This window comes from Miniopterus natalensis, chromosome 15, assembly GCF_054644295.1.
Source record: "Miniopterus natalensis isolate mMinNat1 chromosome 15, mMinNat1.hap1, whole genome shotgun sequence".
In the NCBI taxonomy this organism is placed as follows: Eukaryota; Metazoa; Chordata; class Mammalia; order Chiroptera; family Miniopteridae; genus Miniopterus; species Miniopterus natalensis.
In genome coordinates this window covers 24,285,014-24,356,027 of record NC_142095.1, presented here as the reverse complement: position 1 = coordinate 24,356,027, position 71,014 = coordinate 24,285,014, and the positions used below count along the sequence as shown (strand labels likewise).

General features: G+C 49.6%; 1 protein-coding gene across 4 annotated transcripts; it reads left to right on the top strand.

The window, feature by feature from the left end:
* The first annotated feature begins 23,117 nt into the window (after positions 1-23,117).
* Positions 23,118-64,140, top strand: KY (kyphoscoliosis peptidase). 4 transcript variants are annotated; one of them, XM_087824620.1, is made up of 11 exons: positions 23,118-23,253; positions 26,390-26,452; positions 30,492-30,554; positions 41,916-41,990; positions 43,717-43,770; positions 46,434-46,516; positions 49,550-49,658; positions 51,036-51,153; positions 57,878-58,066; positions 59,348-59,538; positions 63,152-64,140. In XM_087824620.1, the coding sequence occupies exons 1-11, from the start codon at positions 23,118-23,120 to the stop codon at positions 64,045-64,047; spliced, it is 1,977 nt and encodes a 658-aa protein (XP_087680746.1). In that variant the 3' UTR covers positions 64,048-64,140. The 4 variants fall into 4 exon arrangements, with proteins under 4 accessions (XP_087680746.1, XP_087680745.1, XP_087680748.1 ...); XM_087824619.1 differs by having other exon boundaries at positions 43,708-43,770; XM_087824622.1 differs by lacking the exon at positions 30,492-30,554 and having other exon boundaries at positions 43,708-43,770.
* Positions 64,141-71,014: the final 6,874 nt, after the last annotated feature.

The window sequence follows — 71,014 nt, the reverse complement described above, 5'->3', positions numbered from 1 at the left end:
AGGGAAAAATTGAGATACCAGAGTTGAAAGATATCAGACTTCAGAAGCAAGCTCTAAACAGGCTTGAATAGCAGAAAGTTTCAAAGGTGCTCGCAGAAGTCCTTGTAAAACTCCTGCCACCTCTTCTGTAAGCTGGCAGCTTCAGTTCTTTGAGATCGCTTTGAGCAAGCTCCTCGTTGAGCCACCAGCTCCAGTCCTGCAAAGGAACCAAAGGGCCTTTTGTATTTAATCCTTTCAATAGAAAGAGACTGGTGGGGCCCTGGCCAGTGTTGCTAAGTGGTTAGAGCATTGGCCCGCGCATGGAAAGGTCTCCGGTTTGATTCCTGGTCAAGGGCACCTACCTGGGTTGCAGGTTCAATCCCCAGCCCCGGGTGGGGCACGTGCAGGAGGCAACTAATCGATACGTCTCTCTCACATCGATGTCTCTCTCTCTCTCACTTCTTCCCTACCTCCCTTCCACTCTGTCTAAAAATCAATGGAAAAAATACCCTCAAATGAGGATTAACAGAAAAGGAAAAAGAAAAAAAGAGACGGGTGGGGCTTTGGACCCGCCCCACCTGAAACATGAATATCTCATGGCATCACTAAGCTGGAAATTTCCCACCCTCTCCCATCAGGAAGTGATGGCATTTTGAGTTGGAAGGAAACTTGAGTCATATGTCTCAACATGCTCACCTTGCAGATGAGGAAACTGAGACAGTCAAGTCTGCTTGTTCTCAGTGTTCTCAGGGAGCAAGTCGTCAAGCTGGACATGCTCACGGTTGTCTGGAATCCTGGCCTCAGTAATATGCTGTTGGGTGCACAGCTTCCTCAAAGGGTGACTTCAACAAGAGTTATGAAGCCCGTTCCTCACCAGCCAGTGTTTTGGGACACTTAACATTGTTAAGACTATGACTCTTGAAAAACTGAACGTAAACAAATAGTCACGAAGTTAAACAGAGTCTTAAAATGTCTGTGTGTATTAGTGTGCTAGGGCTGCCATCACAAAATACCACAGACTGGGTAGCTTAAACAACAGAAATTTATTTTCTCACCCTTCTGGAAACTGGAAGTCTGAGATCAAGGTGTCGGCAGGGTTGGTTTCTTCTGAGGCCTCTCTCCTTGGCTTGCAGATGGCCACCTTCTTGCTGTGTCCTTACATGGCCTTTCCTCTGCACATGTGCACCCTGGTGTCTCTTCCTCATCTTATAAGGACACAAGTCCTACTGGATTAGGGCCCCACCGTATGCCCCATTTACATTAGCTACCCCTTTAAAGACCCTATCCCCAGATCCAGTCACATTCTGAGCTATTAGGGGTTAGGACTTCAGTATATGAATGGGGAGGACATAGCTCCCATAACCCATATGCACGTTTTTAAAAGAGAAACTGTAACTACCTTGGCGATAGAGGAGCACAGTGGGAAACCCTCACGGGAGGTCAGTGCTGTTCAGCAGCACGGTGTGGGAACAGAACCCTGGATGCTGCTGAGACATAATCACAGGGCTCCTTCTGCCACCCACCAGCTGAAAGGCATTGTCCTCTGGGCCAGCTAGTTGGCCAGATAGCGTTTGAATGCTCACATCAAGAGAGGGACGAGTGCAAGTGCAGAACAAGCAAGCCTGGTCCTAACGAGCTGCGGGGCCACGGCAAGGTTCCTTTTGTTGCTGGCATTCAGCTGTCTCCAGTAGAATGAGGCTAACCTGTCCTGAACACTTCATAGGAAGGTAGGGAGGACCCAATGAGATAAAGCAGGTAAGCAGCAGCAGTATGTGAACTGTGATTACACCAAGTAAGTGAAAATTAAAACATTTCTTTTTCCTTTTGAGTCAAATATCATGTCCCCCACAAAAAGATGGCATTTCCAAAGGCATGGCTATCAATGGTGGTATTTTTTAATGGCCCGCAGGCCACCAGCTCTCTTCGTGAAGCTATAAGACAACTTGTGCTGAGACCTCTGAAAGAGAAAGGGGCGAGAGGAAAACAAGTAGGAAGCACAAGCAGGAGTCCAGTTGTGGGGACTCGAGCATGGAGGCAGCAGCCCAGGGAGAGGGAGCAGAATCGGAGCAAAGGCCCAGCCCAGGTTCAGGGGAGGCACAAACGTCCAGGGATGAGTAGCCCTCCAGGTGGAGGACCCAGACCTTCAGGGCAGGACGTGTGGGGACTGGCCACAGGAGGGCAGTAGAGCGCCCGTGGAGTATGGGGCAGGAACCCAGAAGCAGAGGGTTAAGAGGGAAAGGGATGGCCAGGAAGCAGAGTAGCAGGTGTGGACCACTCTTGGGAAGATTTGAGTGAAATGAGAACAAGAAACAGGTGTGGAGTGAAGTCAGGGGACAATTATTTCTTAAAAGAAAGAAGCGTGAACCAGGAGCCAATTGAGGCAGAGGTGGAGAAGCTGGAGGAAAAAGTGCAGCCCCTGGAAGGTCAGAGGGCATCCATGCCAGCCTGGGCTCCTTTGGGGGTAAGTGTCAGAAAACCTGATCTACCCTGACCTAAGAAGCAGAGAATCTGTTGGCTCAAGGAACTGAAACATTCCAAGGCAGTCTCACTTCCGGCACAACCGGATATAGGGCTCAAGCCCTAATCACAGGATCTGGTTTCTCTCTGCGCCTCTCCCGTCCCTGATTCCTCTCCATCGACCCCATTCTCAAACAGATTCACCTTTCCTAGTCTTCTCTTAAAACTTGAGATGTAATTCACTTATCATAAAATGTTCCCTTTGAAAGTGTGCAATTACACTTCATAATTATTTTAATTATATTTACAAGGTTGTGCAACTACCACCAATTCCAGAATATTTCCATCACACCGCACCAAAAACCTGTACCCATTAAGCAGTCACTCCCCCTTACCCCCTAAAGCCTCCAGCAACCACTAATGTATTCTCTTTCCCTATGTGTTTGCTCATTCTGGTCATTGCATATAAAGGAAATCATAAAATGTGTGACCTTTTGTATCTGGCTTCTTTCACTCACCATAACTTTTTTACCCATGTTGGAGTATGTGCCTGTACTCCATTTCTTTTTATGCCTAAAATAATATTCCACAATGTGGCTATGTTTAGCCACTTATGTTTAGCCAGCTTGTTTAGCCACTTATCGGTTAATGGATATTTGGCATGTTCCCACTTTTCGACTATTATGAATAGTGCTACTGTGAACATCCACGTATGTTATTGTGTGAGCATGTTTTTAATTCTCTTAGGTATATACCAGGAATGGAATTGCTTGGTCAGATGGTAATCCAATGTTTAACTTTTTGAGGAACTGCCAAACTGTTTTCCAAAATGACAGCATCCTTTTAAATTCCCACCAGCAAAGTATGAGCTTCTGATTTCTCCACATCCTCACCAGCACTTATTATCTCCCTTTTTTATTACAGCCATCTAGTGGGTGTGAAGTGATATGTCATTGTAATTTTGCTTTACATTTCCCTAATGACTAATGATGCTGATCACCTTTTTATGTGTTTATTGATCATTGTGCATCTTCTTTGGAAAAATGTATGTTCAAATCCTTTGCCCATTATTTGAGTTATCTTTTTATTACAGAATTATAAGAATTCTTTATATATTCTAGATATAGTCCCTTATGAGATATATTATCTGAAAATACCTTCTCCTATTCTGTGAACTGTCTTTTCACTTTCTTGATAGTGTCATTTGCAGCCCAAACATTTTTTTAATTTTAAGGAAGTCTGATTTATCTATTTTTTTTCTCTGATTGCTCATGATTTCTGTGTCCTATCTAAAAAACTAAACCCAAAGTTATAAATATGTACACCTACATTTTCTTCTAAGAGTTTTATAGTTTAGCTCTTACATTTAAGTCCATGAAGCATTTTTAGTTAATTTTCATTTATGGTGTGAGGCAGGGATCCAATTTCATCCTTTTGCATATAGATATCAGGTTTCCCCAGCATCATCTGTTGAAAAGACGATTCTTTCCCCCATGTAATTGTCTTGACACCCTTGTCAAAATTAATTGACCATAGATGTATGGATTTATTTCTAGACCTTTAGTGATGTAATTAGTGCACCCTTTTTATACAGAGGGGTGTTTGTGGTCCTTGAAGAGACAGGGACATCATTTTCAAAGGTTGTTTAAATACTGAGCCCTACACACTTGTTTAAGTATTACTCAATTGGACAACCTGTCACTGGAGGTTCCAGTAGACTCCTCCTACCAGCCCAGGTCACACTCACTATGCATAGCTCCACACTCCCCATCAGCATCCAGGCACCCAGCCTCCCTCAGTTCACAGCACCCCATTTCATAGATCAGGAAACTGGCTCAGAGAGTGAGGGATGACCCCACCACTTGTGATGTTCCATAAGGGCTGAGAGTCAGGGCAAAGTTTTCACACCCTTTTAAGTGATTTCTAAGGCTTTGGTGCAACCTCCGGGCACCACCACTGCACCCAGAAGACACTTGTACAGACTCTGTTTAAACACTTCCACAAATGCAGGACTCTATGTTTTCCCTTTCCTTTTCAGATGCATTATCTCCAGGATGAAATATTTCAAACACACAGAAAAATACAGTTGATAATATAACAAATACCCATGTGCCCACCACTGGGAGTGAACAAAGGTTAACATTTTTCTATGTTTGCTTCAGATCATTTTTTTAAAGAAAGTAAACTATTACAGATGAATCCCTCTCCAGCTCTCTGTCTCCACAGAGGAATAACTATCCTCACATAGTGGCACATTCTATTCATTTTTAAAATTTTTGCCACACACATATATGTCTATACACAACGCATCACATTGTTTTGGATGTTTTAAACGTGTATCTAAGTGATATCATACTATAATATCCTTCCAACCCTAGCTTATTCATTTAGTTTTGTGTTGCAAATGTTTACCCGTATGTCCATATGATTCTATGAAGATCTAGTTCATCCGTGGCAACTGCCGTATGGAATTCCAGTGTGGGAGGACACCACAATTTGTACAACCATCTCGACCATGGACACTTTCCAGCTTGTAAGTTTTACAAACTCTGCTGTAATAACAACCTTGAAATCCTCTAAACTGGAAAATGGGGCACACACATTTCAACTTTGTTAGATGTCACCCAATTGTGTGTGGCTGAGGAGTGTGTTCATACTAGAGGCAAACAACTTACAAAATTGTCTGTGAAAATAGCTGAGAGCCTCAAAAATCATATATATATATACGCACACACACCATATCCTTATCTGAAGATATGTTTTTATTGATTTGAGAGAGAGAGGAAGGGGGGGAGATTGAGAGAAACATCGAGGTGAGAGAAACATCATCAGTTGCCTCCTGTGCATGCCCCCTACCTGGGATCAAATCCACAACCTGGGTATGTACCCTGAGCAGAAATTGAACCCACGACATTTTGGTGCACAGAATGATGCTCCAACCAACTGAGCTATCCAGCCAGGCTTCCTCAAAAATCATGTTTGATTTCGATTATCTATTTGGTAATAGTTAAAAACCTTTCTTGTACGCAGAAATGATTTGCCAGTCCCCAAATTCTGTCTTTTTAACATGCACTGGTTCTATTTTTACTTAAGACCTTTGATCCAATTACCCAGTTATTTTAGTCCTCCAGGAACCATGGAACAATAACTAAAGGGCTTGGTCATGACTGAGATCACCATCAGCCCCATTAGTAAATAAACTGTACTGAGTCCCCGTTAGCCTGGGTCAGAATTGGTGTTGTGCAAAATGCTTAACACCAATGCACACCACACAGGGGCTGATCAATCAGATCAGATGGCAGTTATCAACAGCCTGGTGCAGCCATACCATGCAAACCAGCTGACGAGCAAGCTGGGCCCAGAGCCCCCAGGCATTACTGCACTGCCATACCCTTGCATTATGTGGGCCACAAGCATCAGGGCCAGAGTAGTAGGTAGAGGGGAAGCCAAGACATCTTTCCAACACCGTATCTAACCAGAACCCCAAGAACAGGCTCACAAAGAGGAGGGAAAGGACTGCTGCTCTGAATGCGTGGTGTATTCTCCTCTGACTGCACAGCCTGACTCCTTTCATTACCAGTTACTTTGAAGACTGAGTGTCTCTGAGACATAGAACACATTTCTTTGGTGGTGAGGGTGAAAGTGAAGGTAGTAGAAGTGGAAATAGTGATGGGCAGGTGGTAGTAGAGGTGGAGGTGAGATGGTAACAGTGGTGGAGGTAGAAGTGAGATGGAGATGGTGGTGGAGGTGGTGGAGGTGGTGAAGGTGGCGGTGAAAATGGAAGTGGAAATGATGGTCTCTTGATAGAAATGTGGCAATAAGATGTACTTTATTACTTATTGTGGGGGTCACGTCGTAAGGTATATAAACGTGGAATTGCTATGTTGTACACCTGAAACTAATATAATTTTGTATGTCAACTATACCTTAATAAAAAATAAATCAAAATTTAAAAAATAAAGATGGGCTTAATGACAAAGGTACCTGTCCACAGAAAGAGTAGAGAGTAGTGGAAAATCTACAAGCTGTGATTGACAGTCTACCTAAAGAGCCGTTGAGTTCAGTTAAAAAAAGAAACAGAAATGATTTTATCAGGAGAGTTAACTGGACACCACTCAGGCAGAAAGCCATTCAGAAGGTGTGGAAAGCCCTCTTTGCTAAAAGCAGCTCTGGGATGTGTTCTTGGCTTGTCTTGAAGGTCAAGGAGGCAGTGAACTCATAATGCCACCTCTTAGTTCTGCTTCCTGCTCTGGGCGGGCCCAACCCCTGGAGACCAAGGGCCACCTGGCAGCTCCCCTCCTGGTTGGCTCACACCTGGACAGCCTTTCTCAATCCTCAACTTCCTCCTCTTGCTGAGCTGGACAGCTGGGCAGAGAGGGATGCCCATGGTCATGGGCTTCATGGCTTCCTCCCTTCCATATTCTGGCCAGAGTCACATGAGAAGCAGCAGATCAGAGCACCTCAAGAGTCTGCAAAGTGCACGTTTTTACAGGCCCCAATCTCCTCCTTCCAAGGCAGCCTTGCAGTGCAGTCCCCGGTCCCACACACACTTCCAGTCCCTGGTGCTTCCATCAGGAGGGTCTAGTTAGAGGCTTGTGCTCTGATACTGGGAAGCTCCCTGTAAGTCCTTCCTCGGTGGCTGGAGCATGAAGTTTGCTGGCCACCACATTTGGAGCCAGGGAATCCCCTTCCAGGATGTGTTGCTAGACAGACACATGTGTGAAGCAGACTCATGGGTGTTGCACTGGGTTTTTCATATTGTAAAGTTGTGAAGTAATCATCTCTACCTGATAATATTTGGCCTTTGAGCCCAGTTGCTGACACAGAGCTCCTAAAACCCTTGTAATTTCCTGAGTGATAGAAAGACAGGTGTTCTAATGAGCTGACCCTTGGTGGGCTCCTGGATGGGGGCTGGTCACCAGAGAGCCCAAGCATGACAGGAAGCTTAGAACCTTCAGAGAGGGAAGAAGAGCTGAAAACTGAGTTAATAATCAATCATGGCTGTGTGATGAAGCCTCCACAAAAATCCCAAAACATGGGGTTTGGAGAGAGTCCAGGTTGGTGAGTACATCTATGTGCAGGAGGGTGGTGCCCCCCAGCTCCACAGAGACAGAAGCTCCCAAGCTTGGGACCCTTCCAGACCTTGCCCTGTGTATCTCTTCACCTGACTGTTCATCTGGACTCTTTAAAATGTTCTTTGTAATAAATCAGCAGTAGTAAGTAAACTCTTTTCCTGGGTTCTGTGAGCCACTCTAGCAAATTATTAAACCCGAGGAAGGGGTAGTGGAAACCTTTTTGTAACCAAGTCAGATGGAAAGTGTGGGCAACCTGGAGACCTAGTGCTTTTGATTGGTACCTGAAGTGGGGGGTGGGGGGGCAGTCTTGTGGGACTGAGCCTTTAAATTGTGGGATCTCCACTAGCTCCAGGTGGTTAGTGTCAGAATTGCTTGGTGCAGAAACCCTACACATCTTGTGTCAGCAGTGTGCTGGTGTGGTAAGAAAACACAGTGAGTGTTCCCAGACCCACGTCTGCCTATTTCTAAGTCCAATGTGAACTTAACCACAGGCCAATGTATATTTTGTTGTCTAATGTATATTTTTTTGTGTAATGTATATTTTTGTTGTCTACTCCACATCTGATCAGAGGAGAGCCTGTGGTGCCTTCACTTTGTCTCCTAATACTACCCACCCTTTCTGCCTTCCCAGGGGGTGAGGGCTGGGCTTGGCACCGCCTCTCTCACGCCCACCACAGTGGGAGTTGCAACAGCTCCAATAGGAGGAGCCAGTAACAACCTGGAAGGGCAGGGAAGTGGATGCCTTTTGGGGTGAACTTTCACCAGCAGGGAGTAAGAGACCAGAAGGAGCAGATAGGTGAACTGTGACCTTGAGCGTGCTGTTCGTCATCTCTGGGCCCCACGCCTTCACCCTGAGGTAGTCAGTGATGACCCTAGTTAAGAGAAGGAAGTGAAATAATGTTCAGCGCAGAGCCTGGGCCCTAGCGGGAGCTTGATAAATTAACACACCATGTTCCCTTTACTGCCTGGGCCCAGCCACTGAGCTTTCTCACCTGCACAGGGTGGCCAAGGCTGAATCATGACCCATAAGTGCCTCCCAGTCTGCCCATCTGGGGGTCGGCAAAGGGCCCCCAACTCTTCCTGGAGGTCACTGGCTGATGAAACAAAAGATGCAGGAAACTTCCAGGTCTGTGGAGAAAATTTCCTCAGAGCCCTCCCAGCCCTGTCCCCTGCCTGCCCAGGGGCCCACAGTGTGGGGACAACAGGGATGAGGAAAGAGGGACCCTGGCTTCTCCTGCACAGCATCTCTGACTGTGATTGGTGCTACCCCACAAAAGAATCTCCTGGGGAGCCTGCTGGAGATGCAGATTCCTAGCCTCCCTTGACCAGTATATCTAACTCTGGGAATGGTACTGGCACATGAACTTGACTACGTCCCCCAGTGATTCTGCTGCCTACTAACATCTGAAAACAAATGTCAGGACCCTGGGCCAAGGGGCCCAGGACCAAGTGTGATGACGTCCCCCGAATGCGCTAAGGCTGAAAGGACCTTGATTCATGAGGGTTCTCCTTCCACCAGGAGCCTGACCAGAGCATCTTTATCTATCTTCCCCACAGACCCAGCTTCCCCAGCTCATATCCCCTCTCCTTACTCTCTTTATCTCTCTCCAGGAATATCTTTGCCTATCTCTCTCTCTCTCTCCCTGATTCTTGCTATCTCTCCCCATGAGCATCTCCTCCTGTCTCTCTGATTCTCTGTTTCTCTCTAGTGTCTCCCTGTCTCTGTCTCTGTCCCCTACCTCTCCCTCTCTCTCATCTCTGTCTGTTAATTGCTCTCTTTGCATCTCTGTTCAATTGTTTTCTTTCTGTCTCTCTGTCTGTGTGGCGCCTGCCTTCTACTTTTCTCCCTATGTCTCTGTCTCTTCTGGTTCCCCTATTTCTCTCTTTCTCTGTCTGCTCTTTTCTCTCTTTCCTTGTATACAGGGTGGGGCAAAAGTAGGCTTACATTTGTGAGAAACACAAGTTTATCCTTACATTATTCTTTATTAATTATTGTATTATTTTCCATACCAACAACTGTAGGCCTACTTTTGCTCCACCCTGTATATCTCTTTCTGTGCCTTTTCCTCCTTTCTCTCCCCTCTGCCTCTGTATCTCTCTCTGTCTGAGTGTCTCTTTGTCTCTCTTTGTTTCTCTGTCTCTCAGTGTCTTTCTCTCCCTGGCTCTGTCTCTGTCTCTCTGTCCCGTTTCTCTCTGTTTCTTTCCCTTATTCTCCCTCCCTGGAGGCCTCCAGGCTGGAGGCCAGGAACAGATGGCTGTCAGACCTTGGCCAGAGGCCCATGTCATCACAGAGGCTCTTCCCTCAGTGGTGGCTTTTCAGCGACCACCTGGGAAGTGCAAACTGTCCTGCCACAAACAGGCTGCTGTCACCACTTCGATCCGGGGCCCAACCCTGGGCCCAGCCTGCCTCAGGTAACCCTGAGAGAGGCCAAGCTCTCTGCTTTACTTGCCCAATACCCACTGCAGGGGCCAGAGGCCTGGCCTCAAGGGAGCAGTGCAGGGAGCCCTGTACCCAGTAAGTTATTCCTCGGCTTTTCCTGAGGCAGCACTGGGAGGTCGAGGTCCTCCATGGGCACAGGCCAGCTTTGACTTCTTTCATTGAGAAGCATGGTCAAGGCCTGTAACCCAGCCACCTCCCATGCCAGGACATGGTGGAGGGCAAAGGGGGAGGAGAGAGGAAGCCAGGATGGTTGGGGTACCCTAAAGCCCTCTGCCTGATTTCTTGCAGACCTGCAGGGGGGCCAGAAGTCACCTTGTGCTGGTGTCCTGTGACCAGCCCTGCCTTGCCTCCATCTGCAGAGAGCATCAGTGTTGCTCATCCTGTGTCCCACCATTCCCCTCCCTTCTTCCCTGGAGCAGACCCCAAGCCAACTTGAGGAAAACCTCTGCACTGGGTGGAGGAAAGGAAGCAGATGTCACGAGACCCCTGACTTCCTGTGTGCTGTCCAGGGGGCCAGCTGCTGTATCCAGAACAGCTGCACCAGGCAGGAATCAGCATACCCATTGTTCAGATGAGAAAAGCAAGGCCCAGAGAAGTGACATGCCTCCCCCAAGTTCCCACAGCACCTTTGGGGACCCACAGTGGCCTTGTTACATATGTGCTCACACATGGAATTGCCTTAAAGGAGCACCTGTAGTGTGCAGGAAGCCGGTTGCTCTAGGAAACACAAATGAATGGCAGGTCCAGGCAGCAGAGCTCCCACAGGCAAACACAGGCACATGGGCCACCACCCCATGCTTCTGAATCCACAGTGACCAGGTGCCCGTCTAGGACTGCTTCTGTCCTTACTCCTCCCACGCAGTGTACCGGAGACACTCCTGACAGTGAGCTCTGTGGCTGTGTACCAGGTTCAGAGACTGCCCTGGCACAGCCTGTGAATAGTCTCTACCACGTGCTGGCCTGTGCTGGGCCACACTCCGCACCACCCCATTCTGTCTTCCACCCGGGCAGTGGGCATGGCTGCCACTGGGATACACATGAGAAGACTGAGGCTCCTACATGCCTGGCTGTGCTGGGATTAAGCTCACTATTTACTAGGTGGCCTTTTAAGATGAAAATAAAAACACTTCATCACAGAGCCAGGGACACAAAGGGAAAGGCATAGCCCAGGGGAGGCAGGAGAAGTTCTACTGGTCTAAAGGGGCCTAGCAAGTGCCCTGTGGCCCGAGGAGATCAGAGCAGTCCTTGCATGCGTGTGTGTGTGTGCAGGCTCCAAAGAGAACACCTTGTTTTGTGGTTTTCATGCCCAGGCCCAGGAGGTCCCCTGAGCCTGGGCCCTGCCCTTCCCTGTCCCCAGCCCCCTCCCTGTGTCCCTCCTGGTGGGAGGGAGGACAGGATGGCAGGATGCAGTGGGAGAGGCCCGGCTCATGTTTCCCCCCTCTTTTCCTGGCAGGGATTACATGGTGAGCAAGGAGACAGCTGAGCTGGCAGGTGGGTGGCCTGGCCATGCCGAGGGGAAAGCTGGGGAGGAAGGACGGCTGAGGTAACTCAGGCCCAGAGTGGCCACTCTCCTCACACATCCCCCCTTCACAGCCACTCTGGGCCTTGGTTGCCCAGGGCTGATCCACTGGGCCCACACCAATATCTGGGCGCCTGAATTCCGATTCCCCCAAACTCTGCTCTTCAGAGTAGGCAAATGCAGAGCCAAATAGCTTCTCAGCAAAGGTAGACTGACTTCAGAGAACAGAAGACCCACAAGCTTGTAGGAGGCGGCAGGACTCAAGTGAATGAAACCTATGCAATTCTAGAATCTCTAATTAGTGCAGCCGCCCTCACCCAGCCTCCATCATGCCCCTCACCCCACACTCTCTGCAGCTGCTAGGAGGCATCTGCTGGGTAAACTGCAGGGCCACTTCACCGCAACCAAGTCCCTCACCCTTAGTAGTCATCAAAGCTCTTGGTGGCTTGGGCCACCTCGCTAACCATTTGGGAATACTGTATCTTGAAACAGAGGTTGTCAATCAGTGGTCCTTAGAGATTCACCAGAACAGTCAGGGGACAATTTGATGGCATCAAACAGTGAGAACTGGGATGAGTCCAAAAAGTGCCAAGAATGGTAAGTCAGCAAGAAGCTGCACATCCTGGGTGCCAGAGGGTCCCAGGGCTGGGGCTCATGGAAACACTGCTGAAGCCCTAACAGACGGGAGGTGACGCTGAGCTCCTTCTTGGTGCTCCACTGGGTCTTTCCCAGCTCTCCACACTCAGGGGGAAATCTTGGACCAGAAGAGTAAAACAAATCTAGACATTGAACTGGCTGTGCGAATGGCCTGAAGGTACTTGGTGCATCTGGGCAGAGAGAGTCCAGGACCAGGAATCTCTCAGGAGGACCCTGGATCTGGTGCAGCCACCAAGGGATGCTCCAGTTCTGTGTCAAACAGATTCGACTTGGCATCAAACTTCAACCCTAGCCGGTTTTGCTCAGTGGTTAGAAAACCAGCCCGCAGACTGACAGGTCTCAGGTTCGATTCAAGTCAAGGGCATGTACCTCAGTTTCAGGCTCAATCGCTGGTGACCCTCCAGTCAGGAGGGTGTGTCTCTCTCACATTGATGCTTCTCTCTCTTTCTCTCTTTCTCCCTCTTCCACTCTCTCTGAAAGCAATGGAAAAAATATCCTTGGTGAGTATTAAATATATGTATATTTTGAGTACATATATAATATATACTCCAGTAGTTTTGCATACACCCACAATCTCCTCCACACTGGGCACCCTAGGAGCCAATCGACTGCGGTTCCTATCCACACACGCCTTCAGACAGCACAGTCCAGAAGTTAATAGTCAATAGCATACTTTCCCATTGTCCGGACCTGTTAGCTTCAAGCTCTCATTCTGATGCTGTGTAGTAGCCATCATGTTCCACCTCGCCCTGCTCCTCATGTTTACTCATGTTAAGTAGGTGCCTTATCTGAGCCCCATCATCTCTACAATGCAAATAACTGCCTCAAAAGATGTTGGAATCATTAAGACTAGTAAAAGCACCTAACTCAGAGTCCAGCATAGAGTGGGTACCCAACACATATTCCTTCCTCCCTCCCTCCCTCCCTCCCTCCCTCCCTCCCTCCCTCCCTCCCTCCCTCCCTCCCTCCCTCCCTCTCTCCCTCTCTCCCTCCCTCCCTCCTTCCCTCCCTCCCTTGTTTCCTTCCTCCCTCCCTCCCTCCCTCCCTTCCTTCCTTCCTTCCTTCCTTCCTTCCTTCCTTCCTTCCTTCCTTCCTTCTTTCCTTCCTTCCTTCTTCTCTCTATTTTATCTTTCCTAAAAGCAGAGTTTTAGTATCTGGTCCTCCTTCACCCTTCTCTCCTCCTTCAGCTGTATTACTTCTGTCTCTCTGCTCAGGACCTTCTTGGAGTCTACTGTTTCCTTCATAAGTGGATCTGTGTATTTTTCTAGGTTGACTTCAAGAGAGAGGCTCATTCATCTCCACAACACCAGACATAAGGCCTGGAACACAGGGTCTTGTTCCAGATGGGATGAAAGAATTGGTAACTGCTGGGGATGGGAGATGAATGGATGAATAGATGAATGAGTGGGTAGGTGGATGGGACATGTTTAGACGGAAGAGGTAGATGAGTGGGGGTGGTAGATGGATTGAGGAGTGATGTCAGGTAGAGGAGGGATGAGTGAACAAATGGCTAAGTGAGGTGAATGGATGAGAGTGTGGAGAGGTGGGGTGGATGGGTAGATAGAAAGAGTAAGTGAGGGGTGGATTAGTGGATGGATGAACAGGTGGACAGAGGCACATGCCATGTGGCTTTGGGTTGAGGCAGGGAGGTGCAAGGAACTCACTTCAATGCTTTCATCTCAAATTGATATTTTCATCCTGTCTTCTTCTGCTCTCGAACCATAAAGATGTGGCAGGGGAGGAAGAGAGTGGCTGACAGCAGCAGGAGTTGGGTGCTATCTTCATTCCAGCTTTGCCAAGCCCTCACTTAGTGAGCCCTGCCCCAGGCTCCAAGCATCACAATGCTCAGAGCTATAGGACCGGAGAAAGTGCTGAGGGCACACAGGCCCCTCCCTGGCCATATCCCCGTCTCACCCCGGAAGATACTATCCAGAAGGGGAATGACCTGCCTTTAACAGTTCTGACTGTCCTTATGTTCAACATCAAAGTCTGGAAACCTGCTCATCTCACTTCCCAGTCTGCCATTCCCACAGGACAAGCTTGCACAGTGACCACGCCAAGGTTCATCTGGGAGTCTCTTCTGTGTGGCCCTCATTAAGTCCAAAGCTCTTGAGATGAGCAACTGTATCATCCTCACTGCCTTGTTCCAATGACAGAGACCTAACACTGAATTGTCATAGAAAAAAAAATGTTTGTGGTTAAATAAAATGGATAATGGGTCTTGGGCACGACTGACCATCATTTGGGAGAAAGTGAAAAGTCTTGGGAAACAATGGTCAACCTTGATCTGGGACACTAAGTTTGAATCCAGCTTTGCCACTACCTGTGTGACTTGGCACAAGTGCCTGCACCTCTCTGAACCTCCATTGCCTCACCTGTGAAATCAGGATAAACGTTCATACCTCTCCACTACCTCCCAAGGCTGTGAGGATCACATCGCTCTTTGGCTTTGAATCTGGTCCTTTTGAAAACCCCCCCACCCCAGAAGCCTTGGTATCCAAACCCCTAAGTTAAAATCTCCCCTGCTCTACCTCCTCTCCCGGAGGGCAGAGCGGGCTGTGAGCAGGGACTGGCAGGCCACAAGAGGTGAACACGCCCCACTTTCAGGCTTCTCTAACTGGGGCTGTGCTCATCACCCTGACCTCAATCTTTCTCTGTGAATTATGGAAAGAGAGTTCTCTGCGAACGAGGCATGTACAAAAGTTTCCACCAGGCTCCCTGCCCTCCCCCTCATCTCATACTCCCCAACTTTGTACGGACCGTGGCTTATTAGCTGTTCCCGTTGGGCTCGCCGAGTCCTGTGCCTGCACACGTGAGACTAAAAATACCCGAGGCTCCTATTAGAGGCTCTGCCCCAGGAACAGGCAGGGCTGGAGTCTGCACGGACACGAAAAACTGGCTCCCTGTGCCCCCAGGGATCCGGGCCACTGGGCCTGTCCTGCTTAGGGCAGATGGGCCCCAGTCCCCTCCGGACATTCCCCAGGGGTCAATGGCAATTATCCAAAAGGCTGATCTTGACTTCATCTGTGTTTTGGTTCAGACATTCCAAAGCCATTTTCTGTGGCCCTCTTCACCACTTCAGTAAACAACCTCCCACCACCCAGGTGTGAGGGCTCTCCCCCACGGGACATGTGTCACTGAGAAAGACACATGTGGCCCACCTCGACCCCAGCCTGCTCCTGAAAAAGACATCTGTGCTCCTTTTCACTAGAGCACGCAAAATAGCAAGTGCGTTAGGCTTGGTGCCAGGACTGGGCCCATCTAGGAGCCAGCGTTGGCTCACTGGGCAAACTGTGTGAATCGATTTCTTGACCCTCTGTTTCTTCGTCAGGGAAACGGGCATAAAGGCACCAGCCAAGCCTCGGGCTACGGCGAGGACGACGTGAGTTGGTGGACGTAAAAATGCAGGATCCTGTACAGAAGCAAGCGACTGCCAGGGAACAAACTCTGGAGCATGCCTTAGGTGTGAGGACTCCTTGTTTGCATCGGAGAGAGAGCTGCGGATCGAGAGATATGCAAGGGGCACTTCAATAGCTGCAATAAACACTTGGCGAAGCTAAAGAGGTAATCTCTCCATGGGCTTTCATGTGCCACTGGATACCTCTCTTGGCATGGCCAGAGATATTTTGGAAGTAGTGGTGAGAGACAAATTGATTTTCATCATCTCCATCCACAGGAAAAGGCCAAGAATGCCATAGACGATAAAGACTCCGAAATGCAAACTACCTGGAATTTGGAACATAATGCTGCCCGCACGTGCACATGGCTCCACGCAGGAAGAGGGGCCGGAGTGACCTCGGGACGGAAAAACAGAGACCGTCGAAGAAGGCGTCATGGACAGAAATGCGGAGGCAGGGGATGGCTGGCGGGCCAGCCGGGGAGAGACATATGGAAAGGTTGAGAAGGGAAACGGTGTTTAACAGAAAAGTCACGGCTTATGGCTCCTGATTGGGGTGGGGTGAGGGGCGGCTTCATGGGACTGATCAGCGCTGTCAGATCCAAGCTCTCCCCAAATTCGTGCTCCAGATGGTTCTGTCAGCCACGGGGGAAGGTGCCTTTTAGAGCCGCTTGTCCTCATTTAACCTCCGACTCCTCCACTCCCTGAAGGCCTGAGAGAAAGACGCAGAAGAGCAAACGCTCCAAATCTGCGGAAGGCTGTTATACCTCCAGGCTAAAGGGAGAAGTCTTGGCTGGCTGGGAGCATTCATTCTGTCCAATTTGATTCAAACATTAATTAAGCCCCTCCTGTGTGCAGCACTCATAGAAGGCACCATGTGTGGGGCGGAGGGGGGGGCTCAGGAATGAGGGAGACCGTGACCTGGCCCTCCAAGAGCTTAACGTGGTCCGAAGTAATTTGGAAGAGTAATCTTTTTTCAAGTTAATATTTAAGGGTTTGTGACATTCTGGTAGGACATAGGAACTAAGAATACAAATGCAAAAAAATCACCCCACGTGCGCACGTGTGCACACACACAGAAGTTTAGGTTAAAAAAATATTGTTCCATTTCAGTAAAAATAAAAATAAAAATTTGAAAGAGCTACCATGTAACAGTTATATTTTGGCAAAGGTTTATGTAACAATAGTATTCAATGCTTGCAACGGTATATGGGGATGCTGGCATATACAGCTAGTGAGACGGTAAATAGGCACAGTCATTCAGACAGTAACTTGCCATTTATACATATCAAGCCGTAAAATAGTCACAACCTTGAGCCAGTAAGTCCACTTCCCAGGATCTACTCTAAAGAAATAATCAGATGTGTGGTCAAAGGTATAAACACACAAATGTTTATCATCACATTATTTATAAAAGTGGAAAATGCAAAACAAAAGTCCAAAAACAAAGAAATAGAAAAAACTAATAACAGCGTGTTGATATAATGGATGTTGAGGCAGCCTTTTAAATTGGGTTTGAAGAGTTTTTTGTAAACTATTTATTACATGTGTTGGGTGGGAAAAAATCATGATACCAAACTGTATATAGTGTGATCGCAACTTCATTTTTTAATAAATATACACACATATGTATATATACACATATATGTACACATTTACAAACATACACACATTTATTTTATATGTTGTAGTAATTATGTATGTTGTATTAGAAGAAAATGTTAAATAAAATGATTATCTCTAGATGGTGGGATTTGTGTAGTTTCATTTTCTTCTTTGCATAGCTTTTGCATTTCTAAATTTCCAGTAATGAGCATGAGTGTGACAGAGTGCCTTGTGTCACTGGCCCCTGTGGAGCTCCATGGCCCCACTCACCCAGAATGGTGACCTGTGCCTGAGGACTGAGCTGGGTCTCCCTCCATCTCGCCAGCCTGCTCTACCCAGCACCTGGCACTTGCCTGGGCTCTCACTCTGAGCCCAGTTCCCCCATGTGATCTAGGCACGAGGTGCCACACTCCCAGATGCCCTTTTTCTCACACGACACATGTGTGGTGTTTGACCACCTCTTCATCCCATCATGCCCTTTGCCCAGCACCTTCTCCAGAAGGCCAGTCTCTGGTGGCATGGTTCCTTTCAGACCTGCCCCTCCCCCTCGTGAACTCTCTGCTCTCCTGTCCCTGCTGACAAAGGTCCTCATCACTGCTCAGGTTGGCAGCAGAAGCCCGACCCACAGCAGTTCTCACCTCAGACTGGCCCTGACAGCTCTCTGGCTCCCCTCTGACCCCTTCTCCTTGTGTTGCAGCATCAACCAGACTGCCCTGCTTTTATGAAACCTGTTTCATGAAACCTGTCACCTTCTCTCTCATCTCCAGCACTCCCCAGCACTCCCCCCACCCCCAGGCCTCTCCTCTGCCTGGAAAGCCCTCACCCTTCTTCTGTGGCTCTCTCCTACCCACTCATCCCAAGTCCACTGTCTAGATGTCACCTCCACCTAATAAGTAGCCTTCTGGACCTTCCTGTGTAGGAGGACAGGTGCCCCTCCCCTGTGCTTACTCTGCCATTCATCATAATGTCATTGCACATAGTAGGGGCTCAAGAACAAACTGCTGCCTGGACTGGGCAGCATCTTGGCAGCAAACAGAGCAGAATTGGAGAGCCCTCTTTATAGTTTATTCTCACTGCAAAATGCTATGGAGTTTATTGCAGCACAAAATCCCTTGTCATGGCTTTGAAAATGGTAGACCTCTGTCTCCCTCTGCACCCCTGGCAGGGCTACCTCACTGCTCCTGAAGGCTGCCTGATGCTCCTGACCACCAGCTGTGACCACTGCCAGTGCCATGCGTTCTCCACTTCTCAGTCCACAGAGCCTGAGAAACCTGTCCCCAAAGACTCGGCTCAGGGCTTGAGCTCAAAGAATTTTTCCAAGAGTATCAGCAGAGATCTTAGGCCCCTGGCTCAAGCTGTGTTCATCAGGACTGTTGAGACCATCTTCCCCGCAAGCTGGAGGCTGCTCTACCCTGGACCAGGGCACTAAGCAGCCTCAGCTCACTAACATATGATGGTAATGGAATCATACGAGGTAGGGTGTCAAGAGTTAGAGTGTCACCATCTACCTATGGGACACCTGTGGGCCTTGGATAGGTGACCATAGGCCTCTAAGCCTCAGTTTTCTCGTGTATAAAGTGGAGACAGTACAGAGGCACATCCCACTGAAGGCACACACTGTCACAGTGTAGTGCAAGTGGGAAGGAAGGAGGGCTGTGCCAAGCCTTAACTCCTGCTGCAGAGGGCGCTGCTGCACACATCCAATGTCAGTCCTGCCAGGAATGGAATCTTGGCTCACTGAGTATCTCTGTGATGGCAGAAAGTGACATAACAGTGACACAAAAAGGAAAGCAACTTCCTGCTCCACAAGAAGGTCAGGGATGCCTCCAGTTTTATCTGTCTTCCCTTCCCAACTATAGAACCACATCCACAAGACCATCCTCAGAGCAGGACCCAATAGGGGCCTGACCAGAATATAGCAGGCTGCTATATCTTTAACTAACTCATAGCTAAGTACTTTATTTCATTTAATCCCAGCAATGCCCTCACCCATTTGACAGATGAGGAAAACTGAAGTTCAGAGAGATTAAGTACATTGCCAAGGTCACCCTGATGGGAGGTGGAGTCTGGAAACATACGTCTGCTTAATATAACTGCTCCAGTGGGAATTTACAGGTTTTCTAAATTTGATGAGCATGGGGCCAGAGCTGGAATAATTTTCCAAGTCTTATTAATTACTGGGATGATCAAAAAGAGAGGCACCACAGAGAGCTGGAATTCTCCAGAAGCTCCAAGAACTTGGTAACCAGGAAGGCTTCAGGGTGGAGGTGAGGGCCGTGTCAGGCCTTGAAGGATGGCTAGACTGTATTTGTCAGGGAGGTCCAACAAGGTCTTCCAAGAATTGGTGACAGCAATAATGAAGGCTCAAAAGAGGAAATGAGCCAAGCCAGGCTGCTCAAGACACCACAAGAAGTCTATACAAGCTGTCAAAAAGGTTTCTGGGAAAGGTTTCTGGTCCCTCATGTAATGGTTTGCCCATCTCAGGGGATGTGAGGGCACTGAGAGGCTGAAACTGGGCCCCACTCTCTGTGCGCCCCTTCCCCATGGCACCAATGGAAAAAGCATGTCACGTCTACAGATTGTCTGTGGGAAGTCTTCCATGTATTGGCTTGCCTAATATGTCTCGGTGGAACAGAGAGAAACTTGTCACTTGGGATCTCTGGAGAGGTAAAGAGTATGGCTGGTGGTCCCTGAGGAACTCCTATGTCTGAGGAAAGACACTAATGTGAGTCAGAACACACCTCTCTGGTGAGACCCTCATCCGCTAGGAGCAAGCCCTGTCGCCTCCTGCCCATCTCCAAGATGCAAAGTCAGCTCGGGGCTCAGAGCCAGCCAGACAGCTGACGAATCCCACCTTTAAGCAAAGCAATGGCGCCGGTGTGACAGCTGGACATGCCTGATCGTCACCTGTGATGGAGAATAAAGGCAACAGCACAGCCATTTTGACCACTCAGTCTTTTGGTGTCCTAAAATTTCCAACTCACTGTGATTAAAATAATTAAGGCTCTCCCAAGAATGAAGATACCCCCTAATTTTTTAGATCCTAAGACAAAGATGTAGATTTTATAGGTCAAAATACGGAGGTTCTTGAAGCCCATGCTGTCCGAGACGGTGGCCAGATGGAGGGGCCGGTATGTTGAGCAAAGCCTAGAAGCGGAAAGGCCAGTGGTAGGGAAGTTGTGGACATGAGTGTGTCCACGGCATGTATGGGTTGCCAGGGAAAGAAGAAGACATCCGTCTGTAGGAGCTCAAGATGTGAATCAGAGGCTGAGGGTCTGTTCCTTGTCCCACTGGTTATGGGAACAATTGGAGGGGGGTTTGAGCAGAAGGGATAGGCCCTCTGAATTATATCTCAGAGCCTCAGTCTTCTCTCCTGCTTCCCCTCCCTTTCTGGATACATCAAGTGCCCTCAGCCACATCACCTTCCCCTGGTGTCTCCTTCTCAGTTGGTATGGATGAAAGGGTGTGTCAGCAAAGGCGAGGGATAGGAGGAGGTGGGAAGTGAGGGGAGCATCTCATCTTTCTTCCCATGCTCCTGGCAGGGAGCAGCTCTGCAGACCCAAGAAGCCGACTGCTGGACTGAGGGCCATGGGTGGGAGCCTTGGGGAGTGGCTCCAGTTTCCAGGCAGCTTCTGGATCCAGGAGCAGCAGTATCTCCCAGAGAAGTTAAGGCAACACTACCCCTGTTTCATGGCTTTGCTCCAAAGCAATGTTCTCACTGCATTTCTGTCCCCCAGAAACAGATGTCAAAATCTGGAGACATTCTAGGTTGTTACAACTGGGAAGTGGTTCTTACTGGCATCTAGTAGTTAGATCTCAGGTATGCAGCTACAGTGCACAGGCGTCCCCCTACAACAAAGAATTTGCTGGTATCTAAATGTCCATAGTGCTATGGAGGAAAAGCCCTGCTCCAAAGGATGTGCTTTCAGGAGAGGCCTCTGATTGGCCTACCCCCAGGTCACCATCTCCTTCTTCAGAGGCAGCTCTGTGAAGAGAAACCATGGTGAGCTAGATCCTAAGTGAGACACTCTGAAGCAGGGAAGTATGTGGGGGGGGGGGGGGAGGCACAAATTTCAGGTAAAGGGGCTTCAGCTTCCCCGCCCTCCCCACTCAGCCCCATCCAGTAAGGTGAGGCACTGCACAGGAACTTCCGTTGGGATCTGCACCATGGAAGGAGGTAGGCCACACTGTCCCAGTCAGATGGGGGTGCGCTGAGACAAGAGAGCTGCCTGAGCAATCTCCAAGGCCCCAGGAGCTTTGAATAATCCATAGTTCTTACTTCCCCAGCCATCTAGAAAGCAGCAAGGCATAGCCAGTCTCCCAGCCATGCGTGGAGAGGTCAGGACTCGCTGCATGAGGAAACCCGCCTTGGGAGTCACCCACCTCCACCTGTCCCTCAGCTCAGCTCTCTAGGACTCCAGTTCAACAGTGTCAGAAGCCAATGACCTCTCCTTTCATCAGATGCCCAGTGGGCAAGGGGGTGGTGGTGATGTAATGAGGCAGCCGCCTTTACAGGCAGCTGAAGTGTGAGCCACAGTCAAAGGGGAGAGATCTCCAGAGTCTGAGGGTACAGTCTTAGGGTACAGCTGTGTGACCCCCAGCTCCATCACTGACTTGTCACTTTACCTGTCTCTTTCCTTGCCTTTAAAATGAGGTAAGAATGACAGCTACCATTTGGAGACCACTCATTATGAGTCAGGCACCTCACATGCACATCACAACAACCCTGTGAGAATTTATATTTTGCCTGAGATGTGGGTGAGAAAATGGAGGGGAGATCGTTTGTCCAAGGTCACACAGGCAATGAGTAGTGGGGCTGGGACTGGAACCCAGGCCTGTGCAATACAATCTGCCTCCAAGGGAGACAAGGGAGCTCTCAGGGACCATGCTGTAAAGTGGGTTCACAACACTCCAAGGTGGAAAGGACTTTGGAGCAAAGTCCTCCATATGCTCAGCAATTATCAATGGTGGGAACTCAAGTTAGGGGACTGGCTCAAGCAGGGTGGGCCCAGTGTGCCAAGGGCTACTAGGAAGATGCCGTTGTAAACACTCCTGAGACTTAGAGCCAAAGGCCCTGCTGCTGTTGCCTGGGCAGGCCAGGCCCCGCTAAAAATAGAAGGGCTCTCAGGTCCAGCTCCCTGACCACAGCAGGCAGGCTGCTCCCTGCTCCCCAGCCTTCTCTCCCCCCCCCCCCACTTTCCCAATTGGCAGGATCCAGGCTTCTAGAGGAAAAGAGATGTTAAGATTTTCACTTCAGGCCAGAGAGAACTGTTAAGTTGATGCCCAGTGGGCATGTTCCTAGTAATGGTGGGGCCATAATCTAGGGGGAGGTGACTGACCCCAAGATCCCATCCATTTCCCTCTTAGAGAGGGAGCTGTCAACTTCCAAAACCCACCCCAGGAAGGAGGGGGGCCAATGCCAGAAGTTGGCCAATTTCTCCACACCTTGCAATTCAATCTGGAGCCCCCTATTTCCTTTCTCTCACTGTTGACAGTGCCTCTCACTGTTGACAGCACTGTGCATTTCTATATTTGCCATGGCTTTTGGAGAAGGTCTGCTTCAGGCCCTCTGGGGGAACCCCCTCCCAACCCTCATCCCGAGGTGGCAGGGATGGGCGCACCAGCCAGCCAGAAGGCAGCTCTGGAGTCTGGGACAAGCGCTTCCAGCGCAGGGGGCGGCGGGCTGGGGCGCGGGGCAGGAGGCTCTGGGGCCGGTGGCCTCAGTGCAGGTCTGGGCTCAGCTGGGGATTTCCTTTCAAAGGTGACTTAGAGCCGCTTCATTAGGGGAGCGCCCTCCCGGGCGGGGGCCCTAATAGCGTGTTTGGCAGAGTCAGCGAAACGCGGCGCGCAGCGGCTGGGCGACGGGGGAGCGCCCTCTCCCGCGCCCTCGCCATCTCCCGCGCCGGGCAGCGGCGCGCACGGGGCCATTTGCAGCGCAGGCAGCCTTACGAGCGGCCGCGGCGCGCCGGCGGGGAGCGAGGTGGCACCATGGAGCTCAAGAAGGACAGCAACACCGTGTCCATCGACATGCTGCTGATCGTGCACTCGGAGAAGCGGCGCGCTACGCAGGGCACGCACTCGGACCGGCAGGCGGACCTGGGCGCGCTGCCGCAGCGCAGAGGAGGTAACGCGCGCGGGGCCCGACCCCCGGAGGCCCGGGCACCCACCCAGGCCTCTTCACCCCATGGCCCGCCCACCGTGGGGGCGCCCCACGCGCCCCCGAACGAGGTCAGCGACACCGACCCTCTCCCCATGGCTGCCTGCGCCTCCACGCTGTGGCTTTGGCGTCCCTTGGCAACGCGCAGCCCCGTGATTGCCCTGAGCTGACTCCTGTGCAGGCCTGTGGGTGCTTCCGTCAACCCCGGCTGCCAGTTTCCTCCAGCCACTCTCTGAAACGTGCAGATCAGGGTTGGAAGATGCCCTGGAAGAAGGGAACGGAGCCTCAGGCCTGACTCCTCACATGGCACATGCAGGTGCAAGGTCCCCAGAGAAATCTGTGTGCTGAGTCAGACTTAAAGATGGGGAGCTACCTTGGTGTCCTTGCACAACTCGCAGCCTCAGTTTCCCTTTCTTGAGCTTAAGAGCTTAAGAGGTGTAAAGGGCACACAGGCTTGAATAGAGTTAGGCGTGAAGTCTGCTCTCCCCACTTCCTTCAGGCTTTCTGGTAAAATGTAGACTGGTAAAAATAAAGTGACTGTTTATAGAGTGATTGTGGAAAGCAGGTCCTAGGCTTCTGTATTTTCCAGAGCGGACACAACGTGAAGAGGGTACAGATCCATACTAATTGTTAAGGAAACCCCTCAGATGTCTGGGAACCTTTGGGTCCTGGGTCTAGGAGAAAGCCCTAAGGAATCACGGCGGAGTGGTGTGCGCATGCACCAGGCTGACTGTGCACCAGTGCTTTAGAGTGATGCCTGACAGCCAGCAGTAAAATGGCTTCTGCCTCCGGCCTCCCCTCCAGCTCCGGAGCTGGTTGGAGTCTGCCCCCTGCTCTTCTGTCCCCAGAGCCCCCTTGCACATTGAACATCCACCTTCCACCTGCTGTTTTGAAGCAGTGATACCGTGGATGGCTCTGCCCCCACCATCCACGCAGACTGGAGCTGCCCTATAGCTTCTGGTGACCCCTTGGGGAGGCAAGCAGGAGGAAAGCTAGATTCTGGAGAGCTGAGAATGTGGACAGGTACTCCAGTCTCGGGAAGAATTTGGGGACCAACAGTTGTTTGGGTTGTTTGGTTCTATAGTTCTCAAAACTGTTCCTGGAAGAAGGGAAAATGCCCACCCAGGGTATTTGTAATGAAATTGCGGAGGCCATCAGCTTTCTGATAGAAATGAGACTGCTCCTACTACACACACCAGAAGACCTCCCCCAGTGTGTGGCACAGCCAGAGAGCCCCCATGAGGCCCCACTCTGGCTCAGCCCATGAGCCCCTAGTCCCCCTACCACTCTGCTCACATCTCTCCTAAAGGCTCTAGGGGGAAAAGGTAAGGCACACAGAGAAGACCCAGAAATCCCTGGGATCAGAACTGCTCCAGAAGGTGTCAAACACCTACCACCAGCCCTGCATGACTCCAGACCAATGCACTTCACACTCATGACCATGGCTCAGGGAAAGAAGACCCTACTTGCTGAGCCCTTTCTGCTGATATTTTTCTCCAGATATTTTCCTAACAGATATTTCTCCTAGACCTTATGTTAGTGGAGAGACCTGTTGCTCATATTCAGACAGACAGTTCTGCACTGGAGCAGAGAAGAGGGAGTGTGCACAGCCTCTGAGGCCTGCTGGACAGTGGTGATGTCCAGGAGACCCCTGGCTACTCCAGCTTGCAAGCCTATGCAGCCTGTGGATGGGAAATGCTGAGCAAGTCTAGCTTATTCCAAGGCCTCTTATTGGTGCACAGATCCAAAACCCACCCATTCCCACTTCTGGGCATCTTCTCCTGTCTCCTCCCCACTCCAGACCCTCAGCTCTGCCAAGGAGGGTCTGATTGCAGTTACTGTCACCATGCAGATACCATACCTGACTGAAGATGTGACTAGGTGGCTTTCTGCTGTGTCCTTGTGGCAGAAAAGAATCAAAAGGACAGGAGGCAAGGAGTGTCGCCAGGAATTTGGGCTGCAAGGCCAACATGTCCTCTCTCCCTTTTCCTCTAGGGCCCTAGCATTTTCCCAGCCATCCCTTAGAGCAATGCTTCTCAAATACATGCCTGGAGGCCCTCGAGTCCTCTCAGGTATTCCCCTGGCTGTGGACAAGGTGGCCTAAAGCCATCTGCACCAAGTCGGAAAGAGCTTCAAAGTTTTAGGTTTTATCCCCAAAGTCAATGTGATCTATGCATTCCACTCCAAAAGTGGGTTGGTGAGGGTTCCAAGTGGTAGGTCCCAGACACTGACTGTGGAGGGCTCTGCAGCAAGGAGAGACTCGGAGAACCAGGCTTAAGGCTGAGCTTCCAGGAACAGCACCATGAGCTGTGCAGCAGAGTTGGTCTGGTGAGGAAATCAGCAGCCACCAAGGAACACTAGGTGCTCCTTTTGCACCAGGAACTTGATTTTATTGCAGCTGTTCCCACTGCCAGAATGTATACCAGCTCTGTGCCAGGAACTTGACCTTGCAGCCACCACTTCCAACTGTCACCAGACAAAGAGAGAGAGAGGGGCAGGGGAGGCGAGAGAGAGAGAGAGAGCTTCCATTCTCTTCCTTGTTGCCTCACCAGTTCCAAGATGGAATTGGACATAGGTGCCACTGACTGGCCAGGCCTGGGCCACACATGCCCATGTTCTAGCTGCAAGGGAGGCTGGGAGACCAGGCAACTATCGCTTTCAGTTTCCATAGGGATAGGCAGCCTTTGCCCACTCCCATCCCACACTGAGACTCTAAAAGTGGGAGATTCACTACATACAGAAAGAGGCAGGCAAAATAAACGGCAAACCTCTTCCACAGTAATCCTTCCATATTTATGCAGTGATGTGGCAATGAAAAACGGGCATCTGCATTGTGAAAATTCTCCCTGGATGATCCTGATAATCAACTCTGCTACCCTTGAAAACTGCTGTTTTAATATATTTTTTTTAATGTTTAAAATGTTGAGGGCTGCATTCATGCTCCCAAGTGCATCTCATTCATGGGCAGCCTCCCTCGGACTCTGTGAGAGCCAAGTTCCACCAGCCACACTTTAACCGAATACAAATGCAACCAGCACATCATTTGCTGGGCCTGGGTCTCTGCACCACAGAGAGCCTCACACCAGTCCTTGTTATTTCACAGGACTCCAAGGCGTCGGAAACGGAATACGGAAGTGGCAGAAAATAGAAGAAAATGGCCTGTATGGTAAATTATCTTTTCATTTTTTGTTTTAAATCTCTGGAATTGAATACCTTGAGAAATGACTGGACGCGTTGGGTTTCACTTGTTTGAAGACTGGCTCTGGTCATCCAACCACTCAGAATGACTGCTTGTAACTCAGCCAGGCCTCTGGGGCCACTGTGACCCTGGAAAGTTTTCCCTGGCATCAGGTCCCTGATTTCCTGGAGGCTGGGGGGGTGGACAATACCATAAGCTTTTGCACCCACATGTTCACTGGCATCACTTGGGATGTGTGGTTTGGGTATTTCCCACTGAAGTGGGGCTGCTCATGTGATAGAGGGCACCCACCTTTTGAAAATTTTTCTGAATAGAGAGGTCAGGATCCTGCATTGGGACAGTATTACTTGAGGCCTGGGAGATGCCAGTGGCTGCCTGTTGGCCTGGGACCCAGACTACCGTAAAATCAGAGAGATGTCAGCTTCCAAAGCCTCCTCTCTCTGGTGCCAGGTGCCTGTCACCCTGCAGGCCCAGGATCTTCTGGGAACTCTATGCATGGACCAGCTCTACTGAGCCACACTCTCTGCCCTTCAGAGAGTCAGCCCAGCCTCCAGGAACACACATCAGTGTACCTGCACTGTGGGTGGGTGAGAATTCTAATAGGAGTCAGACCTCCACTCAGAGCCCCAGCAGGGGCCTCGGTCAGACCCCGGGTTAGATGACTGACTGATCAAATGCCAGTGTGAAAGAACCACCGCCCATGACCCTCCACAAATGGGGAAACAGAACCACAATTGGACAAGACCCACCAGCTATGCTCTGCCATCCTTCTGACAGTAACAAAAGGGAAGGATGACGTTCTAAAAGCAAATTCATTCATTCCCTCAGGAAAGGTCTACAGTGCTTACTTTGTGCCAGGCAGAGTTGAGGATGAAACAACAGACAATACAATCAAGAACCCCTGCCCCCCCCCCGGGGCTACATTTAAACAATTATAATCATAACACCACTTACTGCAATTGAGTCTCAACATCCTGGAGGTAAAGAACTTCTCTGCCCTGTGCATGGGGACGATTCATTCTCAAGACACACACTCCTAGAGACCACCCCTCTGAGTCCCAGCTGATGGGCGTTCTTCAGTGGGATGGCTTCCTTAACCTTGCTGTAGGGCCATCAGATGGGAGATGCAAAGGTTCTAGCTCTACTGAAGCAGATGCCAAAGTTAGTGGAACTATGCCGCAGGCTTCTGAGAATCAAGATAAAACTCAGGACTCCAGAGACCTGTGAGCCACAGAAACGCAGAGCCCATGCAGGCCTGAGTGCCCGGCCAGTGTGCACCCGGGCACGTGGGCAATCGGGCCACACTGGGAGGAAAGAGACAAAGCATCTTGGATTGTTGCAGCCTTCTCACCTTGCCTGGGTTGTCTGAAATTCATCTCATGCCTTCTAGGGCATGTTATTACATCAGGAGAGCACTAAAATACATTGAATTAATCTTCTTTTTACCACCTTCAGGGTTCCTGGTTTGGGGGAAGTTTAGTGGAAAAATACAACAAAACACAAGACTCTTCTAAAAGACATGAAGTGGGTCTTAGTATAAGGTGGCAGCCAATAAAGAGGATGATTAAAGTAGTTCTTGCAAAAACTAAGAGTTTCAAGTAAATGCAGGGCTGAAAAGAGACTCCACAGAGGCCTTGAACCCAGACCACTCCACCAATATATATAGTTTAAAGTAATATTTTGTTTATTTTTTTAAATGATACACTTACATGCCTGCAGAATTTAAAGGTATAGCTTTTTTCTGTGTTTTCTGAGGGTGAGATTCTGGGTACATATCTGCCTTGCTGGTGCCCAAGGCACCCAGCCCTGGTAACCAGCAGGCTGCCTGGCCCTGGAAACTGGATGGCACGTTCATCTGAGAAGGAAGCAGCTGATGGCTGTGCTGGTGGAGGGTGCACAAATGTGGCTGAACATGGGATTGATCCAAAAGGGCACATGTGCCCCCTTTTGCCGCTCTGTGCACTCCTTGGGCTGGGACGTTGGCAGGGTGAGGGGAGCCTGCAGTGCTACAAACTTTTCCAAGCAGCTGGTGTTTGGGGCTGAGCCACCCCCACACCCCAGCTTGCCCAGCAACGGGCTTCCCCTGCTGTGATTGGCTGCTTTCCTTGGTCCTGGCTGAAGTCTGCCTAGCAGCACAGGGACTGACACCCCACAGCCACAGGGAAACCAATTGTGCAGCCCTGACTATAAATACCCCACAACAGTTATGCCAGCTAATCATCCTCCTTGAGGATTCCCTTCCCAGATCCTGTTTCCTCCCCCGGCCAGCAGAAATGCAGCCAGCTGTGCCTGCAGGAGGTGGCCTCCCTGTCCCCTAGCCTGAGTGTGGCCCGGAACTCCAAAGCACCGCACTGTACCATATCAAGCTGGGTTGGAGCTCCTGTGGAGCTGGTCCTCAGCCGATCTACCTACCATGGCCCGGGGGGCTCAGGTCCTGGCTGACCTGCTTATAGAAGAAGGTTGGAGCCAGCAGGCTTCTCCAGGGCAAGGCTCTGCCAAATGGATCACAAACCCAGCCAAGCTCAGTGCCCCACCCACCCACCAGGTCTGGCTTCTGCCTGGACCCAGGCATGGGAAGCACTGAGTAGTCTGGTTGGGTGCACGAGGGAAGTCATCTGAACAGAACCTGGTCAGGCCAGTGCCCCAGAGTCATGCTTGTTTCTAGGCCCAGACACTGGTCCCAGTGGTCACTCCCAGTGGCAGGCCCGACAGTCTTTCTGCAGGCCATGGAAGACCAGGGGACAAGATGGCTGGCCAAGGTGGTAGCAGTGGGGGAACCTCCCCGGCTGGCACAACCCTGGCCTTCCCAGCCCCAGCCCCAGCCCCAGTCCCAGCCCCCACCCCTCTGAAGAAGAGATTCAAAGGCAACCTCAGCAAGACCAGGCCACCTCAGCATCTATAAAGGGAGAGATGTAGGAAAGGTGGTGCTTCCCTCAGGAGGGGCAAGTAAGCCTGTGGGTTCCTCCTCGTGGCCTATGGCAGGAACAGGGCATCTCTCCATAGCAGCCCAACCACACTAGGCCCTGAGGACTGCTCCATGTCCTGGGGACATAAATACAACTAGCACATGGACGGCACTTTTACACAGTGGGTGCCCTGCAAATGTTTATGCAACTAAACCAAACTGCAAGCCACCCCAACTCCTAGGCTGGAGTAAGAGGCAGGCTACCCCATTCTTCTCAGATGGAGGCAGGAGGCTGAGCTAGGAGTCAGGAAACTTGTTCAAGCCCTAAGTCTGACGCTCCTTAACTGCAGAGTCTGGCAAAAGTTAACCAGTCTGAGTTGCAGGTCCCTTAGCTGTAAAATCAGTAGAGCCTCTCAGCCTGCTCTACTGAAAGGTGGGAATGTCAGGCATCCCCATGCACTGTGGAGACTGTGCCCGATGATACCAAAGTCTGAAGTCGTGGCTACTTAACCCCGGAGGCATTCCAGGCTTCTTTTGAAGAATCTATGTTGGGTGATGAACACACAACACAATCTCCAGATGATGTATTATAGAATTGTGCACTTGAGACCTATGTAAATTTACTAACCAATGTCACCCCAATAGATCCAATAAAAAAGTTTGAATGGAAGAGATTCTCATGAGTAACTTCAAAACAAGCCAAAGAACTACATTCATAATGCTATAAAAGTTTGGATATACATATTTTGAAAACTATGAGAAAAACTAAAAACCATGACTCTAATAATCAAAAGAAGCTAGAAGTAAAAGTACAAAAAATACAATCTGTGTTGGCACCTGCCGGGAGGTGTGAAGGTGTATGCACGGCCCCCAGTCGTTGGCCTCTGCGTTCATGTGTGTGACTGCTGATTCCCGATTCCCATGTAAACTCGCTGTACGGTTGTGCTGATGGGTGTGCATGTGTTCAGTACAGGCCTGGGATGAACAGGGTCCCCACCAGCCTGCCGTTCTTGCAGATACACACAGCACTCCCCTCTGCCTGGGGAAAATTCCACTGTGGTCCCAGTGGTCACTGCAGGTCCCTCTGTCTTCCTTAAATAGGAAACCTGGCAGAGAAGCAGCATCCTCAGCAGACCCAGGTCATCACTTCCTATGACAACCAAGGTAAGGAATTTGCCACAGCATGACCTCTTCTCCAGCTCCTGTGTGCCAGAGACAGTGGGTGCAGAACACAGACTGGGGAGCAGGGTCCTCTCTGCCCTGTGGATGTTGGAGCCCCCTTTCCCTCTTCTCACATCCCATGGGAAATAATGATAGGCTGTGTGGTATCGTGGGATCGAGAAATAGTCCTTGGGCCACAGGACCCACTGGTGCCATCATCATTACCCTCATTGCCATCACTATAGCTAACATTTATTGAGTGCTAACCATGTGCCAGGCACCCTGCAAGCCATTTACATGATTATTCTCATATAAATTAAGTTTCACAACAATCTTATTTGATTGGTACTCCCACTATCCTCATTTTACAGATGAGTAAACTGAGGCTTAAAAAGGTTGATATGTATCCAAGATCAAATTGCCATCAAGATTCAGAGCTGGCAGTGGTTAAGCGTCGACCTAGGATCCAGGCGATCAGAGTTCGATTCCCGGTCAGGGCACATGCCCGAGTTGCGGGCAGCAGCCGATCAATGACTCTCTCATCATTGATGTTTCTATCTCTCTCTCTCTCTCCCTCTCCTCTCCTCTCTCTGAAATCAATAAAGATATATTAAAAAAAAAAAAAAGATTCAGCACTGGGCAATTGACCTCCTGCCAAGCACCACCAAGTCCTGAGCTGTTAACCTTCAAAGCTCTGCTTCCACCGAAGCCCTCCACCCCCCAGAAACCAGCCTTCCCCACTGACTCATGTGGAGCAGGAGGGCTCCATTACTGAGGCTGGAGGTGAGGCCAGGTTAGAGACCCCCACTCCTGCCTCAGTTTAAAAGACCCAAGCCCCAGTGTCTGAGAGCTTTCATAGGCCTGGCCCTGAGAGTTCACTACCAGTGCTCTCAGCACTGTTGTCCTAACCTGCCAGGTTATCTGATGGCACCCAAGGGGCAGTGGTGGCTCCCTGGAGGATTGGGAGCCTCAGGAAACTGCTCTCCGAAACACATGCAGGAAGGGCCTGTCAATGCAGATTCCAGCAGGAGGCAGCCAGCTTTCTCTGCAGTCTGGTCAGTACCCCTTTAGGCCAGAATTCCTGAGAATGTGGCTCCAGGACAGGCCTCAGAGCCTCGCAGTGAGCCCACCACGACCTGCCACCCTTCCTGAGCACCACAAGGACAAGCCAGAGTCCTCTGATTCTCTGGACTAGCAGCACACAGCTGTCCACAAAACAAGAATAAGCAATACGTCCCCCAAATGAAAGAGGATTAGAGACCACGTGTCTCTCTTAGTTCTGGCCACACCCCTTGGGTCCTGGTGTTATCCCTGTTCATACAGGAGAAAGTTGAGGCTGGGGATGCTACAGTCCCCAAGCCCAGCTCTAGGATCAGATGTCTGCACTACATGGCCGCCCCTGTTTCTCAGGCAGACAGGGGCAGGATGGGGCCTACCTGTCACTAGGGCCGCACCTGGCATACCACACCTTGGCTCACATGTGCCACTCACATGCTGCCTCACTGTATTCAAGGCTTCTGGAGGGACAGGAAGGACGGCATCCTTGGCATCCTACGAGAAGGATGAATCCCTATGTAGATCAAGATGGGCTGGCCTAGAGGGTCCTGTGGGAGCCTGGGTCACAGCGAGAAAAGGGTTCCCCCTCTTTGGGGGCCTAGCCAGAATTCACACTGATACTGATCCGTTCAATCAACAAAAAGCAGTTCCTGATGCAAGCACTGGGGATCCATCAGAGAAGGAAACAAAGGCTCCTGTCCCCATGGAGCTGACACCCTAGTGAGAGAGACAGACGACCCTAACAGAGGGAGTCAGATCACACTGGAGGGGAAATAAAGCAGGAAGGAGAATAAGGGGTTGGGTATATGTGCACATGCATGTGTATGAGCTTCCTATGGCTGCTGTAACATATTTTCATAAACTTGGTGACTTAGCACACGTTCACTCTCGTAAACAGTTCCAGAGACCCCAAGTTTCAAATCAGTCAACTGTGCTAAAGTCAAAGCATCGGCAGGGCAGGTTCCTTTTGGAGGCTCATGGGGAGAATCTGTTCCTTGCCTCTTCCAGCTTCCAGAGGCCGTTGACACTCCTGACTTGTAGCTGCATCACTCTAACCTCTGCTTCCACTGTCACATTACCTTTTCTCCATAGTTAAATCTCCCTCTGCCTCTGTTTTATAAGAATCCTGTGATTACACTGCGCCCACCGGGATAATCCAGGATAGCCTTCCTATCTCGAGATCCTTAGCTTAATCACATCAGCACAGTCCCCTTTGGTGTATAAGGTACATTCACAGGTTCCTGGAATTGGGACATGGATATCCTTAAGGGCCATTATGAAACCTACCACAGGGGACAATTTAAAATAGAATAGTTGAAAAAGGCCTCTCGGAGAAGGTGACATTCAAGTAAGGGAGGAGGTGAGGGAGGGAGCCATGCAGGCATCTGAGAAGAGCTCCCAGCAGAGGGGGCTCAGGTGTGAGGGCCTGGTGTGTTCAGGAAGCCGAGAGCAGGTCGCTGTGGCTGGAGGGGTGGGGGTGAAGTAGGGGAAGCAGAGACGAGTGAGAGAGGACACGGGGCAGATCCTGCAGGGCCCGTGAGGCTGCCCTCTGTATGCTGGCTTCTAATCTGAGTGCAATTGAAAGCCACTTGCTTTTAAACATGAGAGCCTCCGAAGGGTAGAGAATAAACAGAAGTGGGGGAGGGTGGATGCAAGAAGACCCTGTGGGAAGCAGCATGATAATCCAGGCAAGAGAGGCCTTCCATGGGTGGGCTGGGGCGTAAGAGAAAGAGAGGAGTCCAGGTTTGGAGCTGAGGATGGAGATGGAGGAGCTGCAGGAGGTGCATCTTAGGGAAAGGATGTGAAGCATTCACACTGGGCCCTGCTGAGGTCGGTGCCACCTTCCAGCATTCAAGGCAGGCCAGCAACCACGTGCCTGCTCTTTTGGAGAGTAGTGACCAGGGACATCAGCGTTCCATGTGCCACTTCCCTACTCATCGAGTGAACCTTGAACCTCATGAGGTCTGTTCTATGAACCACACCTGCCCCCAGTTCAGCTTTCTCAGCAGCTCTTTCTATGACACTAACAGCAGGCCCCCAGGGGGAACACTTGGTGTGGGCCAGTCAGTGACCTAAGCCCCTTTTGGGGGGTCACTTTATTTCATCCCACAACTACTTTCTGGGTAGGTTATCACTCCCACTTTATAGATGGGGAAATTGGGGCCAGAGGGATTTCAGTAACTTGCCTAAGTTACACAGCTGGCACATGCCAGGCCTGGAAGTTAAACCCATGTCTGTGCACTTCCAAAGCCAGTGGGCATAACTGCCCCACCGTACTCCCCTTTCCATACAGGCAGGGACCAATCTGGTGGGGACGATTTGGGTGCGGCAATCCCTCCACCTCCCCGCCAGACGAGAAATTCAAGATTACAGTCAGGACTTGTTAATCAGAATAGTCCAGCTTTCCCCTCTCCCTCTCATGTTGACATTCAGTGAAAAACTTAGCACAATCAGTGACAAAAGATCACTGGAATCTTGGCTCTTCTTGTAGAAGGGGCTTCAGAAGATTAGTCCGCAACAGGTGTGAGGGCTGAGTGAGAGGAGAGTGCTCACCGCGCCCCGGAACGTCAGGCCTTGATGGTGATTCTTGAAGCCCCATTTCTGTTGAGGCTTTCACCCCTCCAGGTCATTCTCCCTCATCCCCACAGCAGACACTGCCTTCTTTGATCGTGTGTGCGCTGGGGTCAGACCACCTTGTTTCCAGACCTGGGACACCCCTATGGGGCTCCATTCTGCAGAAGGAATCGTCAATGGCCCTGTGTTTTCAAGAGCCCAGGGGAAGCCGGGTCAGTTAGGGCCACAAGAGACGCCCTTTGTCACACACGCCGGCCGGGGCCCTGGTGACCTCAGCCCTGGGCTCTGGCATACTCAGTTGTCATTTCCTAACTAGAGCTGCTGAGTGGGGCTTTCAGACGGCATCCAGCAGTACCCAGTGAGCATTCCACAGAGCTGGACGCTCCCCGTCACCATCCAGCACGCTGTTGCTAGGATGTCACAGCTCATCACGCCCAGCACTAACACTGACTAGTGCGCTACTGGGGCAGAAACCGCAGCAAGTCTGTTGAACATCTAGCTAGAGTCTGTTTAAGGGAATTTTTTCAATGCTTTAGCTGAGGTTTGCTGACACTCCACTGCCACAGGAAAATATTCAAAGACAGAGAATTCAGGTTGTAAGCGTGGCAGCCAGTTATGGAAAGAGTTAATGAAAACCTTCAGCCCATGATGGCAGGTATCTGAGATGAATCCCTCATTCCCTACCCATACGTGTGTACACTCAGCCTTTGCTAACTGATCAATGCTCCAGGCGGCCACTTCCAATCAGAGTTAATGAGCAACACAAAATCTGTTTGCCATCCCTGCATCACCAGTTCTGAGCAAATTACGCCTTTAGACAAATCCTGATTCAAACCCTCAGAGACCTGGAGAGGGGCTGTCTGGTGGGAGGGCTCTCCTGACTAGGTGAATGGCAGGCCGAAGCAGTGTGCCGTGGGCACGCTGGGCTTCCTGCCGCATCTCCACTCAGGGGAGGGCAGGGAAAGAGAGCAGAGCCAATGGCATCTGGGAGGAGCACCTGGGAGCCACTTCTGAGCGTAGCAGAAAATAGTCACTAATATACTTTCACTGAGAACAGCCAGAACAGCACCTTCGGAAATGTTATTTGGGTGACAACTGATAGAACTGGGGAGGGATGCCATGACAGAGCCAGCCAGGTAACCTAAAGTCCCAGGAAGAACCTCCTTTGGGTTTGGTTGTGACTGTTAAGATTAGTGTCATGGTATATGACTGTACTTGGGGCTTAGATCTTACTTTCAATTTTGTTCTAAATGATGTTCCACTCTCTATCATTGGAGATTGGTCCAATTAATTTTCTTCCATAAATTAAGTTTTAGTTGGTACAGGAATGCTACAGTCGGCAAACTCTTGCCATTTCACACTGTTAGGAAGCATGGGGCTATGCCGTGATTGCTGCTCACCTGGAGGCCACAAGCCCAGGCCCAGTTCCTGGAGCAGAGAGCCTGCGGGAAGTGCCTTTACACACCTGTGAACAAGAGCTGGGATCACACTCCCACTGACACACCTGTGAACAAGAGCTAGGATCACACTCCCACCAGATCAGGCAGGCCAGGAGCTTTGCCCTTTCTCTCAGAGGGTGCTGGTCAGCAGCACCACTTTGGGGGAGAGCCAGGAAATGGGACTTAGGAGAATGTTGGACATCGGTCCCTGTCCAAGAGGAGAGAGAGAAGAGGAAGCGCTGGGAGGAGAGCAGAGATGAGGAACAGTGGTGGGTGGAACTTCCCGGCCAGGGCTGTATTCCACACATGAGATTCCCTCAGCACCCACCCTTGGAAGTACCTGGATATTAGGAGAAGTTTGGGGAAGTACCTGGAGAAGTTTGGAGAAGTAGTTGGAAGTACCTGGATATTAGGAGAAGTTTGGGGAAGTACCTGGAGAAGTTTGGAGAAGTAGTTGGAAGTACCTGGATATTAGGAGAAGTTTGGGGAAGGGGTTGATTGTTGAGCCCTAAACCAACAAGTTGTTGAGTTTTGCAGTTACTCTAAGCTTTTGGAGATTGTTCTAGTCCAGCATTTTCCTAATTGTTTTGACAAAATAGTACTGAGCCAAAAGACTTCTTTGCTGCAGGACTTCTCAGAGCATTGTGTACTGAAACCTGCAAAAAGGGAGAGAGTGGTCATGTTTCTCACTTTCTGTCTTCACAAAGCATCTTGCAGCCAAGTATGGTTTGTCACCCCCTTTTAGAAGCACCTCAGAATGTTTTAGGTTGAAAAGTGAAAAGGCAAAGGCCCAGGTCTCACCCATCATGGGAAGACACACAGGAAGTTTTTGCTGCTGATGGCAATAGCTCCAGATCCTAAGACCAAAACTGAATCATGCTTTTAACTCTGAAATGCTTGAAGTCATAATTATAAAGCCATAGCCTGATTTTCTTTGAAAGTGAATGTTCTAGAAACTGCACTCAAGACAAATGTTAACCCCTTCAAAGTAATGCCTTAGGAGTCCACATTGTATCTTTTAAAATTGTTTGAGAATTACTCTCTTTGGCATGCAGGGCAAGTTTATGAGCTGCACAAGAAAGTCGGAATTGTTATTCTGTGAAAAATAATTGTAAAGCATTTAGCAGGCAAAGGGTTAATAAAAAGAGCTTTTATAAAATCAGTAAGGAAAAAATAACCTATAAGTAGGAAACCAGGCAATCCACAAAATAAGAGTTTTAAATGGCAAATAAATATATGAAAAATACTATACTAAAAATTAAAGAAATACACAGAAACAACTAGATGTCATTATTCATTAATAAAAAGTTAAAGGCTTGATAAAAATCGAATGTCAGTGAGGGTAATCATAATTTATTTTTACATTACAAATCACTCCAAAACTCTGGGGCTTAAAACAATTAGCATTTACCAGCTCACAAGTCCTCAGGTTGGCTGGGCATTCTTGCCTGAGCCACACTCAGCTGTTCACGGGTCCTGGCTGGGCCTGCTCATGTGTTGTGGTCAGCTGGGGGTTGGCTGGAAACCTGCTGGTCTAGGGTGGCCTCACCTGAGATGGCTCTGCTCTGCTCCATGTGGTCTCTCATCCTCCAGGAGACTAGCTTGGGCTCACTCACATGGCAGTTGTGGCTGGAATCTTAAGAATGAAAGCAGAAGCTGCAAAGTCTCTTGAGGCCGAGGCTCAGAGCTTGTATATCATCACTTCTGTCACATGCTAACTAGCCAAACCAAGTTATAAGGCCAGCCCCAAAAGACCTCTGAATGGGAGAAAGTACTGTAGGTGTGATCATAAACTGATAAAAATCATTCACGGGTAAAGTTTGTCAATATCTAACAAAAACCTTAAAAATCTTCATACCTTTTGATCCATGTTTAAGAATTTATTCAAAGGAACTGATTTGAAAAGAATGTAAAGATGTATGTATCAGAATGTTCATCACATCACTGTTTATATTAGCAAAACATCTGGGAAAAGTTACCTACTCAATGAAAAGGGATTGGTTATGTGGATTATAAACCATGTAGAAAATAGAGCACTATGCAGCCATGTAAAATAATGACATAACTATATTCACTGATGTGTAAAGACTTCAGTAAAGAAAGCAGGTTACAAAAAGCATGTTTATCATAATCCTAGTTTGGATTTTCAATTCCTATTTTATATCTTTCTGTATCGTCCAAGTTTCTGTTTTGTTTTAATTCTGCTTGGGCTTTTTTTTATCTGGTTGGTTTTTGTTTTGTTTTTTAAATATATCTTTATTGATTTCAGAGAAAGGAAAGGAGAGGGAGAGAGAGATAGAAACATCAATGATGAGAGAATCATTGATCGGCTGCCTCCTGCACGCCCCCAAGTGGGGATTGAGCCCGCAACCTGGGCATGCGCCCTGACTGGGAATCAAACCATGATCTCCTGGGTCCTAGGTCAGTGCTCAACTGCTGAGCCACCCCTGGCTGGGTATTATCTGGTTGGTTTTTAAATTTTTATTTTATTTTCAATTTTGAGTTTTATCATGCATAGATTTATGTAACCACCACCACAGCCAGATTACAGAGCAGTTCTGTTACTCCCAAAATTATCTTGTGAAGACTCTTTGTAATCGCATCTTCCCATCACTCCTAAGAGTGTCTCAGCATTGTTTAAATTATTTCTTATTATGGATGTACCACAGGGTGTTTATCCATTCACCCATTGAAGGACATTTAGATTGTTTCCAGTTTGAAGTGATTATGAGTAGAGCTTCTGTAAACATTTGTGTATAGGCTTTTGTATGAACATAAATTTTCATATCTCTGGGATAAAAGTCCAAGAGTGCAGTAGTTGGGTCATATGTTAAGTATATGTTTTGTTTTATAAGAAACTGCCAAACTATTTTCCAGAGTGGGTGTACTGTTTTACAATACCACCAGAAATATATGAGAGATCCAGTTTCTCCACAACCTTGTCAGCATATAGTATTACCACTATTTTTTATTATTGCTCTTCTAATAAGTGTGATATTTCATCATGGTTTTAATTTGCATTCTAATGGCTAATCACGTTGAATATCCTTTTATGTGCTTACTCACCATTTCTGTTTTGGCAAAATACCTGTTCTTTCACCCATTTTCTAGTTGGATTGTCTTTGTACTTTTGTAAAAAATCAATTTGCCATATTTGTATGGTTCTATTTCTTAATTCTTTATTATATGCTCTTGACCTATGTATCTATCTCTTTGCTACTATCACACTGCTGTGATTACTGTAGCTTTATAGTACATCATAAAGTCAGATAGTTGGAGTCCTCCAACATTTTTTTCAAAATTGGTTTGGCTACTTTAGTTGTTGTATCTTTTCATCTAAATTTTAAGATCTTGCCTATATCTACAATCTAAAAAATTCCTCCAAGAAGTTTGATAGAATTTGCATTTAATCCTTAGGTAAATTAAGGGAGAATGCTAACTTGGCAATATTGAGTCTTCCAATTCCTGAACTTGGTACGTCTCCCCACTTATTAAAGTCTTCAAAATTTGTTTGATCATATTTTGTAGTTTTCAGCATACAGTTTCTATACCTTTTAAAAAAAGATTTATACTTAGGTATTTCAATTTTTGGAGCTATGTGAAATAGCAATTTTTAAATTCAATTTCCAATCATTTATTGCTAGTATAAATAAAATTAATTTTGGGTGCGGATCTTGTATCCTGTGACCATGCTAAACTTACTTATTACTTCTAGGGACTTTTCTTGTAGATTTTTTGAGATTTTCTTTGTAGACAAGCATGCCACTTATGAATAAGGAAAGTTTTATTTATTTCTTACCAATCTATTTGACTTTTTTTTGTTTTATCACACTGGGTAGAACTACCAGTACAATGTTTATTAGGAGCAATAAGAGTGGACATCCATGCCTAGTTCCCAATCTCAGAGAAAAAGAATTCCATTTTTTATCATTAAATATGCTGTTAGCTGTAGAATTTTGGTCAATACCCTTTATCAGATTAAGGAAGTTCCCTTCTATTCCTAGTTTGTTGAGAGGTTTTATCATGAATAGATGTTAAATTTTGTCAAATGCCTTTTCTGCACCAGTCGATACCACCATGTGATTTTCTTCTTTGGCCTGTTAATATAGTGAGTTACATTCATTGGCTGTCAGATATTGAACTAGCCTTGCATTCCCAAAATAAGCCACACTTGGTTGTGGTGTATTATTCTTTCACTATATAGCTCTATTTAATTTTCTAGTATTTTGTTGAGGATTTTTTGCTCATAAAAAATATTGATGTGTAGTGTTCTTTTCTTATACTGTCTTTCTCTGGTTTTGGTATCAGATTAAAGCTGGGCTCATATAAGCATGAAACATTCACTACTCTTCTATTTTCTGAAGGCTCTGATGAAAAATTGGTGTTATTTTTTTAAATTGTTAAATGTTGGAGGACTCTAACTATCTGATTTTCCAGTGAAACCACCTGGGCCTTGCATTTGTTTATTTGTTTGTTTGGTTTTGGAAAGTTTTGAACTACAAATTTAGTTTTAGAAATAAATGTAGGAACATTCAGGTTATCTACTCCTTTGGTGAGTTTTGGTAGTTTGTAGCTTTCAAGGAATTGGACTATTTCATCTAAGTTGTAGAATTTATGTACACAGAGTCGTTTGTATTCCTTATTGTTATTTTAATATATATGGGGTCTGTAGTCATAACACGCATTTCATTCCTGATATTGGTGTTTTGATTTCTGATTTGTGTCTTACCTCTTTTTTTTTTTTGTCAATCTGGTTAAAGGGTTTATCAATTTTACTGACATTTTAAAAGAACCAGGTTTTGGTTTAATGGATTATTCTCTCATCAATTTTCTCAAGTTTTTTTTTTCTGCACCACACCATTTCTCCTGTCCTTCTGGCATCTCAGTGACATGAATGTTTGCCCTTCAGGTATTGTCCCACAGATCCCTGGGGCTCTGTTCACTTTTTTTCTCTCTGTTGTTCATATTGGATCATTTCTGTTACTCTATCTTCAAGTTCACTAAGTCTTCCTTCCATCGTCTCTATTCTGTTATTGAGCATATCCAGAGAATTTTTTAAACTACTATATTTTTCAGTTCTAAAATTTACATTTGTCTTCTTTATACCTTTTCATTTTTTGCTGATACTTTCTTTTTTTACATTTGTTTCAAGACTGTTTGCCCTCTCTTTTTAGAGCATGGCTATTCTAAAGTCTTTTGCTGATAATTCCAAAATCTGTGTCATCGTGCGATTGGCGTATGTTGATTGCCTTGTCCTTTTCAAGTTGATATTTTCCTAGATCTTCCTTTGCTGAGCAGTAACTTTGGATTGTAGCCTTTGCAGTGCTATACGGTTCTGCCCTGTTATATGCACCACCCAGTGGCTTGTCTGAGCATTGTTATACCCTATAGTTTAGTTCTCAAAGATTATGGTATGATTTTAGGATGAGATCCAACCATGCACAACTCAGATGTGATTACAAGAGTTCCTCCATAACTTTATGGATTTGCTCTTTTGAGTTCCCCACTCTTCAGAACCCACTTTCCAGTTCTCTGGCCAAAAAGTTGGGGCTTTCGTTTTTCCACTCTCCCAGGCACATCTCACAACTGTGTTTGCTTCTGGAACCAATAAACAAGAACAGAGAGATAAAAAAAAAAATTAGTTTACCCCCACACTTCTGGGAATCATAGCTTCTCTGGTGCCTTCCCTCAAAGACTTAGGTGTCTACCTGGCCACCAAAATCACTCTGCACTGCTACCAGTAGAATTCCTGGGGGCTGAGTACAGAAATAGAAAAGGGAGGGGGACAATAGGGTATTTCCCCCACTGTCTTCCTCTTAGAGGTTCTCTTTCTCACTCCTCAAGCCGGAAGAAAGGGCTTCTCTTGGACCACTTTTTCTCTGCACGCATTGTGCACTTCTGGGTTTGGAGCGGCTGTTGAGTCCAGTCTAAGTAATACCATGGGGGAAGAGAATGGTAAACTCACTGCCAATTTGGTGATGCTTTAAATTCTAATCTTCCTCAATATTCCTTTTGTCATTTACTTTAGAGTCCTCACATAGTTGCCCCATGCATTCTTTCCAAGGTTTATAGTTGCATTCAGTGGGAGAGACAAGGTAGAATGTGCTTACTCAATGTTGTATGGATCTAGAAACTGCTTGGTTTTTGTTTGTTTGTTTGTTTTAAAGAATTGCTTGTCTATTCAAAAGAAAGCTTTAAAACCAATTGTGTTTTGTTGTTCAAACATCTGTGAACAGACATTGCACCCTTTCCTAGTAGCATCTGGATGAGAATGTCACCTCCTGTTCTTTTACAGGGACACAGCTGACTGTGGAGGTCCACCCTCGAGATGCCATGCCCCAGCTGCTCAAGAAGTTTTCCTTGGCTAAACGTACGTACGTACAGGGCTGCTCATGTGTGGAGGGCTGGTAGGGAGGCTGGAGGGCAACTTACTAGGTCAGAGCCCAGCCTGGGCATCTTCTGGGGTCAGGAGAGGAGTGACCTGGACCTACACACTGGTAAGAGGCAAAGGTATGACAGCTTCATGCCGGGGGTTCTCTTTCTTCTCCATACCCAGTAATCACTGTTGAGTGTCTGCAATTCAGCACGGGTAAACAAGGCATTTAGCTAAACATGAATTGCAGCACAAGACTGTTACTGTTTTTAGATACCATTTATTGACTGTCTAAAAAGTCACATGTACAGTGCTAAGTTTTTTACATTCATTAACTTTTTAACCCTTTGACTTATACCAGTGTTATCCCCACTTTTTAGATTAGCAAAGTGAGGCTCAGAGAGGTGAAGTAAACTGCTGAGTGACCAGTTAGGAACAAGGTCAGACCTAGGTTCGATGCAGGCTTGTGTTCTTACCCACCATACTTGGCTGACCTCAGTGCAGTGCACACAGGCTCAACCCAGGCCCGCAATGTCTCCTCCACTTCTTTCTTGGACTTCTCCCTGTATCTGTCCATCTTGTGGCTAAACAAGGGCCTAGGAAAATACCAGCCAAGGAACAGAGACTGCAGAGCAGCCAAGGCACAGGTTCTCTCCGAGTCCACTCAGTGGGCCAAGGCAGAGCCTCCAGGTCTGCCTGGCCCTACAGATCCTCAGCAGTCAGGGTCCCAGGAGGGCAGTCAAATGTAGAGAAGACAGGCTCTGGGAATCAGCGGGCTAGGTTCAGATCTCAGCTCTGTGACTTTGGGCACATGGCTTGACCTCTTTTTGGACTCAATTTTGTCATCTATAAAAGGGGGAAAATAATTCAGCATCCCTCTTCATAAGATTCTTGTGAAGTGAATGAGAGAGTTGATATAAAGCACAAGCCAGGTGTAGTAAGTACACAAGAAATGCCAGCTTCTATTTCGAACCCCCATTATTCCGCCAAAGAAGGTAGATGCAAGAAAATGTAGGTGCAAGAAAAGGCCCACTGTTACTCAGAATGGCCTACGTACATCTGCAACCTCCTGTTGTTATATTTACAGCCTGCAGCGGGCTTCAGGGGCATGAAACAACCTGCTTTGGCACCCCACCCCCAGCTCCTCCACGTTCCATCAGGAACCCTCATCTTCCTGACCTGGTTTCAGATCAGCAGGAAGAGTCTCTCTCCTGCTACTCATGGGGTCTAAAAACTATTGGCAACTATCCTGTCTTAATAGTCGTGGATTTATAGGATTTGGTTGCCCTTGAACCTTTCCAGGGAATAAGTTAATAACTGCTTAACCTTTCTGAGTTTCAGTTCCATACAAGCCACCTTCCCCTTGCCCCACTTTCATGTCTGTCCATGGTCAGTTCTTGGCTGGGGTTATCTGGCAAGAGTTCGCTGGTGCTCTCAGCATCCCCAGCTGTGCTCCTGGATGGCAGGGGAATGTGGAGGATGGCAGCAGCCACAGGCTCCTGGCGGGCTCACTGAATCATCTAAAGGGTTGCTGTCAGAGGAAATGCCACCTCTGCTCGCAGACTGCAGGTGTCTTTTTTGTCATCCTTTCCTGGGTCCTCCTTCTGCCCCAACAAGAAGTCCAGGGCAATTCCAGCCACCACACAGAGAATCGTCCGTGCTTACATTTCTTTCTTCCGGAGTGCCTCCACATCTGACCTTTGGGATATTGTAGGTTTGCAAGGTGATAAAAATGGAAACACAAGACCCCGGCAGCCTGGAGGGAAAGATGCCCATGGTAAGTTGCAGGGGCCATTCTCTGAGACCGGGAGTTGGTTCAGCCTCATGGGGAGTCTCCAGTCAGTTGAAAATGGCTCCCTGGGTCACTGTGATGAGAGTCGGGGGCCACCTCTGGGCTCAGGGTAGGAGGAGTGTGTGATTGATTAGCAATGTCTGTCATGGACACAGGGGAGAAGTGAAAAGCTCACACAAGATGAGCTCAAAGCAAAGCACAAACTCCACCAATAACAAGAAGTCCATTATGGGAAACATATTGAAACAAGAATTTAAAATTGTGTTAACTTTAAATAGAATGCCAATCATCTGTAAGGTCAGAGGCATGTAAATGAGCAGAGTGGAGCAGAAGAAGAAACCGTGAATGGGTGATAGACCGCCTGGGTTTGAATCCTGCTTTTGTTTCCCGCTCACCTTTCCTGGGCCTCAGTTTCCCCCCAGTAGACCAGGTAGCACCTAAGGTTTGGTAAGGTTTGGCACTTCTTCCCATTGTTTTGCTTTACAATGAGAATAATTTAGTTAATGCCACTGGTATTTTAAATGTATTTGTGCAAAATCATATTTGGACATATATAATCTGCTCAGACGGTAAACTTAACGAGGCATAAATCATTATGGGTAATCTTAATGTTCAGGTATTGTAAAACAGAACCAAGAAAGGGTAAAACTTCTAGATTTCAGTCTCATTTTTAAAATGCCATCTTTCTTCTAAATGGGGGCAGGGAGACCCCATTTGCAGAGCTGTACTGAGCAGAAATTGTCTGATGTGCAAGTCCCCTTCAGATCCACTTAGGTCACCCTGATAGCCTTTGTCAGAGAATGGTAGGAGACAGATTCCATGAAGGGAGAGGGCACTGAGAAGTGGGGGAGCTCAGCAGGGCCTGCCACCATGTCCCAGTGCCCTTCTGAGGGGGTGGCTGGGCCAGAGCTGCGCTGGGACCACACAGGATAGGGGCTGATGGTGACCTAAGCAATGGGAGACAAGAAGTCCCAGTTCCGGCACCAGAGTAGTAGCCACAATGGTGCTGGGCTTCATGCGAGCTCTAATGCAAGATTGTGCAGGACAGCAGGATTTGGGGTGTGGGGTCCAAGAAATGTTGTAGCCCTCATAGAAGGAACAGAAGAAGAAAGAAAATGTCAGGTTGCTGAGTGAGGCCACAGCTTCATGGTAGGGACTTTGGAGCGGTGGGGAGATGCAGAAGGACCCATGTGGCCTGCTCCTGACAGCTGAACTTAACTAGCTGCCTAACCAGCTGACAGAGCCTCTCATCTAGCGTTGGCCAAGAGGGGTCAAGGAGCAGCTCAGGCCAGGGCTGGTGGTGACACCCCATCCTCTCCTTTTCATCACACCTCTTGGGTCTATAGCACCAAGGTACAGGGCTCTCACAGCCCTTATGGGAAGTGTGGGCAAATGCACAGGGCACAGAGGCTTCATGCCCGGTCTCCTGCACCTGCTTGCAGAGGACCCCATCCTTCATCCTCCAGGAACAGAGGGACACTGACCTTACACCGTGACCCACCATCTCATTCACCCTCCCAGGTGTCCCATAGATGTGTGCTTGAGGCCGTGGCTGAGTCCAGTGCCCCCCATTGAGGTGGAGGTTGGGCCCCAGCTAGAACCCACACCTTGTACTGCCACACTGGGCATTTCTCCACATCACTCTACTCCTCCTGGGCTTGCTGTTGCATTCTGGTGTCCTTACTCACCCAACATTTGGAGGCTCCCGAGATGGCTGGCTGAGAGTTGGGTAGGTCCACAGGAGTCGGGGATCGATGGCCCTGTCCTCCTCTCACCCTCTCCCTCCTCTCACCCAGCTGCCTGACTTTGGTCAGCTTGGCTCAGGGGGCCTTGAATAAGAGGACCTTGCCAGATCCCAGGCTCTCTTCTGGGCTGGGACAGGAGGTTGCTGCCCATCCATTGGTTGGTCTCACCTCTGGTCAGTTGGCCCTGCAGCACCTGACTGGGCCTGTCCTGTGTCCAGGCTTTCTATGAGAAAGGCAGGACATACATGAGTGACTCTGAGGCCCAGCGTCCCTCAGCTACCTCCTCACAGTTCCTTGGGTGCCTGTTGTCAGAACACTTGGCTCCAGGCTCCATCTAACAAAGGGGCAAGAAAGAAACCTATCTGAGTGCCAAACCACCTCAACTTACAGATACCCAGATGACCTGGCTCCACCCTGCCCCCTTCCCACACCCAGAGTGCTGTGCAGCACCATGGCCCTGGCACAGACCCTCCCTCCCTGAGCTCATCAGGGACTGGCAGCATTGCCTGGACGCTTCCCACAGACCACTCCTTTCTGGAAACGTGAGCAGGGATCCTGCAGAAAACTAAATGGTGGGAGAAGGGATTTCATCACCAGTCTGTCCAGGGCCTGTGAGTTCATTGAGGAGAAACTAGTTTCTTTACTGATGGTTTCATAAGCTCTGCACATAGGCTTATGTTCCCTGTGAGCCTCCAAGATGATAAGAGGAGTTGCCATAGTTCCCAGACCAGTTTGACCAAGGAACCTTTCTAGGAGGTACAGCTCTTAGGAGCAGAGTTGCAGGTTCCGGGAATCATGCAGAAGGTCGGGCAGGCACAGATTCTCAAAAAGACAGGGAGTCCTGAGCCAGGCAGCCATCTTCAACAGGTCTCAGTGGCTGACCAAGCTTCCCTGTGTTTCCAGCCTACCCCTGGGATCGGTCCAGCCTGAAATCCATGCCCCTGGACCTGAGGCAGTTTGAGAAACTGGACACCTATGCCTCACAGGTAGGAGAGCTGGCCCCTCTGCCTACAGGTCCCCAGGGTGGCTTGGAGTTCCCCAAGCCAGGATAGCACAGCCTTTCTCCAGGTCCCTCCTGAATGTATCCTGAGTCCTTTGGATGGATGGCCCAGGGTGCCTTTTCACAGTGTATGGACGGGGGATGGACAGCCCAAGGCAGCAGGCCCCTGCCCAGGACCAAATGCCATTCCATCTCCCCACACACACCACCCATGATCCTGATGCTCCCACCTGAAGCTGCACACCCTGCAGCCACCACATTGGCAGTTCCATCTGGCCAGCCCTATCCTGCCCTCTCCCTGCTCAGCTGGGCATTGCTACTACTGAACTATGCCAGCCCCAGCTCAGAAAGAGCAGAGCAAGAGGGTGGGGAAGGACCACAGATGCAGATGGCCAGCACCTACTGTGCCTATAGCCAAGCTCATCCTGGAGCATGTAGGCTGCTAAGCTCTCACGTCTCTGGGCCTGGACACATGTGGTATGTGGGTGGAGAGGGGCGGTTACAAGAGCTGAAGCACTAGGAGCACACTGGGGTCATGGGAGCCAAGAGGGACCCTCACCACAGAGAATCTGATTGGAAGGGCCAAGGAGCTAGTCCCGCTGGTGACATCAGAATGAGCCATCCTAAGCTGGTAAGCCAGGAAGTCATCTATAGGCTGCTGGCCAGGCTCAGAGCAGTGCCAGAAACCCAGCTGAGGCCACAGGCATGGCCACAGAGCAGTGGACAGCCAGAGCCAGCCAGGCCCATGTAGGGCCAAGGGTGGGGACCAGTGGACCAGAAGCCACAAGTTTGGGGTTAAATCAGGCATCAACCAGGCCATAGTGTGGGCCTGCAATGTGTTCTAGGCCCTGGGAGAAGAACAAAGACAAGGACTATGGAGTCGGAGCAGGACATAGAAAAAAAAGAAGCAGAGCAGCTGGGCGAGTGGGAGACAAAAGAGGGGCCATGATGTCTCCTTGTGGTCAGAGGGTGAGTCCTGGAGTTCCAATATGAGCAGTGGGACAGCTCCAGGAAAGAATAGGTCAAGGAATACTCTAGGGTCGGGCCTGAAAGACTTGTGGGCAATGGTGACCCCACAAATCTTCCAGTTGCCCCAACTTCTCTAGCAAGATTGAACAGGGTCAGTGCCCATTCAGCAGCCCCAGCCCTGCTTCCTCCTGAGGGCCCCTGTGACAAAACATAATTTTTTCCTTTCTTTTTTTAAACTGTGGTAAAATATGTATAATATAAAATTGCCTTTTTAATCATTTGGAAGTGGCATTAATTACATCCACAGTGTTGTACATCCATCACCACTATCTACTTCCAAAATCAGAAACTCTATACCCATTGAGCAAGAAATTCCCATTCTCCCTCCCTCCAGCCCCTGGTAACCTCTGATTTACTTACTGTCTCTGTGAGTTTACCCATTCCAGATATGTCATATAAGTAGAATCATACAATATGTGTCCTTTTATGGTTGATTTACTTCACTTAGTGTCATGTTTTCAAGGGTCATTCATATTGTAACACGTATCAGAACTTCATTCCTTTTAATGGATGAATCACATTTTATTTACCCATTCATCTGTGATGGACACTGGGTGGTTCCTGTCTTTCAACTTTTGTGAATAATACTGCAATGAACGTTTGTGAACAAGTATCTGTTTGAGCCCCTGTCTTCAGTTATTTTGTGTATGTACCTAGGAGTGGAATTACTGGATCATATGGTAGTTCTATGTTTAACTTTTTGAGGAACAGCCAAACTGTTTTCCACAACAGCTGCATCATTTTACATTCCCACCAGCAATGTACAGGGTTCTGATTTCTCAACGTTCTTGCCAACACTTCTTGTCTATCTTTTTTACTCTAGCCATCCTAGTAGGTGTGAAGTGGTATCTCTTTGTGGTTTTGATTTGCATTTCCCTAGTGACTAATGATGTTGAGCATCTTTTCATGTGCTTATTGGCCATTTATATATCTTTGGAGAAATGTATATTCAAGTCCTTTGCCCATTTTAAAGTTGGGTTGTCTTTTTGTTGTTGAGTTGTAGGAGTTCTTTATATATTCTGGATATTAAATCCTTATCAGATATATGATTTGCAAATATTTTCTCCCATTCTGTAAGTTGTCTTTTCACTTTCTTAATAATGTGCTTTGATGCACAGAAGTTTTTTATTATTATGAAGCCCAATTAACCTATTTTTTCTTTTGTACCTTATGCTTTTGTTATCATATCTAAGAATTCATTACCAAATCCAAGGTCATGATGACTTACCCCTGTGTTGTCTTCTAAGAGTTTCATAGTTTAAGTTTTTATGTGTTGGTCACTGATCCTTTTTGAGTGAATTTTTTATATGGTGTGAGGTAGGGTTTTACTTTATCCTTTTGCATATGGATATCCAGTTGTTCAACATGATTTGTTAAAGAGACTATTCTTTCCCTTATTGAATGAACTTGGCACCCTTGTCAAAAGTCAATTAGCCATAGATGTATTATGAGTTTATTTCTGAACTCTCAATTCTGTTCCATTGGTCTGTATGATCCTTATGTCAGTACCACACTATTTTGATTACTGTAGCATTGTAGTAAGTTTCAAGATACAGAAATGTGAGTTCTCCAACTTCGTTCTTTTTTCAAAATTGTTTTGGCTATTCCAGCCCCTTACAATTCTATATGAATTTGAAGACTAGTTTTTCCATTTCTGCAAAAAAGGCTTTTGGAATTTTATAGAGATTCTGTTAAATCTGTAGATTGTTTTGGGTAGTATTGACCATTACTATATACCAACCTGGCTGGTCCCAAATTCTACAAAGAAAAGATATAGTGTCTCTAGGGCCAGTGATTCAGCTGGTCAGCACTACCCACCATGTCCAGTCCCCCTACCAATGGCTGTATTCAGCCCAGGCTTTGTCCCTCTGGGCCCCCTCCTCCACCTTCTCTGCCTGGAGGAAAGGCAGCACTGACTAAGTGTCAGGGTGCTGGGCGCCCCGCAGCCCTCATCTAGGCCCTGACACAACACACCCTTCCCACTCCCTAGGTGACAGTCAAGAGTGGCCTGGATGAGCTGGTGAATGACCTGCTCCAAGAGGCCCACAGTGACCTGGAGAGGGTCCGTGCCATCTGGATCTGGATATGCCACCACATAGGTAGGACCACTTGTGTTGTTACTGGTTCTAGGACCCCTTGATGCCACTCCTTGCAGGCCCCTGTTCCCAGGGCAGTAACTCTGGGACTCACTCAATCACCAGTGAGCATGAAAGATGAAAGACGGAGGACAAGGGTTCCCAGATGGCTAGATTGAATAAGCTAAGACTAACCAAGCAGAATAAAGGTCACCATGTGTTAACAGTCTCCATGAAGGGTCATTTGGTGGGGGGGGACGGATCCCACATGGCCCTTTTCCTACAGCCAGTGGCCAGAGCTGAGGCTCTTTACCCAGTATCCCCTGCCCTCAGTTTTGGCTTCCTAGTAAACCTGCTCTAGAGAGATGAGAACCCAGGACAGACCATCTTCAAAACAGATGATCATCAGTTGGGGAGGAGTCACAACTGTTTGGAAAGTTATTACAACCATAATTTGCTTAAAGTAGCAGTGCCAGGAAGAGTGGGCTCTCCTCTCCCTGCTCCTGTTCCCACATTGGCAACTTCAGTCACTGGTCTCAGCCCAGTTCCCAGAACCACCTCAGGGGGCCTGGGCCTGTGCAGCTGCCTACAGCTCTTCACAGGACCATCTTGGGAGTCTGACTAGGTCAAGCCAAGCCAAGGCCCACAGGTGGTTGCTAAGAGGATAATGGATGCTGCCCTTTGAAGTGGATGGAAGTACCAGATGGTGGGTGGACTTTCACTGATTTCCCTGTGACATAATGACCCAGGGGGCTCTCCTGACCTGCTAACACTGGGCTTTTACTTTGTCTTCCTGAAGTAGCAGTTAGAGATGCAGCTTGGATGAACTCACCTGACACAGGTAGGGGCTGTGACATAGGCCTGAGGGGCCATCTGCTCCCACCTGAACCCGAGCATCTCAGCCTGGGCCTTAAGGGGGCAGGATCAGAAACAGAATATTTGGTAGGACTTTTTTACTGCACACACACACACACACACACACACACACACACGTACATCATTTGTGCCCTCAGTGGCCACTGTGCCCCAGGGCCTCACCCTGGGCCTCAAGCTCTCTTTTTAGTGCAGTGACAGGCTGCAGGAGAGCAGTCTTCTCTATTTGGGGCAAGCTTTGACTGTAGATCAGCGCCCCCTGTGGGTCAATGTGAGGCCTCGGCTTTGGGGGCCGCAGCAGAGATGGGAGCAGCTTCACTGGACTGGCCTGCAGAGCTGTGTGGTGGTGGGAACAAGTGTGCAGAACCCCCTAGCCCCAATTCTTCTCCCAGGCCTGAGAGAGGCCAGCCCAAATGCTGCTGAAAGCACAGCCGAGGGCAGGGGCCATGCCACAGGCTTTGGGCCCCCTCCTCCTCTGCATCTGCCTCAGTGACCTGGTTCCTCACAGCCTCCTACTCTGCCCTCTAGAATACGACATCGAGGCTGCCCAGGAGAAGGACCGCCAGGCCTTCAAACCCAGCAACATCCTGCGGACCCAGAAGACCAACTGTGATGGCTACGCCGGGCTCTTTGAGAAAATGTGCAGGTACCAGAGGGATCCTGCAAAAAGCAGGCAGTCATGGGGCTGACAACTGCCACCCATCCCTCCCCTCTTCCAAAGTGCTGTGTGCCTTCGCCCACATGCCAGTCTTGAAACCTGAGTTTGCAAACTCTGCTCTGGAATCCAAGTGAGTCCTGAAAAGGTCAATTTCTCCCATTTTAACACCAGCGTAATTGACTTTGTACCATCTGCCAGGCTTCGCGATGCATTAACATAATGGCAGATGAATGCACAGAAATAATTTGGTTATAAAAGGCCCTTTTTCCACCTTCTCTCATCTCTGTGCAGCTGAAGGTTAGAAGAATGGCAGATTTGGGAACAGGAGGACAGTGGCTGCTGACGCCAAGGGGACTGTGAAAGGCTTGTCCTCAAGTCTGGCACAGGGGGCCTCTCTCGGGGGAAACAAAAAAAAACTTCCACCTGAAAAGAGTTGTCAGTTGGAAAAGCTGAATAACTAGGAAGCAGCATCTGTCTTAGAGCCTTTGGGCTCCATTTTCATTACTGTGGGAGTGAGCGCCTGGCCAGGTTGCCTGGGTAGGGGGACAATGGCTGAGTGGCCGGTAAGGAAATCATTTGTGTTTGGAGTCATCATTGCCCGGTCTGGGTGACCTCGAGACAGACTCAAGGCTGAGGAAGCCCCACTGATCCCTGAAGCTTCCTCTGCCTGCTCTCTGAGCCTTCTGGGTTCCCCAGGAAACGATCAGCCAGCCCCAGGGGCAGCTGGAAAGCCCCCTCCACAGGGACGGACCCTCTGAGATTGGGTCTGCGGAGGCACCGAGATGTCAGCCCCAGCACTGCAGGTGGCGAGTCCTCAGACCAAGTGTAGCAAGCAACACTTAGAGTCCAGAGACAGACAGCTGTGATGTGTCTGTTTTGCACCGACGTCAACAAGGTGTCCTACTCCATTAGACACCCACGCCACCCATTCCCCGTCTGACCTCCACGTTCCCCATTACCACCTGCCCCCCATGGTGCTCTGGCCCTCCTGCTTTTCCCTTCCCCTGCCTCCAAGACCCACCCCTGAGACCACAGCCCCAGAGGCAACCAGGACAGAGCAACCCTCACCATCCCTAACATTCCCATCGCCACCCCCACCCCAGACCTAGGTGCCCCCACATGCCTTTGGGCTTCTTCAGGAGCTGGGATCCTCTCCAGCCCTCTACCAAGGCTCCTCGGGCCCCAGGTTCCTGAGCAAGACTGTCCTGTAAAGTCCTCCAGAATCTGGCCTCACCACCCTTCCAGCCCTGCGCCCTTGGATGCCGCCCACACTTCCTGAGCTCACTCCGCTCCCCTCTCCCTAATGCTCCTTCCGGGCCCCATGCCAGGACCTCCTCAGCACACCTTATCCACAAGCTCATGTCTTGCCTTATGCTTTCATTAAATAAGTTTTCTAAATTAAAAATATACTTGTTAATTATAGGTGATGTATAAAGTGCACAGAAGCAAAACCAAGCAAATTAAATTACTCTGAATCCTACCACACAGAGAGAACATTCTGTCATGTTCCTCTCTGGACTTTGTTCCCCCCTAGAGGTGTTAACCTCTACTCATTTCCTCTCATATGTCCAGGGGGGTTATATGTCTTCATATGTCGTTAGCCACCCCCTCTGCTTCACCTATGACCACCCATCTCAGAATCCTGCACATAGTAGGCCCTCAAAGACAGGAAAGGACAGGCCATTCCAGCATACTTGTACAAAATGGACTTATTCTTTTTTTAAATATGGAATAACCATTGATCGGACTGCAGCTCTACTTGTGTGTAGCATTTTTCAGACCGTAATTATTTTCATCTGCATTTGCAAATGTGAAAACACGTGGGTTTTTCAAGTCATAGACTATATGCTTCTGTACCCAGTACAAGCTTTCTAGCATGGTGGAGGAGTGCCAGGCTTACAGCCAGGAAGGCTGCCCCAGTCCTCAGCTTCCCAGTCCTTAATTTACCACTTGTTAGTTTAATTCCTTTTGGAAGGCACTTAACCTCTCAGAGCCTCAGTTTCCTCGTCTGTACACTGGGACTGCGTTGCCTACTGGCAGGACTGTAGGACTAAACGAGGACATGCAGTTTGGGGTTTGCTGAACGGACTTTGGGATTGTTGGTTTTTAAGCTTTCTTGTCTTTCTTGAGTATGGAAGTGGTTCTGCTCTGTGGAACTTCCCTACAGACTCATCTAGACTCCCAGCGACTCAGAAAACTGACACTTGCCTCAAGTGAAACTGTCAACTTTTTGGCCTGGTCCAGCGGCTTAACAATGGCCAGATCCCGGCCTGCGGCTGATCATTAAAACACATCCCAATGTTTTACATCATTTAAAGTTAGGCCCCAACGTGGCAGTTCCCAGGTGCAAGACTCCTCACATTGCCAGGGATGTTTAACAATAGCTCCCAGGTCCTGGAATTCTTTTAACTTTTGCTTTAAAGATCAGTAACTTCATCTATACATCACTTCCCTAATTCCCTTTACCTTTAAAATAACTGTCGAAGGTTTGGTAAATTCATTAGCTGATTCCTTAATAACCGAAGACATGCAATCCACACTTGCTGATTTATCCCTGCCCAGTTGTCAGAATGTCCTCTTAGCAAGAGTTGTACCCACACGGCCATCATTACTGCTGCCAGTCCATTCTGCCTCCCTGCAATGGCCTCATTAAAGACTGATTTAATAAAGTAATTTGGTGGGGAACTCAGATATTTTCTCAAAATCATTCATTTCCTCACCATCTTTCGTACGTAACTGATGGGGGGTTATTTGTTGGTGCTATTGCTTGTAACTGCTGGTCCACTTTCTTTCTGACTTTCTATCATCCAGCATTAATGTCTTTCCCTTTGCTCAGTTGTCACAGCCTTAATGAATTCTGCTTAATTTCCTTGCAGGGCCAAGTTCAATTCCCCAGATTCCTGCCCCTGAGTCAGCCTCTAGTACATTCCCTCACCCCGTTATCACAGCTCTAGCACCAGCTAGCAGGTTTTCCAGAGACTTGATAAGGCCAGGAGCTTATTACCAGTTTGAGGCTTTGATGCTGAGGGGATTGATTGTCACCAATCAGATGTCAGTCGGTTTCCCATCCATCCTTCATCTGTCACAGAGAGCAAGCACAGTGACATGCTTCTTCCTCGCATGATGTCCCGAGTGATCCCAAAACATCTCTTGCTTCTAAAGGGCTCAAAACTGCAGAGTGGCCTTCTCAGCCTCCTGAGAGAAGCAAATACATTGGATAACCTGAAATTATCCCCAAATCTGACTGTCGTATAAGGCCTCCAAAAGAGGCATTTAACATCCCCCAGCCTGTGTTTTTCAAAGGATAGTGCTCACAAATATGAATTATATCACTATAGCAAACCACCTTTTAATTATGCTCTGTATACCTCCCATAAATTTATAGATTAAAACATATCTTGGTGAACAAAATGGCTGGTGCAAGGCAAAGCCTCCCAAACTGGGCGTTAGGACAGCAGAGTCCTGGTGCTGCTTTGGCCACTGACTGGCTGTGTGTCCCCAGGCAAGTCAGCCTCCTTCTCTGAACCTCTGTCTCCTCTGAACCTCTGGAGAGCTTATCAGTAGCATTTTAGTGATGGTTCACGTATCTACTCCCTCTTCCAACTTCTAACTACGAGCACATCCAGGATAGCCAGTGAGCTTTATTTTTGGAATATTGTATTTTATTATATTGTAGGATATGATATAATATGATATATGATATGATATGATATATGATATGATGATATGATATGATATGATATGATATGATATGATATGATATGATATGATATGATATGATATGATGATATGATATGATATGATGATATGATATGATATGATATGATGTAATTCCCTGGTGCTTGGCACAGTGCTTGGCTCATAGTGTATACAGTCAGTGATCTTTGATGGCATGAAATGGTCATGGGTTATCCTGACTAGCTACCAGCAGCTGGAATTACTAGTCCCACAATTTGGCATGAGAATTATGGAATATTAACAGTAATGCTTTACATTATGACTGCTTTGTCCAATTCATCTTGCGCATTACTGCCAGGTAATAAAATATCCTTATATCATAGTCAAGCATGGCATAAGCTTATAGCTGAGTTTCTTTTCTCATCTTTATTCTGCCCCAGGCATCCCCCACGGCCCTCCCATCTTCTCCTCTGCCTGTCAGAGGAGAATCAACCCCTAGAGATCACTTAATGCCAGCTTTTCTTTTTGCCTATTATAAGCCTGGCAAGGTCGCTCTGGAGGTGACCATTGGAGCTGGGAGTAGAGCTGTGATCTGGCTCAGCCCAGTGACCGTCCACTTCAGCCAGGAGCACCCCAGGAGCGAGAGCTGCCCCTGACCAGGCCTGGGCAGGTTCTCAAATCTTATTGCCAGTTCATCCCCTCCCGCAGGAGGGCACCCTTGGGCGGCAGCATGTCCAGAGGTGCATGGCTCCACTCAGAGCACCCCACTGCAATGCAGGCCGCTCCCCTCCCTCCACATTATACTAGAAATCAATATGCACCGATGTTCCGGGCAAGGAAGGAAAATAACTCACTGAAGAAAGTAATTTCAAGTAGTATTTATGAATTTTTTTTCCAATTCCAAAAGTAACACATAATCATTATTGAAAATTGAGAAAATATAGAGAAGTTCAAAGAAGAAAATTTAAACCACCCAGAATCCCAGGTGACTTTTGCGCTCTCTCTGCCCACACTCTGTCCCTTGTCCTCTGTGAATGGGCACGTGCGTGCGCGCGCACACACACACACACACACACACACACACGCTGCCGGCAGAGCTCTATAGGCTCTGGTCAATTAGCACTGCTTCAGGAGTGTTTCTAAACTCACTAAATATTTTTCACAGCATTTCTTCTCCTCACCCTCTCTGAGCATGTGGAGCCCTCCTGTTGAGGCCCAACCCTTGCCCATATCTCTGATTGTGCTTTTGGCCCTCCCCCCTCACTGGCCATTTTCTATGAGACTATGACCATGTTCAGGTCTCCTCATCCTGAAAACAAGCCCCCTGGGCCCTGCACCCCCGCAGCCCCCTCCCCTGCAGCGTTGCAGTGCAGTGAGGCAGGGGCTCCCTAGGTGTTCGTGCTGTACTCTCTCCTCCTGGGGGGGATCCAGGCCATGGGAGACAGGGCTCATCCCATGCAGGTGAAGTAGCACCCTGGCAGGGTGGGATGTGGTCACCTGCAGGCTCCACATCTCACCTCGGTGACTCTCAACAAATGATATGTAGCTATAGATAAGTAATACTTAATCCAATATGCTGTTAATTGTTGATAAAACATTCATTTTTATAAGGGACATTTCCTCCAGTCCCATAGTGAATGTGTGGCCGTTTCACCCCAGTACCTGAGAAACTCCATGGTGCTCTTGCTTGGACTTACTAAGGGGACACCTGGTGCATAGAGGGACCCTGGCCGCCAGAGGCCTCCTCCCAGAACCAGGCCCAGAGACCCCCAGAGTGGGGAATCAGCCCATCAGAGCAGAGTTCAGGGTCAGCGTGCTGTGGAAGGTGACTGGGCAGCCTCTGTTGTGCTCCCAGGAGCCCCATCTAAAGGGCCACCATGCACATCCCAGATAGCATAGATTTGTGTATTTACTATACCAATCTTCCACAAGTGAAAAGAAAGTGTCTCTAAGAAAGGCAACATTTTCTAATTCACACAAAGGCCCCAGAAGGGCTAGCACAGGTGTCCCCTCAGTCAGACTAACAGTCTACCCCCTTGGCTGCCATTTGGGGGCTAGGATACTAAAGAGAAGGGTCAGCTGAGTGTCACAGGACTCTCAGGGCTCCTGCTCTGCCTTGGAGTGGTGCCCAGCACTCAGATTTGGGTCTCAGGATTTTAGCCGCAAACAGCCCGATTATAGATTGCCAGTGATTTCTGTGGTTCCCAGATGTGGCCAGTGCCCATTCCCCGCTGTCCAGGTCCCAGAGAGTCTTCCCAGCTTGGTTGTGAGCACTGGGGGAGTGCTCGCTCAAAGGGGCCCGAGAGCTCAGAAAAGACCAATCAGCATCCCACGTCCCAAAGGACAACTGTGGGGAACTCCAAACCGGTGGCGATGGCAGTCAGTCAGCAGATGACCTTAACGCACTGTTATGGCCTGGCAGTGAGACCAGGATGATGCTGGCAGTGGGCCTGTCCTCCCAAGTCCAGACTGGAGGCACAGGCCGGCCCACCCCCACGCAGAGGGACCCCCACACAGCGGTCCCTGAGCAAGGGGAGTAGGGCTCAGCTGTCTTCCGCACCCTCGCTTCCAGCACACCTCCCCGACACTTCACTGTGTCACTCAGACCCCGCTCCTCAGCCACACACGTGTCTAGAGCTCCTCTGGTCCTTCAAGAATGTTGCCATTTCCATGGTTTCCATGCTGTTGAGGGGCTCCTCTCTGTGGTGCTCGCTGTCCCCATGAAGAGCAGGCTCTGGGGAGAGACACTTTAGTCTGGAGGAAGCAGCAGGCAGCAGAACCACAGCGGGATCGCCAGCCCTGTCCCCACCCCCTGCCCAGGGGATAAAGGCCCACAGGCTGTATGAATACATACATATATGTATGTGTATATATATGCACGCCCGTATATATATGGCTCTGTGAGCGGTAAGGAAAAAGGGAGACACAGAGGGACTCAGAGATAGCAGACACATCTGAGGCCCGGGGCCACTGACAGACGAGAGGGGGGCAGCCCAGCAGAAGCCACCTCTCAGACCCTCTGTCCCACCCCCAGAATCGCTGGAGTGCAGTGCGTGACGGTGCCAGGCTACTCCAAGGGCTTTGGCTACCAGACCGGGCAGAGCTTCTCTGGGGAGTTTGACCATGCCTGGAACGCCGTGTACCTTGAAGGGAGATGGCACCTGGTGGACAGCACCTGGGGCAGTGGCCTGGTGGACACCACCACCTCCAAATTCACCTTCCTGTAAGTACAAGTCTCAGTTCTGCTGGGCGTCTGGTCGGTGGGTATGGGGGAGATCCAAGGTTGAAGGAGGCGACAGGAGGGAGGTGGAGCCAGGGAGACCTCGGCCTGCTCCCGGCCCCTCCCACCCTTCCTCAGGCTCCGAAGTGAGCTGGCTCCAGGCCAATTATTAGGGCCCAGAACTTTTTGTTGCCTCACCCTCAGCTGACTGAGTCCCTCCTCTGGCTCCCTGTTCCCTCCACCCAAGAGCTAAAAGCCACAGGCATTTGCCCGCAGGCCACATATGAGGAAAGGCAGGGCTGAGAACCTTCTTTAACTACCTTGGGTTCCTTGCAGGCTCTCGGGCCCATTGGCCATGTGTGATGCACAGATATCAGAATTCTCTCCTGCTGCTTCCCCTAGACACCCAGGCTCCTCTCCTCCTCTGTGGGCTGAATGCAGGAAGGGGTGCTGTTGGTGTGCAGAGTCACTGAGCCACCCTGGGTGCAGAGGGCTGGAGCAACCCTGGCCTTAAGCTGAGGCTACAACGTTCATTGTGGAGTATGATGTCCATCAGCAGCTCAGATCCATCAGAAAAATGAGCACTGTCTCTGATGTTTTCAGTTTAAATATTGACAGCCCCCCCCCACAGAACAAATACAAGCACGTGCACGCACACACACATACATACACACACACAGGGCTGTGCGCTCTCAGGCCTCCTCACCTCTCAGCTCCAGTCGCTGCTCAGGTTGGGCTGAGTAAAACCCCCCCATCTCAGATGAGTCTCCCCATTCTCTTCTTGATCCCCAATGCTGATTCCCAGAGAGCCACGTCTGATCATCTGGTTGATCCCATACACTCAGAAGGGCCTCCACTGGCACAGCTGCTCAGGCATGGAGACGAGTGAGGGCAATGGAGCTGGCCCACCTGAGCGCTTTCCCTCCCTGCCTCCACTGCCTGGCACCTGGTCCGCAGGTCACACCTTTTGCTCCCTTCAAGTCTCCAGCTTTGAGAGCAGGGGAGCACATTCTCCCTGGACGCAGCTGTGAGTTGTGGCCTTCTCCTTGACAAGGCCTCAGATCCTACCTTGGCTCCTGTTTCAGTAAGCAGACATGAGTGGTAGTCTCCAGTGCCCGTATCAGGATTGGAGATGGTGCCTCTTCCCATCCAGGCGTTGACAGGACCCCTCCTGTGGGAGTGTTAGCCAAAAGAAGGCCCCACAGATCCCCCTGTGAGGCCCCGCCCCCCAGAGCTGGCCCTGTTCACCCCCATGGCTGCTGACCAGCTTTTCCTCTGCTCCAGCTACAATGAATTCTACTTCCTGACCCATCCCGCACTGTTCATCGAGGACCACTTCCCCGACAACAAGAACTGGCAACTGCTCAAACCTCCTCAGTCCCTGAGGCAGTTCGAGAACAACATGTATCACAAGAGTGAATTCTACAACAAGGGGATGCTGAGTGCCCACCCGGAGACCCCTGTGATCAGAACAGGTAACCCTGGCAGGTGGCCAGTGCACCCGCAGCAGGGACAGGGCAGCCACTCAGTGCCTCTAGGCACCTGGGCCCCCATGGGGCTGTCTTTCTGGGCCCGTGAGCTCAGTGTAAGCCGATGTATGTGGAGGGGCATGCAGGGGAGGGCCACTGAGGCAGCCAAGGTTGGCAGGCCATCAGTCACGGGTATAGGGACAGAAACCCGCTCACGCCAGCATGAACCAAGACGGGGGCGTGGAGGAAGCCTGCAGGCTTTCCTACCCCATGGGTTGCACTCACAGCCCAGCCCGTCAGGCAGCAGGATCTGTTCCCCATGCTGGCTGAGCCTCAAGCAGCTCACAGGGTAGGTAAGGACAGCCTGAGCCCTGGCTGAGCCCCCTCCCAGTTCAGGTGCCCAACAGAAGCTGGCCACCCTTCTGTGTTCTGTTCCCAAACTCCTGGCAGAGAGCATGGTTGGCCCAGCTGAGTCAGTATCTGTGTGTCAGTGATCTAACCAGGATGCCTGGGAGTGGCAACGGTCTCCCAAGACTGAGGGTGGGGAAAGTCTTCTCAGGTAGGTGGCTGGTGAGCTGGGTCTTAGGAGCTGGAGTAGAGCAGGCATTATGGTACATGGGGACGTACATGTCCCAGGAATCTCAGCTCCAGCTCCCCGAGACCAGGGCTGGCTCCAGAGGGCAATACAGCCTCCTCGGTGCCCTGGATGCCTGTTGGCTCTGCTGGCCTCTGCTCCACCTCCCTCCTTTCTGGCAACAGGATCCAGCCCTTTCCAGCTAGCTTCCCTGGGGCTGGGCAGTGCAGGACCCCGAACTGAGCTGTCCCCGTGGCTAGCCTGGAGTGACATTTGCTCCCTACCTCCCCACAGGGGCCACACAAGCAGCCAGTTGGGTGTGTCTGCACACTATGAGGCATACAGGGTGCCAGCTCCAGGGCTCCAGAATTGTGGGCATAGGCCTCACAGGACTGTCTCCAGAGGACTGTGTCTTATGCATCTCTGAGGCCCTGGGGCCTGGTCCTGGGCTGGGCACATGCCTGGACACCCTGCGGGGCTCAACACAGCCCTGTCAGTGCCCCCCCACACCTCAGCAAAGGACTGCCTGTCTGTCCACCCCCTCTCTACTTCCAGGGGGCTTGTGTACCCTCAGGAGGGAAGGCCTGAGCTCACATTAGTGATAGCACAGGGTGGCCTGGGGGTGGGCCAGAGCCCGTGGAGGACCCACCATGCACTGCAGGGGCGATGGGGGCACAGGTGCTCCCAGATTAGTTCCAGCTGCCTTGCCCCTTCAGCCTCACTAGGGGTTTCCTTAACCAGGCTAAATTCTGGCTTACTTTTTAAAACTACAAATACCTGGTGTATCCTGCTGCTAAATCACAGCGGGAGGCCACTCTCTTGGAGAATGCCTCTCCTGAGCTTGAGGCCGAGGGCCTTGGCTGCCTGGGGTCTCAGCAGGTGGGAGCCTGTTGTCTGCAGTGGGCCCTGGAGCCCCAGGGAAGAATGTGCCAGGGCACACCAACATCCAGCTAATGCCACTGAGTGGAATTTGCCTTTTCAAGCGACAGAAATGTCAACACCGGGTGCTTTCATAGATAGTAATCTAAAATGAGATTCCATATTCGTGATGCATATTTAAAGACTCTCTCTTGGTTGGAGCTAGATATGTTAAGAGTGGAGATGGGAAGGAACCAGAAGAGGGAAACTGAGGTGCACAAGGCAGGAGAGGAAGAGGGCACAGGACGGGGGGGGGGTGGAAAGCCACTGAGAGCAGAGAGCTGGAGAGAGCCAGGAAGGACGAGGGGAGGGGGAAGAGAAAGGGTGCCAAGGGGGTCACAGGCTCCAACAGTCCTTAGGGGTCCCCAGGCCTTTATTTCAAGTCTTCCCAGCCATACCCATTACCGTTGCCAAGAACCCTCCGGGCAGGGCACAGGGACAAGGCAGAGAAGGAAACAGGTGGGCCCCTTGGGCATAGCAATCATGCCCAGCAGGGAGAACAGACAGTACACAAAACAAATTCATGTCAGCAGTGTAAGGTTCCCTGAAAAGAACAGAGGGCAGGGGAGAGGCCTCCGCACTCAGCCTCATCTGAGGAGCCTGGAAGGCTTCTTGGCAGTCAGATCTTACCCAGGTTTGCGGGAAGGCGGTGGAGGGGAGAGCAGGCGAGAGAAAGGGTGTGCCCCTGGAGGATGTGAGAGAAGGCCCTGTGGCCCTGAGGAGGCCCATGTTGCTGGCAAGGCTGCAGGGAACAGGCCTCTCCGATGGCTCCAGCTCAATGGTGACCACAGAAGTGAGCCCAGGAGCGGCAGGGAGGATATTTTCACAGGAGCCCTCAGGCTGTCATGTGCAGGCACTGGACGATGTTCCACGCATCAGATGTGAATTGCAGGGGCACCTCACAACCAATTCAGATGCTGGGTGGAACAGGGTGGGGCCATGAGCGGTTGAGGGCTGAGGCAGCTCTGTCCACTGAGCTGGTTTAAAAGAGGAAGTGAGGGGAGAGGGTTTCAACCCAAAGAGGATAACAAGTCTATTATCCTTGGTCACTTTCTTTGGAGGTTACATTGGGACAGATCTGCCATAGGTACTGAAGGCCATAGACAAAGAGTATAGACAAAGAAAATAGCACAAAAGCATGAAGAACTCCCCAATCAGTGGAATGGAAAGAGAAGGAATGACAGCAAAGATCAGGTGGCAGTCAGAGGAATGGGAAGAGAGCCAGGCTGGAGAGGGTGGCAGACCCAAGGGGAGGAGAGGACTTCCAGAAGGGCATGGCCAGTAGCCTATTCTCCAAGAAAGTCACTGAAGACTTTGGAGAGTGGAGACAGAGGCCAGATTTCAGAGAGCCAAATGGGTAGAGAGGAAGTGCAGTGGGGTGGGGTTTGGGAGTATAAGGTAGGTGAGGAATTGGCACTGCCTGAGTGGGTAAGGGGAGAGGCAGAGGGAGGGGCACCACAGAGCCAACATGCAAAGACCCTCCCGTGCACACACTGACTCTTCACTCCACAAACATGGCTAAGACACACCTATGAGAGAAGCATGGGATGGGCGAGGGTGGAACAAGGAAGCAGGCCCACCCTTTGAGCGCAGGCCCCAGGAGCAAAGTCAATCCAAACAATTTTTAAGGTAATGTGTTGATGTAACAACTGTTGATACTGTAATAAACAGATGCTGGAGGGAGCAGTGTGAAAGCAAGGCTCAAGACTTGGAGGAGATAGTCAAAGGGTGGCTCTCCAAGCAGGGCCCCAGGCCCTCCTTGCTCCCCTGCCCTGGAATCAGGGTAGGCCTCCATGCAGCTTTCATCCCATGTGAATCAAATGAGTGAAATGAGCACATACAACTGGGGGCAGATTTTTTTCTTGAGATCCCACCTTTCATCTCCCTCATAGAGAACCACCTAAAAAGGGTCCCCCTTCCAGTGGTGTGCTGTAGCTGGTTTATGTCATGTTTGGTGACACTCCATTGGATACTTAAAATCAACCTTGATGAAAGTATTTACACCACGGAAATGGGCAAATGCTACAGGTCAGGGCTCTTTCATCCAGAGAGCCAATTGTTAAACATTTACCAGCACACCTTCACAGGCTGACCCCATCTCACTTACCCTTGGCTTCCTCTCCGCAGTGAACGGGAAGGCCACAATCACCATGGAGAGCTGTGCCCCAACGCTGTTCATGTTTATGCTCAATGGCAAGCAAGAGCATGGGCTGCTGAGCCTCCAGAAGAACGGGATGAAGCTGGAGGTCTACCCTCCAACCATGGGCACCCACAAGCTGCAGATCTTTGCCAAAGGCAACTCTGACATCTACAGCTCAGTGCTGGAGTACACGCTCAAGTGTAACTACGTGGACTTGGGCATCCGGCTGCCAGCTGAGCTGCACCAGCCCGTGGGCCCCAGCTGGTTCTCAGAGAAGATGGGCATCCTGAAGCCCTCCCACCCTGACCCCATGATCCACACCACTGATGGGCGCTGCTCCATCAGCTTTGGCGTGGAGGAGGGCATCAGCGTCCTGGCTTCCCTGCACGGGGACGATGGCCCCATCACCGAGGAGACGCAGCGGCGCTACATCTTCCAGCTGCACCGGGAGAAGCGGACAGAGCTGAAGGTCCAGCTGCCCCATGCCGGCAAGTTTGCCCTCAAGATCTTTGTCAAGAAGAGGCAAGAACCGGGCAACTATGTCTTTGTCTTCAATTATCTCCTGTGCTGCACCAACACCAAGGTGAACTGGCCCATGTTCCCCGAGAGCTTTGGCAACTGGGGGCAGGACAATGAGCTGCTGGAGCCTCTGTCAGGCACGCTTCCTGCCAACCGGAATGTCCCATTCAAGTTGAAGCTGCACGGAGTCGCCAAAGTTCTGGTGAAGGGGCAGGACACGTGGCCCCTGACCCTGAACAGCGAGGGCTACTGGGAGGGCAGCTGCAACACAGCCGGCTGCCAAGAAGTCTATGTCATGGTTCTGGAGAACGCCAACCACAGCTTCTATTCCTACATCCTGAAATATAAAGTGAATGACCAGTGAGGGCCCGAGCCCAGTCACCTGGCCAGGGAGGGCCCAAGGGAAATGCAGAGAGCCCTGGACACCACCGAGTCTGCATGGAATCACTCCCGGGCCTCTGCCTCTGTCTCCCTGCTCTGCCGCAGGAGCTGTGATGTTTGTGTTCTGATGGCTTCACTCAGTTGTGGCGATGGCTGAGGGGACAGAGGCATAGGCTCTTTAGAAGAAAAAGGTGCTATGTAAATCCAAGGTATTGTGAACTGTACGCCACTGCCCAGGTGCCCCCTTCTCATATTCATGCCGTTGTTGTTGTAGGGTTGATGCGGGAAAGCAGGGGTGTTGCCCAGACTGAGAGCTCTTCACATGATGGTGAGAGGATTAATTCTCCTTGGGGCCCCTGAGGGATGTGATTTGCAAGCTGAGTCATCTCTGATCCTAGAGGCCCTTCCCAGGCACATCTCAGTGTTTCTCACCCACTCCTGGATTCCAGGGAAGGTTGGACTGTCATTTTTTCCCCAGACCTGACCATCTTCAGCATTCCTGCTGCCTCTTTATTAGGTGCTTCTTGCTCTTGGGGGAAAAGAAGATGTGGAGTGGAAGCCAGCGCCCCCAACTGGCTGGAGGCTGGTGGCCCCCACAATCCCTGTGTATACTGGGAATGTGGCAACAGAGAAGCTTTGAGGAGACTGGGAAGCAGAGAGAAGCCATGCCCAGCCTTGGGTGTCCTGGGTGGGGGCACCGTGGCAGTCTTGCAACCTGAGTCTGCAGGATGAGACCTCTGACTCTGCGCCCAGAAGAGCCTGCCAGACAGTTGGTTCAGGTTGGGGTGACCTTCCAGGTCCCCTCCGAGCCTGCACCCTGCACAGGGAGCTTCAAGAGGCCTGCCAGCCCCTGGGGAGCCTTGTTGATAGCCCTAAACACAGACCTGGGCGAGGAAGCCAGGCAAGGGAGCAGTGCAATGCTGCAGTGCCAAGGAGACTCCCAGATAACAGGGCTCTACAGGCCCCCAGGAGTCCCCACCAGCACAGTCACAGCTGAGGGACCTCAACCTGCTCTGAGGGCAGTTTTTGTGCTTGTCCCTATGCCATCTCCCTTCCTCCTTTTCTCTGACAAGAGAGGTCCTCGAGGTCCCACCTTCTGTGGGGACAGTTCAGAGCCCCTTGCTTGCTCAGGTCCGAGAAGCCTTGGCTGCCCAGCTGGCCCTCAGCAGCACCTCTGGCAGGCGTTGCCATGGCAACCGTGGGAAGGCTGGCTCCAGCGAGGGCAGTGGAGAGGGAAAGATGGAGAATGCCCTGGTGGCTGATGCAACACCATTGGGCACACAGGCACATTCAAGGCGGCCCCTGCTGACCTCCGGGCTTCTCCGGCTCTGTGGCCTCTGGCTATCTCAGTGCCCCCACCCCTGAGAGCCAGCACTGCCCAGCACTCTCCCCTCACTGCTGCTCCAATCGCCCCCAGGCTCAGCTCCAGCCAGGGCCAGCCAGGCATCCTCACAGCCTCCTCTGCCTTCATTCTCACATTTGTGTATTCAACCAATGTTTGTGGGCACTTCATAAGCACCAGGCACTGTGCCTCGTGCTAGGGTTACAGAGGAAACAAAAGGGGCCCTGCCCCTGCCATCCCAGAGCTCAGGGTGGGTGGCAGCTGCCTCCTCACCCAGACCTGCCTCAAGTTCCAGGCTCCCTACACTTCAGTCCCTCATCCCCATGGGCTCCCTCCTCAAAGGTCCCCGCTGCCACCCAGCGTGGGCCTGGCCCAGAGCAGTGTTACAGCAGTAACATCTTCCACCAGGCTAGAGGCCCTGGAACTCGAGGGGAGTGCCCCCCACGGGGGGCTGAGCTGTCCTGGCCTGTGTCCAGTGCCTTCTGGCAGGCTCTGCCACCCAGGCATTCAGCACCATGTCACTCGCCTGGGAAACGCACAAAGGCCCTGGGGAAGGAACTGCTGTGCCCCACGACAGGGAAACAAGGGGAGTTTTTACACCCTGAAAACAGCCTTTTCTCACACCTTTGATTTTATGGCCTGAAAGAAATGTGCTGTTTCATCAAAATAATAAGTTCCTTCAATGACTCCTGTCATTCACTGGAACCCCAAGCTGGCTGCCTCCTGCTGAGAAGGACACGCATCTTTTTAAAAACAATGTACTTAATCAATATATTCAAAATAGGGGCTGTCCGGAGAAGCGGAAAGCGAGGCCCAGCCTCTCAAAGTGCCTGCAGAGCATCCGCGTGCCCTTCGCCGGTTCATCAGGCGACCCCATTGTAAAGACAGCTGTAGACACAGTCAGAAAATCACCTGCATTTCTTTCCACTGAAGTAAAAATACGTGAAATGAAATCTCATATTCATGAATTTTTACACGCATGCTGCTCAGGGTAGAATTTGGGGTTGCATTTTGAGGTCTTTTCAAATCCTCGTCTTTGTTTCCCGGTCCACGAGTCCCAGCAGCCGGTGGAATGGCACGGGCGCCCCCTGGTGCCCAACCTGCGGAACTGTCGTCTCTGCACACCTCCGCAAGGCTGAACCTATCCCTGAGGGTTTTCCGCAGAATTTGCAAAATGCTGCCGAGATGTTTTGTGTTAAATTCACTTGGTGCTCTCTCGTGGCTTCTCAGGGCTTCCTCGTGTGTACACTAGCACATTTTTGCCACGCACAAGCTGTGAAGCAAATCTGGGGGACTGCCTGGCGAGAAGACACGGAGTATAATAGGATTGGGGCGTGCTTGGCCCAGAAATCCCATCTTGAAACTGAAACACTGGACATTGGACTGGATGTCAGCTTTGACCACACTCATTACTATGCCAGGGAAAGACTGAAGCTGACCATACTCGGAGAGCTTTGGCTGGCACGTCCCAGGATGACCAGCCCTGAGGCCACAGGCGGAAGGGTGTGGAGGGTTCCAAAGGGAGGGAGAGTGCAGGGGCAAATGGGCTACAACCACAACTGCAATGAACTTCTTTTCAGCTCGTTTGGGAAGCGGCACCAGCACAGCTGGACTCCGTTTTCAGTCTGATTGTGATGGTTGTGAGTTCCCTGTATGTTACATTGTCCCACCAGGACAAACTCCGCACATACAGCCTGCTGAGATTAAAGGGAAAGAAAGAGATTAACTGAAGCATGAAGGATTTAGGCTAGACATAAAGAACTATTTCCGGTTGTTAAGCAGGAGGGACACGTTGGGGAGAAAGTTTGTGAAACCCTCTTCTCAAAGGACTTGGAAAGTGGAAACGTTTTGCCAGTGGTCTGGGGTTTTAGAAGCCACGCTAACTGCTCACTGCAAGGACTCGGCTCTCTCCAAACCAGTTAATCTTGAAACCAGTTAATCTTGAAACACATTTGATCGCCCACAGCAAACACAGGGTGAATGGTATTGCCGCATCCTTTGCTATTGGGAAAAGTGTTCAGCGGTGTCCCCCGTGCATCGGTGTCCCGCATCAGTTTATCTGAGGCCATCATTTCTTTTCCTTTGGAATGACTAGTTGGACATCTTTAAGAGGTGATTACTTTGCATTATGCGTGCATTGAGTTGTGTGGGCCTGTGGCTGTTGAATATGCTTTTCCCACGTTGTTGCTGGTGTTGTTTTTCAATAAAATTTATATTCATTTTTATCCAACAATGTAATTATCGATCCATTCTTATCACTGCTCTCACAAGAGGGGGGGGGGAAACAGGAAGAAACACTTTCATGTTCAAAGGAAGCCCTAAGAAGAAGAAAAAAATCAGTGTCCCAGCCGTTTGAATGTGATGGTGAGATGCAAATGGGATGTCGGGCAAATAGCTATTTCACATTAAAGAAAACATAATTAGGTTAACTCCGGCCCCTCTCTGGTTCACATGCCTTTGAAGAACATGAAGGCAGCATTTCTTTCAATGAATCTTGTTTAACTTGAAATTTTTAAAGTCAATCCTAATTTCTGTTTTTAGTGGGAGAAAAAAGAATATACCCAAAATGCCTATCACTGTACCTTTTTTGTTTTGAGTATATGTAAATAGATATTTCTTGAGATTCATATGCTTTCCAGCAGGCTTTCTAAACAGATTATTCATAAATTAGACATTTAGGGAAATACAGAAAATGAAAATCTAGGCACATCTAGGAAGCTGCCGTAACCATGGAGACCATTCTCGTAGCTGTGGTGTGAAGGACAGAAAGAATTTGTGTTCCCAAATCCCCCCCACCATGGCCCTTACCGCTAGATGCACGCACCTGAGTCCCAGCATGCTTCTCCTTAGGAAGGAGGCCCCCAGGCGGACCGTGTTAAGGGAAGTCAGAAGAAACAGTCTTCGCATAATAGAAGAAGGAACTCTTGAATTATTAGAACAGTCTGAAAATGCCAACCCCGAGGCTGGAATGAGTGACCTCTAACGTCCCTTCCAGTAGGGAGAGTCTGTGATGCTGTGTCTCCGTGAACAGATGCTGGTGGGCGGTAGACCTGGGATTGTCATCTGCGGAACATCTGAAGGGCCCTGCTGCGTTAAGAGCTGCCCTGCAACCCCCAGCAGACTGTGCTCCGGCGTTCTCTCTTGCCCTAGGGCAAGGGGCTGGAGAGAACCCAGCCTCGGGACCAAAGGGGAGGCAACAGCCCCCGACTGAATGTTGCTTCTCTCTGGTTTTGCAAGCAGAACTAAAGAAAACTAAAAGTCAGGCGGCCACTGAGGTGTCCTCTCTTGTATGTCTCAGAGGCGTCACAGAGTCAAAAGATATGAACCAAAGTCCTCTTCTCCCCCAGATTTCCTCCAACTCCTCCTGGGCCCCCCAAAGCAGTAAATGCATCCCCATCTCACAGGGCCTAAGTCAAACTCCTGGTGGCCACTAATGACTCCTTCATCCCCTCCGAGTGATGAAATTTGGCCTATGCTGGCTGTGTCTCATCTCTTTTCCAACTCCACGTCCACTCCATTGCACGGCCTTTGCCATAACTCAAGCCCTCTTCATCTCTCCGTTACACTAGTGTGACTGCTTCCTGTGATGGCATGATCCCTCCCCCTGCCTCAGGACTCTCCATGTTTCCTCTTACATGAACACCACAACTACTGGGTGTGTTAAGACAAGGTTTCCATGAAAGCCTTCCAGAAGATGTGTACCACCTGTGGAGAAGGCATAATTTGTGTCGGTCACTGGTGGAAAAGGTAGGTCTTCAAACAAAAACTGGGGGAGGGGGTTTTCTTGGTTGTTAATCCTCACTGGAGGCTATTTTTCCCATTGATTTTTAGAGAAAGTGGAAGGGAGGGAGGGAGAGAAAGAGAGAGAGAAACATCGATGTGAGAGAGACACATCGATTGTTTGCCTCCCCCACTCACCCCAACTGGAGGCTGGGGATGGAACCTGACACCCAGGTACATGCCCTTGACCGGGAATCGAACCCGCAACCCTTTAGTATGTGGGCTGAAGCTCCATCCAGTGAGCCACACTGACCAGGGCCAAAAACTGGTTTTAATAGGGAGGCAGGAAAAATCCCAGAGTCCTCTCCTTTTTTTGGACTCTGAAGAGGCCAGGTGCTGCAGCCTTCACTACCAGGCCATAGTGTGTAGGAGGGCTCTGAGCGCCACCGCCAAATGGGGACCCGAGACAGGGCACAGTGGTACAGCCCTGAAGGTGAGCAAGCTACTCCATGTAAGTCAGATTATCCACGGGAGAATGCCACCCTGCTGGTGAAGGGGGGCGGTAGAGGACACTCAGGGACTCTTTGAGGCCGTGAACAGTTTTATGGAATTTCCTTTTCTCAATCTAATTAGGATTCCTACCCAGATTTCCCCCACCCTCAACCCTGCTTAAAGGAGATCCTGTAGCCCAAGCTTGGTGCTTCTGTTGCAAAGCATACAGATAGAGCTGAAGGCAGCTGCTGGTCCCACCCACACTTACCCAGTGCCCAACAAATCAACCTTTCTGCAGAAGAGCTCCTAAACCCCAGGAGAACATGTTATCTTCAGAAAGAGCAGTGGAATGGTGAATCTTTGGTTATTTAAGACCAAAATACATAAACATTTTCTACCATATGTGGGACTATCTCCAGGAGAGTTGCTATTTAGAAAGCAATGCTCAAGTGAACACTCAGAGCTCAGGTTTCTTTGAGCAAAGTTCTCCTCGGGGCTGAGCCTGTAAAGCAGGGGTGGGAAACCTTTTTTCTGCCAAGGGCCATTTGGATATTTGTAACATCATTCTTGGGCCATACAAAATTGTCAACTTAAACATTAGCTATGAAAAAAGCTCCTAGATTTATTGAATTCCAAGTCCTACCAGCAGTTGCCTTGGCAGGGCCAGACCAAATATAATTTCAAGGGCCGTATACAGCCCGAGGGCCAGATATTCCCCACCCCTGCTAAAGGGAAGCTGAGTCATGAGGGTTTGAGAATGAGAAGGAAACCTGGACGGGGCCTGCTGAGTGGTTTCATGCCTTCCCTTAAACCAGCTCTCCAGCTGTCTGGCCACTGTTGCCTGGAGCACTCGGTCAAGGATTCTGAGGTCACACCGAGCTCTGCAGGAGTGTTGTGATTAGTTATCGATCCATAGACTCTCGATTGACTTGCATTTGCCAATCCTGGCTCAAAGGCAGCCAAATCAGGCTAAGACCAAAATCACAGAGGAGGTTATGCAGAGCACTGGCTTCCCAGGAACCTAGCCCACTGACTGACAACCAGTCAACTACCAAACCATGCATGGGTCCAAGGATGCGCTGAGGCCTCCTGACCGCCTCTGGGCTCCGGTCCAGGAGGATGCCACTCAGCATACCCACCTTAGCATACAAGCGCACAGACATTTCACTCCAGGAGGGAGCCCCAGCCAACCTTGTTTGCTGTTTCATCTTCATGATCAAACAACACCTTGCCTGTAGAATAAGTGATCAGTACGTTTTTGAAGTGAACATCAATTTGCCGTTTCAAAAATGAATTAACACATCACTGGATTTATTTACGTGGCTGTTGACTGAAAAGATTGTTGAGTTACAACCTCTAAATAGTCATTTCCTCCTTCATGCCTGCTAACTGATAC

Bases quoted from the DNA above. Each gene is read 5' to 3' on its own strand.
- KY (XM_087824619.1), top strand. From the start codon at position 23,118: ATGGAGCTCAAGAAGGACAGCAACACCGTGTCCATCGACATGCTGCTG. The intron at 26,453-30,491 runs GTAAATTATCTT...TTCCTTAAATAG, and splicing joins AGAAGAAAATGGCCTGTATG to GAAACCTGGCAGAGAAGCAG. The intron at 49,659-51,035 runs GTAGGACCACTT...TCTGCCCTCTAG, and splicing joins CTGGATATGCCACCACATAG to AATACGACATCGAGGCTGCC.